Source organism: Chelonoidis abingdonii, chromosome 2 (assembly GCF_003597395.2).
Source record: "Chelonoidis abingdonii isolate Lonesome George chromosome 2, CheloAbing_2.0, whole genome shotgun sequence".
Taxonomy (NCBI): domain Eukaryota; kingdom Metazoa; phylum Chordata; order Testudines; family Testudinidae; genus Chelonoidis; species Chelonoidis abingdonii.
This window is the reverse complement of record NC_133770.1, coordinates 265,246,275-265,318,363: the sequence shown is the minus strand read 5'-3', so window position 1 is coordinate 265,318,363 and position 72,089 is coordinate 265,246,275. Positions and strand designations below refer to the sequence as shown.

Sequence of the window (72,089 nt, the reverse complement as noted above, 5' to 3'; positions counted from 1 at the left end):
GATAAATCAAATTACTCAGCCTTCTTCCAAAAATGACCCAGCATAACTGAGACTATGGTCAGATCTTCAAGTTACAACTGGGTTTCAGAAAGGAGAACTGTCCTGGCTGGCAGAAAGGAGCTGTTCTCCCAACAATAGACAGAGACTGGCCCCTAAAGACTGCACTAGCCTCTTCCTGGGCTAAAGCAAAGGAGAGGATTGGGTGGTTCCAACCCTTTGAACGAAAAAGCAGCAGGGAAGATTCTCCAGCAACTCCTCACTTGCTACTGTCATCTCAAATCCACAACATCACTCCCAACCCTGTCCAGCAGCTCCCCCCACATCAGACCCCTCTGTCCCCAGGCCCCCAGTCCAGTCCTCCTAACCCCTCTGCAGGCCCCCTCTGCCCCATCATCTACTCCTAGCCCCCTCTGCTCTGTCCCTCTCTCCCGAGCCCTTGCTCCAGACTCCTCCATTCCCATCCCCTATTGCCGAGGCGCGCCCGGCGCGGGCAGACTCACCAAGTCCACCACCTCCCTCTGGCGCAGCGGCTTCTGCTTCCCCTTTGGGCTCTCGGAGTCCCCGAGCGGCGGCGCAACCAGCAGCAGCGCGACCAGGAGCAACGAGGCGGAGGCGGCAGCGGCGGGCGGAGAGCGCATGGTGCGGGGCTGCCGAGGGCGCGGGGCCGGGCTGGCTGGGAGCGGAGCGAGCCGGAGGGGGGCGGGGGTTAGTCAGTGTCTGCAGCGCCCCGCAGCAGCGCGCTGGATAAATGAGCCTTTCACAGCCCCGAGCCCGAGCTCCCTCCCTGGGGACGGCTGGAATTTCCATCCTCTAACCGGGCAGCAACTCCCAGCCTGAGCCGTCCGGCCACAGCCACAGGCCCGCTGGGCTTCCCGCCCCCGCATTCCCGCCAGCCTCAGGCACCCGCGGGACAAGTGTGCTGGGGCTGTGTGCCCTGGCCCTTAGCACCGGCAACATCCCATCTGTGCCCCCGGCCCTTAGCACTGGCACCGCACAACCATGCCGTCCGCGCCCCCGGCCCTTAGCACCGGCACCGCGCAACCATCCGGTCCGCGCCCCCGGCCCTTAGCACCGGCACCGCGCAACCGTCCGGTCCGCGCCCCCAGCCCTTAGCACCGGCACCGCACAACCGTCCCATCTGTGCCCCCGGCCCTTAGCACCGGCACCGCGCAACCGTCCCATCCGCGCCCCGGCCCTTAGCACCGGCAACATCCTGTCTGTGCCCCCGGCCCTTAGCACCGGCACCGCACGACCGTCCCGTCTGTGCCCCCGGCCCTTAGCACCGGCACCGCGCAACCGTCCCGTCTGTGCCCCCGGCCCTTAGCACCGGCAACATCCCATCTGTGCCCCTGACCCTTAGCACCGGCACCACACAACTGTCCTGTCTGTGCCTCCGCCCTTAGCACCGGCACCGCGCAACCGTCCCGTCCGCGCCCCCGGCCCTTAGCACCGGCACCGCGCAACCGTCCCGTCCGCGCCCCGGCCCTTAGCACCGGCAACATCCTGTCTGTGCCCCCGGCCCTTAGCACCGGCACCGCATGACCATCCCGTCTGTGCCCCCGGCCCTTAGCACCGGCACCGCGCAACCATCCCGTCTGTGCCCCCGGCCCTTAGCACCGGCACCGCACAACCGTCCCATCTTTGCCCCCTGCCCTTAGCACCGGCAACATCCCATCTGTGCCCCTGGCCCTTAGCACCAGCACCACACAACCGTCCCATCTGTGCCCCTGGTCCTTAGCACCGGCACCGTACAACTGTCCTGTTTGTGCCTCCGGCCCTTAGCACCGGCACCGCGGAACCGTCCCATCTGTGCCCCTGGCCCTTAGCACTGGCAACGCATAACCATGCCGCCTGTGCCCCTGACCTGTAGCACTGGCAACATACAACTATACTACCTGTGCCATGCAGCTCTCCTTCCTGGCTTCAATTGTACTGCCTGTGCCATTGACCCTTAGTACTGACAACACACACCTACCACCTGCGCCACGCACCCTGCCCCCTCCCTGGAGTCAACTGTACCGCCTGTGCCACTGACCTTTAGCACTGGCAACATACCACTGTACAGCTGTACCACACAGCCCTTTTCCCTGGGCTCAGTCAACTGTACCACCTGTGCCACGCAGCCCTCTTCCCTGGGATCAGACAACTATAATGCTGATACTATGCAGCTCTGTTCCCTGGAGTCAAACAACTGTACTGCCTGTGCTACACAGCCCCCTTCCCTGGAGTCTACTGTACCACTTGTGCCACTGACCCTTAGCACTGACAACATACATCTGTACAACCTGTGCCATGCAGCCCCCTTCCCTGCAGTCAGACTACTGTTCTGCCTGTGTCACACAGCCCCTGTCCCTGAGTAAGACACTTGTGCCACGCCACCCCCATCCCTAGGGGTCAGACAACTGAAATGCCTGTGCCACGCATACTACAGCCCCTTCCTGTGGGGTCGGACAACTGAACTGTCTGTGCCCTGTAGTCTATAGCCCTTCCCATGGAGTTGGACAACTGAACTGTCTACACCACGCACCCTACTGCCTCTCATGTGGAGTCAAACAATTGAACCATCACCTGGAGTCAAAAAACTGAACCATCAGCACCGTGCAGCCTACAGCCATGGAGTCAGACAACTGAACCATTTGCACCACACAACCAAAACCCCTCATATAGTCATGCAACTGTACCATCTGTGTCACGCACCGGCATACACCCCCCGCCCCCATACATGGAGTCAAATAACTGTACTGTTTGTGCCATGCAACCAGAACTCCGTCACATGGAATCATGCAACTGTACCAGCTGCGCCACAAAATCTACAGTCCCTCACATGAAATCAGACAACTGTACCATCTGTCCAATGCTGCAGGAATAAGAAGTGCCAGGAAGCCATGGCCCTCCACTTTTTGAAAGTGGTTGGGCCTGCCCTGTCCATTTTTTGAAGGGGGCCCTGCCTCTGCACCTCCTCTTTCCCCCACCAAGGCCCCACCCCCCAGACAGTCCAGTAGCTGTGGGGCACTGTGGCCCCTCCACCTGCCCGGGGTAGGGTGTGGTTGAGAGCAGCCCCCGGCCTGTGTCCACACGCCATGGGCTTCCCTTCTTCCCCCTAGGGCAGGAGGGTCTGCAGCTCCCCACAGCTGCCCACGCGCAAGCTCTTACCTGGCCCCCAACTCCAGCTGGGGGGGGCCATAGCATAGCCATGGTGAGAGCCGCAAGGGCAGGCATGGGGCTGCACTGTGGACCCTCCACCTGCCCGGGGCAGGAACATGGGCCAGGGGCTGCTCTTGACCCTCCCCACCCCAGACAGATGGATAGTCCGCAGCTCCTGGCCTACTCTGGCTTCGCCGGAGGCTGTTGCCCTGGATTTAAGGGGTGTGTATATTCCAGAACGTAATTAAGTGAACTGCAACCATATTATGTGCATTCAGCCACCATGTAGTAATGAAATAAAACACCATGTAGCTGAGGGTTAATTTAAAGATAGGCTTTCAGAAACAAGGTCAAAACTAGTTAATAGCTTCTGCTAATCAGAATGGGAGGAGGGGACAGACAATGAAACTGAAAACCTTGGTGGCTGGAAAACCTTGAGCCTGGGCTCCTCTGATACTAGAAGTTTATTGAAAGTTAGGGAAAGTAACAATTCAGTAGTGGTCATTGTAACTAAGGCTTAGATTTTGTCACAGATATTTTCAGTAAAAATCATGGACAGGTCACAGGCAATAAACAAAAATTCACTGAAGCCTGTGACCTGTCCATGATTTTTATTAAAAATATCCCTGACAAAATGAGAAGGGGGGGGGTCCAGCACCCACAGCGGCTGGGTTGCTGCAAGGTCCAATCCCTTCCCTGGTGACTGAGCAGCTGCAGGGGCTCCTGCTGCCCCCTCTTGGCTGGGGTGCTGGGGGTGGGGCTCCCACCGCTCACTGCAGCTGGGCTGCAGCAGGGTCCCCCTGCCCTCCCCTGTCACTTGCCATGGCTGGGCTGCTGGGGTGGGGGGGGCTCCTGCCAACTGCTGCAGTTGGGTAGCTGTGGGGAGCCCAGCTGCCCATGGCATGTGGGAGCACTGGGGGACCCCCAGGGAGCTCTGGAGTCCCACTGGTGCCCAGCAGTTAGGAGCTCCTGGGGGCCTCTGCCAGCAGTGGCTGAGAGCTGCGGGGCTGCCTGCTCACAGCAGTCCAGCCCCAGGGCAGAAAATGTCACAGAGGTCTCTGGAAGTCATGGATTCCATGACGTCCATGGCTGCAGTGATGTAATTGTAGCCCTAATTATAACCCATGTGTTTTGCAGAAGTTAAGTATAAAAATTAGCTAATACAGCATACTTTGGAGCAGTCTTCTAAAGCCATTTTGAAAGACATTTTTCCCAACACCTTTGCTCCCCGGTGGGTGAGCAACTGGCCACTGCAAACCTGCTGTTAATTACTCAGTACCGTTCCACATGTTAGATAATATCTGGGATATTCTAAACCTATTGCTTATGTCTCTATGTGCTTAAATCTAATAAACTGCAGTATTAGACAAAAGCACGCTTACTTGCATTTAATCCTTAATCAGAAAGAACTGCTGTGTTCCTATTGATTTACTCCTGACACCGCCTGGAGTGAAATAGTTAAGTTACCAATGTTGGGGGTTCTGAAAACGCAAGGGCGGGAGTGGAGGCCCCTGGCCCTCCCACTTTTGGTCAGGATCTGCCACCCTTGTCTGTGCCACTCAGTTAAAAACATACACTGGTATCATGAACTAATTCTGAGAATAGGAATGGGCTACCAAAGCTATTGTCAAAAATCTTATGCAAATTCATATTTAGACACCATTTTAAAAATAGATTTATGGAGTTGTTACTGTCCTGTGAATCAATATGGCTGCCATGCAGAAAATAGATTCATACAGAAAATTGCCACATAGGCCTATATTTGGAAGATGCTTTATACTTTTCATATCTCATCCATTATTCCATCATTTGTGTGACAACCCTAGAGATCCCTATTATAACCCTCCTTTTAAACCTCTGAGGCCCTGTTTTACAGTTAGTATCTTTCTGGTTAAGGAGCTGTTTATCCAGGAACTCACAGAACAATTCTACAGAAGGCAGAATAATGCTATTTTAGCTGCAGCAAAGATTCCCAGCAGAGGTATAATGTGGCATGAGTATCATTACTTTTGAAAATACTATCTAAATATAAATGTTTAGATGACAGGAGCTATTTAATTTTAACAGGTGTGGAGCACAGAAGATAAAAAATCTTTTTTCCCAGCAGTAGAAAATTAGACTTTTTTATGAAATAACATTATACTGCCTCTCACTAAGTACTTTTGATCTTGTGCTCAAGGAAATGCCACAATACTAATGTTGGGGATTTCTCTTACCCTGGACTGCTCAGGTTTCGTTGTCCGACCTCAAAGAGACAGGCAAGACCAGCAAATATCTAACTATCAAGCTGTTTACTGTAGGCATGCAATTTACAATAGAGAACTGCCCATCTCACTCCATACAGAACCAACACCCCTTCTGCAAAATCAAACTGCCTTTATTAGCCACTTCGCTGCGTCATAGCCGCCTCGTCATGTCATCACTGTATTTTCCTAGCTATATTTTCCCAGCATACAAAGGAGGAACAAAGAACAACTGTTATGTTTTGATAAGCTTCTTGGTTAGTACAAAAAAAATACAAGTTGCTTCAAAAAGCACCTGCAAGCATTTTTCCCAGCCTCTGCATGCATTCTTTTATCTAGCAAGGTCAAGCAATCAAGTGCCTGACTGTTTCAACTAGTATATTTTTTTCAGTAGGCGTCGCTGGTTGCTAAGCAGAACAGGCCATCAAGGCAAACTCATCACTAAGAACTACAACCAATATAATTCATCTCACACTGCATTAATTAAAATAATATTTTATTATGAAGTCATATTAGAAATAAAATCAATCCAAAATAAATTATGTTATATGTTGCCACTCATTAGGACCGGAAGAGTCAGACAGTTACTTGAGAGATAACCCATGCAGACATCAGCCTGAATAGGATATAGAGGTAAGGTTTCCACAAGGATGAAATATTCTTGAATATTTCACATTACTATTTTGTATTCATATGTGTGAATGCCTGTGTGCAAGGCTTTTTAAGTGAGAAGACCATTGCATGTCACTCTCTCAGCTGCTGAAGTCAAAGACTAGTGGCACAAAAGGTTGCAAAGACTGGGAATTTCATTAGCTGCTGTGGATAGCCATTGACATGTTTTGTGCCTTGTCAAGTCTTACATACTCAATAATATGTTGTTGCAATGCCTTTCCAACCATTGCATCAATACGTCTCCTCCACCCAGTCTGCCAAAGCAGATTTAGTATGTTGGGGGTAGGCATTTCCCCTTATGGCTACCCTCTACCTGTTTTATCCCACCAGTTGAAATTCGTTTAGATACTCAGTGCCGGCTGTGTTTGGACATTGCTCCTGGGAATCTGTTTGCTTTATTTTCATGCAAGAACAACCATCACAAAGAGAGAGAGTGAGTATATGTGTGTGTGTCACTCAGTCATTCTCCCAGGCTCCTTTCTGGCTGAAATGTCTCCAGGAAGCATCAGCTTGTCAGAGGCTCTGGTGAAGAAATAAAGCTAGACCTCATATGGCAGTCTGTGTACAATCAGTGCCAAATAGGGTGGTGATTTTGTGATGTATGGTCCACTGGGAAGTGGACTGAAACTTCCAACTCATGTCACAATGGCCAAACAACAGCTAACAGATAGTAATGACTTGGGACTACTACTTACCTGGTCCAGCTATGTACATTTATGGCATTAAATAATGTTTAATAATATTTGCATCCATGATTGAAGTAATTGTTTCCATTGTGAACTGTGTTATCCTCATCTGTTTTTGAGACCCTTGAGATCTGAAACCACTAACTCTTACAGATATTTTTCCTTACTATGAGGACACCCCTGAGAACTTTTTTTATAATGAAGGAATTGACTGTTTCCACTAGTTGTAGCATGCACTCTATTTATTTAATGAACATTGAATGTTTTTGAGCATAGAGCAAGAAAAGTGAGTCACTGAGGAATAGTGTAGAAAATGCTGCACGTTCCAATAAGTATGCCTGCTGTAAAATCCCCAGTATTCATTTGTCTGCCATTTTGGGTTGCTGTCTGGAAGAAATTAAGGTATACCTAGTCCCAAACCTAATCCAGTCTGCAGGGGTGGCTCCAGGCCCCAGCACGCCAAGCGTGTACTTGGGGTGGCATGCCGCGGGGAGTGCTCTGCCGGTCGCCGAGAGGGCGGCAGGCAGGCCGTCTTCAGCAGCATGCCTGCGGAGGGTCCGCTGGTCCCGCGGTTCCAGTGGACCTCTCGCAGGCGTGCCTGTGGAGGGCCCGCTGGTCCCGCGGCTCCAGTGGACCTCTCGCAGGCGTGCCTGTGGAGGGTCCGCTGGTCCCGCAGCTCCACCAAAGCCATGGGACCAGCGGACCCTTCGCAGGCACGCCTGCGGGAGGTCCACCAGAGCTGCAGGACCAGCAGACCCTCTGCAGGCATGCCTGTGGGAGGTCCACCGGAGCAGTGGGACCGGCGACCGGCAGAGCGCCCCCCCACGGCATGCTGCCGTGCTTGGGGTGGCAAAATGTCTAGAGCCGCCCCTGCCAGTCTGAACCCTATTCTCTGACAGTCTGCATGGAATGTGATTTTTGACTTATTTAAATGCTCTCTATTTGCATATCTGAGGACAGTCGTCATTGTGCAGGTTTAGCTGTAATACTCAGATGGCATGAAATTCAATCAAGTAATATAGATAGATTTTAAGGCCGAAGAGAACTATTCTGATCATCATTCTAGGATGACCTCTTTCATATCACAACCCACAGAATTTCACCAAGTGATTCCTGCATCAAGGCCATAATTTCTGGTTTAGGTAGAAGATAGGGACTGGTTTTGTTCAACATCTTCATTAATGATCTGGATGATGGGATGGATTGCAAGTTCGCGGATGACTTTAAGCTGAGGGGAGAGGTAAATACACAGGAGGGTAGGGATAGAGTCCAGAGTGACCTAGACAAATTGGAGGATTGGGCCAAAAGAAATCTGATGAGGTTCAACAAGGACGAGTGCAGAGTCCTGCACTTAGGACAGAAGAATCTCATGTACTGCTACAGCTGGGGACTGACTGGCTAAGCAGCAGTTCTGCAGAAAAGAACCTGGGGATTACAGTGGACGAGAAGCCGGATATGAGTCAACAATGTGCCGGGGTTGCCAAGAAGGGTAACGACGTATTGGGCTGCATTAGTAGGAGCGTTGCCAGCAGATCGAAGGAAGTGATTATTCCTTTCTATTTGGCATTGGTGAAGCCATATTTGGAGTATTGCGTCCAGTTTGGGGCCCCCCACTACAGAAAGGAGGTGGAGAAATTAGAGAGAGTCCAGTGGAGGGCAACGAAAATGATTAGGAGGCTGGGGCACATGAGTTATGAGGAGAGGCTGAGGAAATTGGGCTTACTTAGTTTTCAGAAGAGAACAGTGGGGGGGAGGTGGGATTTGATAGCAACCTTCAACTCCTGAAGGGGGGCGTTCCAAAGAGGATGGAGCTAGGCTGTTCTCAGTGGTGGCAGATGACAGAGCAAGGAGCAATGGTCTCAAGTTGCAGTGAGAGAGGTCTAGGTTGATTATTAGGGAAAACTATTTCACTAGGAGGATGGTGAAGCACTGGAATGAGTTATCTAGGTGGATGGTGGAATCTCCATCCTTAGAGATTTTTAAGGTCTGGCTTGACAAAGCCCAGAGTGTGATGGTTTAATTGGGAGTGGTCCTGCTTTGAGGAGGGGGTTGGACTAGACGACCTCCTAAGGTCTCTTCCAACCCAAAAAGTTAGGTTGTTTTTTTTTTAAAGGTTGCGGTCAGAGAAGACACTTGGGTATTTCAAATAGTACTGTGCAACCTGTGTGTCTGATTCAAGAAAGAAAGAACAGTCTGTACTTCAGTAGTAGAAAGCCAAAATATGAGTTTTCTAGGAACTATAACTTACTGCAGGCTAGGAAATATATTTAATTTTCTTACAAAGATCCTCAGAACAATATAAGAAAATAACTGTGCTCTTCATTGGTGAAAACTTTCTTTTCAATAGCTATATTTGAAATTTTAATTAAATACATTTCGTGTGTGCACTTGATTTGAATAAAACACATGTAATAGTATTTTAAAGGACACTAGAAAACTGTTTCTCTCTGTTGGTTACTTCTACTGGCAGGGATAAACTGTATTAGATGTTTGTTGACTGAAAGAGGTTAATTCCTGGCACAGCTCACCGTTTAGGGGGTGTGGTATGTATAGTAGTTCTTTGTAAGACATGTACTCTTCTAAGACTTGACTCTAGAACTAGTTCTGAAGGCAGATGTAATGGTTTCACAAAATGTGTCAGTTCATGTTGCCCTCCACTGCACTGTACTCGTTATTCAAAGACAGCAAAGTCACAGAATTCAGGGTGCGTTTATGTGGGTTCACCTCAAATCCCTGAAGGGAGGATCTGACATAGGGGGCTCTTGGCAAAGGGGTACCTGGCTTTGAGAACATCTCTTGCTTCAGACCTGACAAACTCACTAATCCAAACACATGTCTCGCAGGGTATTTATCCATAAGGAGTAACATGTAAGGTAAATACAGAAAGCTCATAGCTTGTCAAGATTCATAATCATTGCAAGATGTATGTATAGGTAATATTTATGGAATAATGTATTTATACTGAAAATACACTTTAGGGATGGGGAGTAGAAATTAGTTGCCAGGTGATAATGTGTCTGGGTGATAACCCGTTCGGGCAAGGGGGATTTGTCAGCCTGCCCTGTTTGGCCAGTGTTGCAATGCAAGGCTCAATTGTTTAGCTTTGCGCAGTAGTAGGACTTTGCAGTTGTCTCTGATGGTTTCCCAGTTAAATGAGTGAAACCTCTGTAAAGGTAAAAAAGGAACTTTACAACAAGGCAGGAGTTTCTCTTGTGTGAGAGTAGACACAAAAGGCTGTTTTCAGTACAACAAAGAGGAAGAAGCACTCTGCGCCCTTTTAATAAGGAAACTCCTGGTGGAGTGACATATTTTCATGAATATTTGGATCCTGATTTTTGAAAAACTAGCAAGCTCTGCAATAGACTGAATTTGGGATTGGGGGCAGGGGGTGAGGGGAGGAAGTATCTACTTTATTAGATAGGAAAGGAAACATATGAATATGTTTAGACCCATGTTCACATTTTATGACTTTGTTTTTGTATTGGACCCATTTGTTTCACCCCTCTCCTTTTTATTAAATCTTTATTCTTTCTTAAATAAACCTATTTTTGTTTTATTATAAATGCTCACAAGAGCTGTGTGGTTTAAAGGACTAGTGCTTTAAGATAAACTGTACCTTTGTGGGCAGAAAATTGCTGGGACTAGCCAGTGTCAGGAGCTGGATATCACAGGGCAATGGTTCAAAGGGACTCAGGAACCTGCAAGGTAAATTTAGGGCTGGCAGAGCCCAGAGGAGAGGGCTTGAATGGCCGAAAGGCTGGTGATGTGAGGGAGCTTATACCTGGCTACCACTCGCTGGAGGCAGGAGGTAACAGAGTACCCAGGCCTGTGAGTCATCTAAAGAATCAGCACAAGGACTTGTGCAATGCAGGTGCTGCTGCTCACCACTGCCATGGCTGCCTCTACTGCCACTTGCTGCTGCTCACCACTGCCACGGCTGCCTCTACTGCCACCTGCTGCTGCTCACCACTGCTGCTGTTTGTTGCTACCATCTTTGCTGTTTACTGCCCTAGCTGGTATCTCTGCCACCACTTGCTGCTGACTCTGTGGCTTTTGCTGCTGCTACTCCCTGTTGTCTCTTCCTCTAGATGCAATGCTGTGTCCTGAGGTTTCCCCACTTAGCCCAGTTTTCAGTTATTTCAGTTCTTAGTGATTTTACCAAGGAATGGGGAAGATCACTGCTGTTGCATTCTCCTTCACTGCAGCACTGTCCCCACACCAGTGTCTAAGGTTCAGCCCCTTAGACCTGCTCATCAGTGATATCAGCTCATGTTCGCTGAGCAGAAACAAGGCACCTCAATCAGTCCCCACTTTTAGAGTTGACATCATTACGCCCCCCCAAGCAAGTGACTCCCTCCACAATAGGGTATATTAAGTACAGTTCTGCTACCCTTTAGTTAAACAATAAGGATAACATTTCATTACCTCTGCATTCAACCTGAAGTGGATTTAACCCAAAACAGCTGAAACTGATCACATTAAAAAAGCAGGCCTGTCTGCTGATCATCTAAGCAGAGTAGGTGTGTTCATGCAAATCTAATAGCAACAGACCCCCAGATGTCAGCAGGCGGGATTGAACCTGGGACTTCTGAAGCTTAGTGCATAAGCCTCTACTGCATGAGCTAAAAGTCACATGGCATTTAGCCAACGCTGTAGCAGACTCAACAATCTCTCGCTGGGCTAGGTGCCACTTGAGGGACAGAGTGCCATACCAAGCAGGCATGCGTTACACAAATACAGTCTGGTCCTGAGGTCTTTCCCCCCAATTCATCAATAGATGTCTGGGGAGAGGTCAGTCAGATGCTGGCTGATAGATATGCTAAGGCAGTCTGACACCCATTTTGAGAGTTTTTGTGTTGGATTTATTAGCAAAAAATACAAATAGTTTTGGTGATTTATAAAATTTTTTGTCCTATGGAGGTACTACAAGATAGCTATTCAATCATCCAAAGTGTGGAGTTTAGCCTCTGCCAAGGACGAGTGGGGTCTTGGAAAGACCACAGGTAACTGAATACATTGATTTAAGTGAAAGTCTGAGACCGCTTCAGGCAGAAGTTTAAGATGAGGGTGAAAAGTAACTACTTATGGAAGGTGGCATAAATAGTCCTGCTATCAGTGCTTGGATTTTTCTCATTCTGAGAGTAGAGGTAGTAGCTGAATAGCTCAAAAATACTGGGTCAAGGCATTTTTCCCACTTTGAACTTTAGCATCCAAAAAGTGGGGATCTGCATGTACCCTTCTAAGCTTAATTCCTAGCTTAGATCTGATAGCGCCGCCACCAGCCAAAATGTAGTGTTTGGCACACTTTCTGTTCCCCCAAAACCTTCCCTGAGGAACCCAAGACCCAAACCCCTTGGGTCTTAAAACAAGGAGAAATAAGCCATGCCCCCCCCCTTTCCCCTTCCCAGACTTCCCCCTCCCTGGGCTACCCTGAAAGACTACACTGATCCAAACTCCTTGGATCTTAAAACACAGAGGAATTAACCTTTAAAAGAGACATTTTTCAGTTGTTTCTTTACTGGTCTTACTCCACATCAAAATTGTTTAGATATATATGTAAACTCGTGAAAAACACCCATCATAGATTTTTATATCAGGTTGACAAATTATTGATTGAGATTCACAAGCTCCAGTCTGAATATAGGAGTAGAATACTGAACATCTGGGATATACAGATGGAAATATTATTGCTTTTATTGGACCAGCCCAATGTTTAACTGCTGACAATAGTGGTTTGATTGTGTTTCAAATCACATGCTCTTAGAAAGCTCTCTTCCCATGATACCCAGTGGCTCCACACTTCTTCCTGCTCTTGTTCTCAGCTCTGTAAGGCCCCTTCCTGTAAACCTGGGGTGCACGTCTGGTCCCTCTTAGCCCCAAGAGTGAACAACGAACAAAACAAACAGCACAAACAAAGACTTCACTCCACCAAGATTTGAAAGTATCTTGTCCCCCCATTGGTCCTCTGGTCAAGTGTCAGCCAGGTTCACTGAGCTTCTTAACCCTTTACATGTAAGAGAGACATTAACCCTTAACCATCTGTTTATGACATGCTGTCTTAATAGACAAATGATACGCAGAACATGAAGTCATGGATTCAAACAGAGGTTCCATCAGAGATAGGACTATGCTTAAGTTCCAAGAAGGGGAAAAATTCTTATCTGGCAGAAAATAAGGCATTAGCCCCTTCAAAATTTTGGTTACTGTAGGATGGGATGATAGAAATAGATGTGTCCACACGGTGAGAAGTTGTGATGTTTTGGGGTTCACCTAGGCCAGTAAGGGTCAGGTCACCATGTGCCTTGTAACCATGGGTGTCTTGTGGCTGTGCTGTTTTAGGCCAGAGCTCTGACCCCAACAGCGTCCCAGCAGTTCCCTGTGCTGAGTCTGCCCTGGCCCAGGCTGGCTGTCCTCCCTCTCTCAGGGACTCAAGGCAGCTGGGGCTGGGGCTGCAGGCACTGCAGCCATGCCACCCAATGCTCTGGGGCTGGGGACGGTGCCGCCCAGCGCTCTGGGGCTGGCCACCCAGCACACTGGGGCTGGGAGTGTTGTGCTGGTGCTGGGGGCTGCAGTAGGGGTGCTCTGGGCTCCTGCGGGGGGACAGAGGGAAAGGGTTGGGGCCTCTGGCACAAGAGGAGAGGCCAGGAGCTAGGCTCCCCCAATGGCTGGGTCACTGGCTGTACAAGCTTACACAGCACTGATGATTTATAATGAAAGCAAAATTAGTTTATTACAAAAGAACTTGGAACCAGTGATGCCAAGTAAAAGGGAAAAAAGTAAAAATGGTTACACGCAAACAAATGTGAAAACACACATCTAAAAGAGTCTTTGTTCAAGTGGATTTCTTTCATCCACAGTTGCCTTTCTAGCTCTTACTGGCCAGGATCCATCACAGTGATCAAATTGCCTGATTCTTTTGTCTCCTAAAATGAAGGATAATCCAGAGGTTCTTTGCTCCTCTATTTCATAGGTCAGTGAACCTTTGAAATGCTGAGTAAGGGAGCCATGACTGTGCTGCTTTCTCCGCCCTGATGACTGCTACAGTGCAAATTGATTTGTTCCTGCAACCTCTGATATGCGAATGAATAACAAATTGACTTTGATTTCACCTGGATGGAGGTGTCAGTCTTTCTTTTGTCTGGGAAAAATCTGTTTACCAGACTTGTCTGGTTTAACACATTTCAGGCCATGTCTACACTGGCACTTTCCTTGTTAAAACTTTTGTTGCTCAGGGGAGTGAAAAAACAACTCTGAACAACACACGTTTTAACAATGAAAAACACCGGCATGGACAACACTTCCAGAGACGAAGCTACCACCCCTTGCTCGAGGTGGTTTTATTTTGTCACTAGGAGAGCTCTCTCCCAGTGATAAAGAGCTGCTACACAGTACGCCTTACAATGATGCAGCTGCAGCCGCACAGCTTGCCATTGTAAAGTGCACAGTGTAGATATAGCCTTAGTCCCATATTTCCAGCACAACTGTACAGTCCTATGTGGTTTACTGTGCATACACCATGCAAGAATATTAACGATCCATGTGTTATTAGTTTTCCAGTGATACCTTACATAACACCTATTGGATATAGATTATGACATTAGTGAATTGGGATACACTGGACTGATTTGGTCAGCTGAAATTCATTGCGAGATAACAGGGAGCCCCTTGCCCTCCAGCACTGGAATGCTGTTAGGAACACAGAAGTCCATATGGCTTTGTAAATAAACCTTGTTGATTGTTTCAGCTCTCAGTGAGAATGTTCTGCACCTCTTCAGAGCAACAGCTATCTTCCAGGCTTAACCACTTAGTGTCCAAGCTGTGGGATGTAGAAACACTGGGCCCAGGGTGTAGAATCAGACCTTGGTCCTGTGATATGATGTCTGAAGTAACCAGTAGCTTGAATTGTGATTGACCTGATAGCTCTACCATGTCTGAATACCAAGGTTGTTGTGTCCATGTGTGATGGGGCATCCACCTGACACTGGAATCCTGGGGAAACTGCACGGAAATCAGCCAATAACAGAAGGGTTGCGAGAAGCAGCCAATTAGGGCCAGGCAAACCCATATAAGAAGAGCTGCAGGGCAGAGCAGGTTGCTCCCTGGAGCTTGAGGAGGGAGAACTGACTGCCTTGCAGGAGGAAGAAAGCTAGCACCTTGGACAGAACAGTTCTGGGCAAGATGAGGGGAGTGACAGCAAGTTCCTGGCTGACTGCTGATATGCTGAGGCCCTGAGATAAGGGTGGAGATGATGCTGGAGCTGTGGGGAAGTGGCCCAAAGAAGTAGATTGAGAGTTTGGCTGCCATCTACAGGGTCCCTGGGCCAGGACTCAGAGTAGTGGGCGGGACTGGGTCATTGTCCCCCCCAGTCACCACTGAGGAAGTGACTGGACAGTTGGACTGCAGTATGTCCCCTGGAAGTGGGGAGCAGAGTGCGTGGCACAGCCTGAGAGCTGTGTCCTGAAGAGGCCGCCATGGCTCTTGGAGTGACACGCGTCCAGGAGCAGAAGTGACAACTGGTGAGGCACCACCTGAAGAGGGTGCATTGGCTAGCAGTGCTGATGTCCGGGATGGCCAGAAGAAGGTGCCAGAGTAGTGAGTCGCACCCTGTCACACCATGCCCGTCTTATTTTCCTGAGTACTCTAGGGAGTAGGAGAAACAAGAAGAGCAGATTCCTGTCTCAACAAATCAGAAATGCATCTGAAAAGAAACTCGGACTCACTCCTTCCATGGAGCAAAAAATGTGACATTTGTTGTTTACATTGGTTGCAAAGAGGTCTATGATGGGGGTGGGGCCCACTTCTGAAAGAGGATGATCTTGTTCCTCCTTGTCTGTTTATGTAGTGCATTGCTGTAGTATTGTCTGTCCAAACTTGGACAGTAGTGCCCTGAATCAGAGGTTAAAATGCCCTGCAAGCTGGATGAATGTTTCTGACTTCTGGTGTATCTATATGTAGTTGGGATTCCATCAGGGACCTGGCTCTGTAGGTGAGCCAGATATGCTCCCCAGCCCTCTTTGTAGGCGACTGTCACCAGGATGTTTGTGGGAGCTGGAGAGGCAAACATCACCCCCGACAGACATTCTGAGGTTCATTCCACCAGAATGGTGATGAAAGGACATTCCCGGGAACAATCACTGACAAATTCATGCTTTGTTTGGCTCATTGCCTGGAACCAACATGGCTACAATACTGCATGTAACTATAAAGTGTCAGCCAGTCACTGATGGTTAGTTGTGTGGCAGTTGAGGATAGTTCATGTTATTCATTTATGTATTTTAATTAAGATGATTTGGATATATCAGGTTCCATTAAATTACACAATAGCTGATTAATGTGTAACCAATTGATCTTATTTTTGTTATTCTGATCTCCCCCCTCCAATGCCTTCCTTTTATTTATCACAGACACTTGTTAAATTTGGTCTCAAATTAAACAAATCAGGAGACTGTACCTATGATTTGTACAGCACCAAACATAACAAGGCTTCAATCTTGACTGGAGCTTCTGGGCACTAAGGCAATATAAACAATTACTGCTCTTAATAGTGCTCAGAACACATTCAAATCTTTGTTAGATGTAGGATCTAAAAAAAAAAGAAAAGTAAAACAAAAACGGTTGCCCTCTTGTTATATGCATTTCTTTTTTATAGGCAGGCTGGGTTTTAGGTTTGTTTCTTGAACAAAGTTGAAGTGCAGATAGTAAATGTAGTGAAGTATTCTGATTTAATTGTCATTGCCAAAAAATTCAGTATTCCACTTTATAAGATTTTAAATGTGATTAATGCTCCAGTTAGTGATAGAAAATAAACTCGGGTCAATACACTGGAGCATTTGTGGTGTGCAGAAAATTGCTCTTACATTTACTAATGTGATTTAGGTTTCATTTTTCTATAGTTCTGAATCAAAAAGTAACTCTGAATCAAAAAGTAACTAACAAAAATACAGCTTCCAGACGCACAAAGCAGTCAGCAGATTAAGGGGAAGTGTAGGGGGCAGGACTTCTTTGATTTTTAAATGCAGTTATGTTTAGACTAAAAAAGTTCAAGGCTTGTATAACGAGTCTTTTATTCTATCTGAAAACATAAGAAAGAGGGTGAACGAAATGAAGGGGAAACAAGAAAGCAAGCATAAATGCAAAAACAGCTACAGCAGAAAGGAACATTTTATTTTGTGAGATTCTAAACCATGAATCACCTTTGGTGCCAGTCCTCTAAGTTTTTGCTAATACCAGAGGCTAGTATTGGCAAAGAGTTTTACTAATAAACATAGCCAAACAAAAAGCAGCTTGACACCTTCAAAGCACTATTGAGCACAGCAACTAGTGCCAGTCAACGGATGTGTGGCTTTATGAGATGGTCTGGTGAGAGTGGGTGGTCAAACTTCAAGGAGAAATTTGATTCCTCATTCCATTCAGCTCCTGCAGTCTTCAGTGCTCTGTAGAAAGCTAGGTTTGCTTTTAGTTTTACTTAAGAAGTTGAATTGGGAATATTTAAACAATTCCTGATTTAGTTTCGTACTCGAATAAAAGGTGGCCTGTCTGCCTATGAAGCACCGGTGAGTTCAGTGACTATAAAAGAGGAAGGACCTGCATTTTTCCTGTGAAGCAGCTGACCAAATTTCAAACTAAAACCACACAATGATGTCTCAACTGTCTCTTCCCACTCAGCCCAGGAGCGCTTTCCAAATGGTCAGGCTCCTTGTAAATTTAAAAGGATAGTATAAAACTACAGCTCATATGCAGTTGTTTTTCTTACCAAATTTACTAACATCACCTTAAAAGTATTACCAGTTGGAGAATTAAAAAACTATTTAATTTATTTTTTGCCATTTGCTGGTTTACCTTTTACATTTCACCACTAAGTTAGCTCCAAAACTAGATGATTTCCAGTTAGTTTATATATCCTACAGCATTATTTTGTACTGCAACTTTTTGGTAAACTTCATCCCAAAACTCTCTAAAAAGATAAATAAAAAAAGGAAAGTAAAATAGAGTCTATGCAAAATACATTGTTGCAAAACTAACTGAAGGACTGCTAATTTAGCAGACAAGTTGTATCACACAAGATTTATTACACTATTCTTTTTTTAAAGTCTTGGCCTTTGAAATTTATTTCACATGTGACCTGGGAGCTAATTGTAATGCCCTTTTAAAGTGTTCTATCATGGAGATTCACTTTGCGTAAACTTAAAAAAATAGAGAGCGGCATCATGATGTATTGCAGGGGGCTTGTAGATTATAAAACCAGATGGGATTATCATCATTATCTAGTCCAGAGGTGGGCAAACTTTTTGGCCCAGGGGCCACATTTGGGTCTGGAAATTGTATGGCGGGCCATGAATGCTCCTGAAATTGGGGTTGGGGTGCAGGATAGGGTGAGGGCTCTGACTGAGGGATTTCAGGTGCAGGAGGGTGCTTCAGGCAGAGACTGAGGAGTTCAGAGGGGAAATGAGGGCTGGGGCATGGGAGGGGGTCAGGGGTGCAGGCTCTGGGTGGCATTTACCTCAAGCAGCTCCCGGAAGCAGCGGCATGTCCCTCCTCTGGCTCCTACACAGAGGCATGGCCAGGCGGTTCTGTACACTGCCCCATCCGCAGGTGCTGCTGCTGCAGCTCCCATTGGCCCCAGAACCCAGCCAATGGGAGTTGCAGAGGCAGTGGACAGAGCCACCTGGCTGCCCCTAAATGTCAGAGTTGGAGGGGGACATGCCTCTCCTTCTGGTAGCTGTGGATCACGCAAAGCGAGCCCCAACCCTGCTCCCCGGCTGGAGTGCAGGAGCAGGGCAAGCTCCAGACCCCACTCCCCAGTGGGAACTCGAGAGCCAGATTAAATTGGCTGGCGGCCGGATGTGTCCCAGGCGCCATAGTTTGTCCACTCCTGATCTAGTGTGACCTACCTAATATAGGCCAAGGGTTCTCCACCTTTTTCTTTCTGAGCCCCACTACCCCACCCACAATGTGCTAGAAAAACTCCAGGGCCCAGTGTGTGTGTGGTGCAGGGGGTTGGGGAGCTTGGGGCTTTAGCCCTGAAGGGTCCCGGGCCGGGAGGGGTGGCACCATAGGTGTAGTTTGATTTCTATTTTGTAGGGTCAATTCTGCATGGTAGGCCCTGACGAGGCACCACCACCTCCATCCCCTGACTAACCTCAGCAGGCCACCCAGCTTGTCTGGGTTGGGCTGGGGAGGAGGGCTGCAAACAAAAATTATAACTCAAAGTAGGAGGCGCTCAGCTCCAAGTTTGAAAACTGCTCAGGGTTCAGGGAAAGGGTAGCTAGGGGCTGTGCACAGTGAGGAATGTAGCTCAGGGTGCAGGTAGCTAGGGACTGTGCACGGTAAGGGGTGTAGCTCAGGGTGCAGGGATGGGGTAGCTGGGGCTGTGTACAGTGAAGGGTGTAGTTCAGGGTGTAGGGAGAGGATAGCTAGGGGCTGTGCACAGTGAGGGGTGTAGCTCAGTGTACAGGGACAGGGTAGCTAGGGGCTGTACACAGCAAGGGCTATAGCTCAGGATGCAAGGAGAGGGTTGCTAGGGGCTGTGCACAGTAAGGTTGCACGAAGGGAGTAGCTAGGAGCTGTGTGCTGGCAGAGGGGTAGCTCAGGGTGCAGTGAGTTAGCTTAGCTAAGGGCTGTGTGCAGGCAGGGGAGTAGCTCGGGGTGCAGGCAGTGGGTAGCTGGGGCTGTGTGCAGGGACAGAGGATAGTTCAGAGTGCAGGCAGGGGAATAGCCAGGGGCTGTGTGATGGGAGGAAACCTTTCACAGTGAGGTAGGTTTTCCAGACCTTGAATAATTCTTGCAGCTCTTTTCTGAAGCCTCTCCAAAAAGGATGTTGAAAAATTGAAGCGTGGACACCAGACATGGACACAGTATTCCAGTAATAGTCTAATGCCATAATACTACCTCCCTACCGCTATTTGATATTCCCCTGATTATATATCCAAGGATTATGTCATCATCTTAGCTACAGCATTGCACTAGGAGCTCATGTTCAACTGGTTATGTCATGGTGGGGGTCTAAAATATGGCTCTACTATTGACTTGCTGAGATTCTATCTTGAGCAAGTCACTTACTTTCTGTGTCTGATTCTACAGATGGAGAATCAGACACAGAAAGTAAGAATACATACAATACCTCAAAAGGTGTGACTATTAATTCATTAACATTTGTACAGTGCTTTGAGAATGCAGTGTAATACAAATCCAAAGTATTTACTGTACTCAACTTTTTAGTGCTCTTGTACGCCTCCTCTATTTTTTTAAATCAGTATTACAAGAAAAGAAAAGCATCTCAAGTCAAACTACTGACATGCACTTGTGGATTGGCAGAACACTACACTGATACGACACTATGTGAGTACATTTTACTGTACTCTAAAGGAGGCCTTTGATTAGGACCAGAGAGAGGAAGAATGGTCCAGTGGTTAGGATAAACTCTGCTCCGCCACACGTTTACAGTTAATTGTTTCTCTATGCCTCATTTCCCCATCTACAAAATGAGGATAATAGTAGTTCTCTATCTCACAGAAGTGTTGTCAGGACAAAACACACTGGGGACTGTGAGGTGCTCAGATACTGACAATAGGGGAAATAAAGCCAATTAATGAGAACTACGTATTAACAAAAAAAAAATCAACTCAGGAGCTCCTATTGTACAATATAATATTTTATTATTAACAAAGATAGTAAAAACAAAACTATTAAAATATATATATATAAAGTTTTCAGTTTACAAACAGAACAAGAGAATAAAGAATATTTAGTGTGTTTCTTCACAGAGGGTATTTCAGATTTTTCTCATTCTTTATCTCAGCAGCAAGAATATTGTGTGCTAAAAATAAAAAGAGAACACTAAAAAAAGAACATCCCTTATGTAGGCAATAAATTACAAATTATAAAATGCAGAAGACACAATATAACAAACACGTTCAAATTTCAATATACGTTGGATATAACAAGTAACTTTGGTTTATCAGAACTACAATTTCTTATTCAGTGAGTATTTACATGAGCTTTCTGTTATGCCATTTTGCTTGAGTGTTCAAACCACCCCCCAAAAAAGCTGTTCAAAGTGGAATGTAACAGCCTCACTGTACATTATCAAAGTGGATATGTCACACTAAGAGCCTCCTGTTACCAGTAAGGCAAAATGCAGAAGAGCCCCATAGAATGTATCAACATTAGGTTACAGATGGAAGGTGAAATCCTGGCTCCACTGAAACAGCAAAACTCCCACCGACTTCATTGGAGACAGAATTTCACGCAAAGGGCCCTGTCCTGCAACCTTTATCCACACCAGTCATCTTACTCATGTCCACTGTCCCACTGAAAATGATGAGACCACCTCCGGTAGTAAGGACTACTCTGAGCTGGGGACTTGGGCCCTAATACCAAAAAAATCTAAAGAAAACATGTCATTTCTATATATACAAACAGACCATTAAAGCATGAAAAAAATTATGGCATATGGAAAATGCATTATTGTCCTGTTTTAAGTGAAAACCTCATCTGAAGGATTTGCATGTTAATATTCAAAAGTTGCTTTTTCTGCAAGATCATACTTCTCTACAGAGAATCTTTAACACTGGATTTTTAGAAAAATGAGCTTTAGAACATGCTGTCCTTGTATACTTAGACCTTTGTTGTGCCTCCTCACTGTGGGTGAGTGGAACACCACTCCAGCAGAAACTCTGGGAAGCATCCTTTCTGAAGTGGAGCTGCACCTCCTGCACCATTCTTGTACAGAATGCACAAAGGCTGTATCTTTTTGAGGAGAACAGTCAGTGAAAAAGTTAGGCAGGGTTATCTCTGCCATTTCTCTTTGCACTGGTGCTGACACAAATCTCTCCCACTCCTGCTATCCTTTAGCTCAGCTCTGTATAGTGATAGAGATTTTTGAACTACCCTATTCTGTTTTCTCAGCACAGCCCTGGGTGGGCATCATTTTGCCACCATTAGCTGAAAATAGAGGAGGAAATTAGGTAGGATTAACTAAATTGGGAGGGAAATAGAGTGGCAACAGCAGACCATAATATTGAGGTGAATAAACTGACAATTGGAATGTGCTCATGCGAACTGAAATCTGGGGGTGGATCTGACCCGGCACCGGATGCCTTGCAGAGGAAGAGGAAGTTCCATCCTCCCCAGCCCAGCCGGGCCTAGCAGGGTAGGAGCCATGACCGTGTCTTCCGCAGTCCTGGTCCCACTCCACAGTGATTTACATCTCTGCCGGCTGCCCAGGGCACCCGAAACATACTGCTGGGAGGGCTGCATGACTGCTTTTGTGGCTTCCCTTTGCTTACTAGTCAGAAAGTCATTTTTCTGTGGGGAAACAAAGAAGTCTGCAGAGGACATAAATTCTGCGCATGCACAGTGGCGCAGAATTCCCCCAGGAGTAATTATTCTATTAGGGAATATAATTTAGGATAACTAAAAAAAAATACTTTGTTTTAGAAAAGGTATTGCCAGTGTGTCAATTAGTTAGAATGGAAGGCCGTATCCATGTCCTCCCAGATATAATAGGACTAAGCTATTCTGGGGAGTCTCTCGAAGAGAACCTGGTGAACCCAAGTAGTTCCTCTAGGGCAGGCCCACTTTTTACCTTGCAGTAATAGGTTAGTAGGTTACCTTAGCGGTCACCAAATGAAATTAATAGGCAGCAGGTTTAAAACAAATAAAAGGAAGTTCCTCACCCAGCACACAGTCAACTTGTGGAACTCCTTACCTGAGGAGGTTGTGAAGGCTAGGACTATAACAGCATTTAAAAGAGAACTGGATAAATTCATGGTGGTTAAGTCCATAAATGGCTATTAGCCAGGATGGGTAAGGAATGGTGTCCCTAGCCTCTGTTTGTCAGAGGATGGAGATGGATGGCAGGAGAGAGATCACTTGATCATTGCCTGTTAGGTTCACTCCCTCTGGGGCACCTGGCATTGGCCACTATCGATAGACAGGATACTGGGCTAGATGGACCTTTAGTCTGACCCGGTACGGCCGTTCTTATGGTACTCTGGTAAACCCGGGAACAGGAAAATAGATGAGCTATTCTGTGGGTACGCTGGGTCTGTTTTGGGGGTAACAGTAGGTGTGCAAAAGTAAAGGTGTCTCTCCTCTCTCATTTGTGGAAGGACCAGACACAATCTTCTCTAGATGTGGAGGTTATATTAATGCTTATATTATCCCGTAATGACTATTGCTCAGAAGGAAATGATGTCATCTTAACAGCACAATATTGTTGATCTTTTTGGTATGAGAAGGAAGCACTTCAGTTATCAGATTTGTGCAACAAACAAAACAGTAGTTCTTAATGTTCAGTTTATAAAAATAAGTTATTTACAAGATTTTTAACTACAAAATAAATCACTATAATTCCAGAGTCCTTTTCAGATTCAGTGTAGAAACAACCATAATACAGTGCTAAGATTAGTACATCATGAGACATTTACACATTAAAGATATCCACAGATTTGTATAACTTTTAATTATTCTAAAGGACACAGCTGTTTAAGATGCAGTTACTTTAAAAAGAAAAAGAAATGTTAATAGGAAGACTGAAAAATGCTAGTGAAGCAAATTAAATTTTTATGTTTCAAAATAATGCAATCATCTTCCATCAATTATTTGTACTGATATTTAACAGCATTTTCATGTATTGGAAGAGAAAGATTTATTTCTCTCATTTCTTTTTCTCTTAAGTTACTGCTGACCTGCCCAGCTGAGTGCTATTAGAACTTCAGTTTCCATTACTCTCTTATGAGGTTATTTCTAGACCTCCCCACTATGTAGTGTAACTTTTAAGTGCAAAACAAGGGATATGTATGTGGTATTTTTACAAGGCACAGAGCATCGGTAATCTCCAGTGTAACACAAACCCATAACAGTTTCATAAACTGAAATCATTCATATAGAAATTGTAATCTTTCAAGGATTTGAACTGTTTCCAGAATCCTGATCTTTTCTAGTGTCTGAAGCTGAGTGGACAAGCATTGATATGGAGTCGCTGGTACTGCCTGGTTGTGAAACACTGGGTAGCTGTGAATTACTGACTTGTAGTGGATGAGTTTCAGTAAAATCACTTTTAGGAGATACCCTATACGTAATTAAAAACAAAAACAAAAACAAAAACACACTGAAACAATTTTAAGCATATAATGTTTTAGACTGAAAACACAAACACGTTTAGCAACAAAACGGTAATATACATTAAACTTACAACACTCCTTTTAAAAGACAATAATACAGTTCTGAATACTCTTTCCTTAGCCATTTAATAGGCTTGTGTGTTCCTGAGTCCAGATGGTCATCACTAATGTTTTTTATGCCAGCTACTCATCCAAAGAAGCTGTATGGCAGCCACAGACATCTTGGCAAGCATTGGATAGGGAATGCTTTTCAAAGCCATGCAGTGCTGTTCCTTTATTTGTCTTAGAGGTCACTATTCAGCAATATAAGTAGGGTTCTACCAAATTCACAGTCCATTTTGGTGAATTTCATGGCCATACGATTTGAAATTTGGTAAATTTCACATTTTCAGATGCTTACATTTCACAGCGTTGTAACTATGGGGGTCCCGACCCAAAATGGGGTTGTGGGAGGTCACAAAGCTGTTATAGGGGAGTCATAGGATTGCCACCCTCACTTCTGTGCTGCCTTCAGCAACCACAAAGTTTCCTGCAGCCGCAGGAGTGTTCCAAAGGTGGAGGTGGGTCCGATCTCCCCCCTTGCTGCTGGGAGTGTCCCAGCCAGGGATTCCTAGGTGCAAGTCCCAGCCGGGCTGAAAAGAGACAAGACTTGTCCTTCCTCTGCATAGTCGCTCTCGGTCGGGGATCAGACCAACCTCCACAAATCTCCTCTGGCTGCAGGAACCTCCGGGGCTACTACCCAGTCCCAGAGCTTCCTGCAGCAGGGGGAGGCACTCAGAGATGGGTCTGATCTCCCCCTCTGCCCCAAGAGCAGTTGTGCAGGGGAAGGACAAGTCCTGTCCCTTTTCAGCCAGGCCGGGACTTGCAGCTAGGAGTCCCTGGCTGAGTGCTTCCAGCAGCACGGGGGAGATCAGATTTCAAGGGGAAAGGATTAGTTCATGGTCCAGAAATTGATGGGGCCCTAAATATAAGGCACATCCTACCCCAGGATAATAGCTCTAGTACTTCAAACCTCTGCTAGAAAAAAATCCCCAAACCATATATCCTCATATAGAAACACATCACCTGCATGGTCATGTGGCAAGTAGTTTATCAGAATTAACTTTTCCTTGCAGCTATTGTTAGTTATTGGACAATCTGTCTTCAAAAGGAAAAAGGACACAAAAATATACTATAGTATGGTAGTATGAACATACACCAGAAAACTGAAGTCCAAAATTAGATTAAAAAAACAAATCTTACCTTCCTTCATACATTCTTTTCACACTCTCAGATAAGCTAATCATATCAACTGTGTTGTCTGCCTTGCTGCTCTTTTCCACCTGTTCCATAGCCAGTTTAGAAGTAGATAATATTTGTAGGACATGTTCACCACCAGCATTCTCCCCCTTCTCCACTTTCTGGGTGGATGTTCCATCTGCTGCCATCTCCTTCTCAGAAGTTTCTCGAGGGGTTTTAATTTCTGTGAAGTTCTCTTGGCTTAAGTAATCAAGGTTAGTAATAGCCACTGCAGAAGTTCCATGATTTGTTGTAGCACCTGTACTAGTCCCCATAGACTTCGAAATAACCTTCAGTTTGTGTGAACTGGATTTGTAGTGCTTCTTTTTATGTTTAACTTTAGAATTGTGCTTCAAGAAAAATTCACATGATTCTTGCAACACTCTTCGGCTCTCACTGATTGGACTGAAAAACAAAAGCATATGACTAGTTCATCAAAGATCATTTAGACTCAGCGGAAGATTGCTTCTTATTCCAAAATGTGAAGGAAGTAACAAAGGGGGTGGCTCTAATGTAACAAACCTGGCTCTAATGTTAACCAATTTTGATGATTGGGAGGCAATTATATATGTGGAGCAATTAAATTTACAGAAATAGAGCAAAATCCTACATGCCTCATTCTTGCAAATAGTTCCAATAACTTGAATGAGATTAGCCATGTGAGAAAGGAGAGCAGGATTAGCTCATAGGTAGCTATGTCACCAAATTAAGTTTTCCTAAAGCAAAAAACTTTGTTAAAAGTGAAAAAAGGTAAATATTATGAAATAGGCAACATTTTTTAAATCACTTAGCTGAAAGTAGCTTACAGCTGAACCATAAGACAGACTTATACGGGAAATGGAAAAGTAGGAAGATGGAAAGGAAGCTATAAGCTCACCATCCTGGAATGCAGACTTAAAATAAAAGGAGCTAAAGAAAACCAAAGTAATGTGGGCTGGGCAAGTCCACAGAAATAAAAAGAGTTCTAAAAATACATCCACAGTTTAGGAAGAATATAGGAAATCTAAAGAAAAATAAATCAGGGGAAAAGAAAAGGATACAATAATTACAAGGGATGAGACATACACTTATAGTCTGCTTATACTGAAAAGGATATGGCCCCATGCATCTCCTACAAAAGAGAACTCTAGGTAAGTTTAAATAAAGGAATGGAATTACTCGTGTGCAAAAGGGGACAGAAGATGACACAGCGGTCTGAAACAATAGAAGAAAAAATTAAAGTAGGACATTAGAAATAGTAAGAGAATTCGGGCAGCAGAGTAAGCTACCAAGAAAAATGGTGGAAGGACTATCACTGCAAGATATGGTTAAAGTATTAGTGAAAATGATATAAGCAGCAGCCCTGGAAAATGAAAGGAGCCACAGTTGATGGACCAAGCAGTCTTCCCTAATCTAAGTGAAAGCTACAGCCATGTTAGTCAGTGTTAAAAGCAGCAAAATCCCTTTTGCTCAATTTAAAGGACCAAATCAGTAGGGAAGTATGTTTTCTACTTTATTAGGGCCCAATCATGTAGTCATTGCACAGATAAAACTTGAATTGACTCCAGTGGGAATTTCACCTATGTCAAACTGCAGGATTGGGCCCAGAGAGAGTGAACAACAACATTTTTTCTATATTACCTGACATATATTTAAAGGGACACATTACAAATACATTTTTTTAAAGCTTATCAGTACCACACACAAAGAGCTGATCTTACTCTCTCTTGCGATTTCTGTTGAAGAAACTGGCCCATTCAGAACAGGTCTTTTTACTTCCCACCCAGAATACTGGAGAGATGCCAACAATTAACGTCATCAGGTACTTCATGAGAAACAAAAATATTTCTGGTCTGGCTAATGCCTTTGCCTGGAAGATAACAAAGTTTAACAAACAAACGCACACATAGACACACGCACACTTTGACTCTTGACAAAGTGGAGAAAATGAACAGAGATCATGTACAAGAGCATACTGAAGTACTTTCCGTTTTACACCAGCTATGCTACACTGCATTCAGACACACTATGGACTGAACTAAAACATGCACAGTCAAGTCAGATCTGGTTAATCTTCGCTTATGGAGATGTAGCTGAAGATGTGGACAGAAGGTGAGGCATAAGAGGAGAATTTTTAAAAAACTGGAAGAAAAGATTATTTGGAGGGGGGAACAGTATTATTAAGCAGTTTCTCCAGTGACACACTGCATATTTGGGAGCTTCCTCTGGATACAAAGGAGATGGAGTGGATGAGTTAGAGTTAATTACATGAATCAGGATTTTCAGAGAGCCTCAGGACAGTATACAGAGGTGAAAGTAAGCCGGTCCAGTTTGGTCCGGTGTACCGGCAAAAGACAGCACACAGCCAACTGTACCAGCAGGGGGCAGCTTCCCCAGGCCAGCAATCTAAAAGGGCCCTGGGCTCCCAGCAGCAGCTGGAGCCCCTGGACCTTTAAATCACCAGAGCCCTGGGGCTCCGAGCCCCCGCCACAGCTACCACTACCATGGGGCTCCGGCGGTCATTTAAAGGGCCCAGGGCTCCTGGCCCCTGCTATCACAGCCAGAGCCCCATGCCCTTTAAATTGCTGCCAGAGCCCTGGAGTAGTGGTGGTGATTTAAAGGGGTCGGTGATTTAAAGGCCCTGCCCCTTCTGCCTGAGGCCCCTCATCCTTGCTCAGGACCCTGGCCCTGCCTACTGGTAAGTCCCTTAAGTTACTTTCACTCCTGACCATATACCAGCGTTTTCTACTGTTTATTGCAACATTAATCCACCTGTGTGCAGAACAGGGTCACAGTTCCTGAGATATTTAACTCATTAAGTGGTTATTTAACTTCCTCTCCCAAGCCCCAAATGTAATTTATGTTTTCTTGATTAATCCACTTGTCTCTGTATCCTGGCCTTCAAAGCACTAGTCACTTTTTGTTAGTGAGGTACCCATAATTGTTGAAGCTGAAGCTTTTGATTTTGTTTTGAACTAATCAGGGTAAAAAGAGAAGGCGCTCTGTAATTAATAGGTTTTTGTCAGTGGAAAACAACAAGTACAACACAAAGGAACAGATCCAATTGTAATATTTTTTGGTATAATATTTGATTGCATATGTTTGTTCTGTTGCTATTTACTCTCTCCAATAAGCTAAATAATCCTTGATAATTACGTCATTAATTTCTTATTACCTGTGCTGCTATATTTAAGCATTGCAAGGCAATAGATACCTCAGCTCTGAACTTCCTTACTTTGGAGCGTTTAAGTTTAAATTGACAAGGGGCTCAATGCCTTATCCTCTGAAGACAGTGGATATTTTGTCACTGACTTTAACTGGGAGCAAGAATAAGAATTAAGGACTCAGTCCTATGAGGGGCTGTACTCAACTCTCATTGACTTCAATATGAGTAGAGGGTACTCAGAAACTTGCAGAATCAGGCCCTAACGTTCTAAGAATGTTGTGTTTATTTTCCTTGTTTTATGGTAGCTCATTGCGGTATAAACATTAATGGTGGGATGCAAGGCAACTGAAGTTTGTAACTTGACACGAAAAACTAACAGTTCTCTTACTGATATTTCCTTCTTAAACACCAGCTCATAAATAGAGAGACACACAAACCCAAAATTACTTGACATGATAAAATTTCATGCATTAGAAACAAAATGTAATCCATAGAGGAGTACTGCATATGTGCAGTTGGTATGCATATTAAAGTCTTTCTGAAGACAATTTTTAAATCAAAAGTCCAATTTTAAACCTGATCACAGCAATTTAAGCTATATATTTTTTAAATTTCTAAAACTTAAGTCCACATTACCAAAAATCAGCTTGCACAAATGTAGTCATAGTTATGAGAAATAAAGAGTGAAAAGCTCAGTATTTTGTACTTGTACAATTTAAGAAAAGACAAAACTGATTTTGGTCAGAGCCACATTTAGTTAAAATGTTCTAATTCGAATGGCTAAAATTAGTTGCTTAAAATCCATATCTAGGTACATATGTCAAGGCAGCCTCATTTTCAGAAATGCTGAGTAACTTTAGGCACCTAAATTAGAAAATCTGGGGCAGTAGTTTTTAGGAATAGCTGCCTATTATGTAGAAAATTTCCACCATGAACAATTGTTTTTACAGTTAAGTTCAAATAACTTAAAAATTTTAAATTTAAACTCATTACTCTAAAAAGATTTTAAGTGCTAAGTGCCACCAACCTGATTAGCTGGAGATTTCAACATAAATATTGGTTGTCAGTTTATTTAAATTTTAACTGGTCTATGAATTTTATATTGTGTATATTTCATTGGCTTTCTTAACCTACAGTCTACTCACTAAATGTTGTTACAAATATCATAATGCATCTCAGTGCCTTTTTTATGTTAACCTTACAATATGAATTATACAAAACATTACTCCTTACCTGGTAAGGACAGGGAATATGGTACTGATCACAATGGTCAAAGACCCAAGTGGTCTCCCAGATTCTCCTATACATCTGCTCATAAACATAACATCCAAGAAGTGCCACCAGTGGTACCAGGTATAAGCCACTAAAGACTCCAATTCGAATCATAAATTTCTTTAGCTTTTCTTGGTTTCTGCCATCATGCTGTATGACTTGCCGCACATGGTTTAAAGAAATAATTCCAGCTAAAAGGAGAGAGAGACCAACAAAAACACAAAAGCACAAAGGCAAAAGGACAAAGTATCGAGATGCATCCAGGTCATAGAGACCAACAAAGCAAACTCCACTGATATTGTCCCCTTCAACTTTGTTCATTGCAAGAAGCATAATGGTGAGAAAACCAGGTATGCCCCATGCAACTGCATGAAACCACATTGCCTTTTGTTCAATGGCTTCACAGCTCCATTTTCTTCCCGCTGCTAGGAACCAAGTGATCGTAAGAATCACCCACCATATTGTTCCTCCCATAGTGAAAAAATACAAAACCATAAAAAGGACAGTGCAGGCTTTGTTTTGAGAGCCAAGAACAACTGTTTCACCAATTTCTAACTTTTCATCTGCCTTGTTACAAGCAGTTCTATTTCCCAGCAAAAAGCCAAAGAAGTACATCAGAGACACTATACTGTAACAGACTGAATAATATATGATTGGCCTCTCTGGGTATCTGAACCTTTTAACATCAATCAGAAAAGTTAAGAATGTGAACAGAGTAGCACAAAGGCAAAAAATTGAAACTATTCCAATGAAGCTTTTGGCAACATCCAGCTCATAATTTTTTAAGTACATATTGGGACATGGGGGTGCACACTGATCAATTCCCAAAAACTTGTAGCCTTGTCCATTGGAGGTCTGCAGATGCCGTGGACACCAAAATCCATAGTCCCTTCGAGCCTGCCCTGGGGTCTTCTGTGTTCCATGGACTTTTGTGGTTACAGCAGCAGTGACAGGAGCACTTTCATCACAATCCTCCAGTCTACACAGATTAAGAAAAGTGCATGAACATTAATACTCTTCCACTATCAAGTGTTCCCTTATTTTACTGCTATTCTTCCTTAGTGTGAAAAAAACTGTTTCCAAGTAATACATTTTTATACATGATCCAAAACTTAGCTTAGGAGAACAAAATCAGGTGGCACTTAGAAAATACTTTTAGCAGAGTCAAATAAAATCTTTAATGTTAAGTTTAGAACAACAGTTGAACACAAGCTAACTATTCTTTACAAAACCTTGGTTTTGTATTCAGTTGGTTATGAACAGGGCTGCCCCTGGAATTGTGCCGTCCCAAGCATGTGCTTGGTTTGCTGGCGCCTAGAGCTGGTCCTGGTTATGAAACACTTCAGATTCTTAAATTTAAAAGAGACATTTTTCAGTTGTTTCTTTACTGGTCTTACTCCACATCAAAATTGTTTAGATATATATGTAAACTCGTGAAAAACACCCATCATAGATTTTTATATCAGGTTGACAAATTATTGATTGAGATTCACAAGCTCCAGTCTGAATATAGGAGTAGAATACTGAACATCTGGGATATACAGATGGAAATATTATTGCTTTTATTGGACCAGCCCAATGTTTAACTGCTGACAATAGTGGTTTGATTGTGTTTCAAATCACATGCTCTTAGAAAGCTCTCTTCCCATGATACCCAGTGGCTCCACACTTCTTCCTGCTCTTGTTCTCAGCTCTGTAAGGCCCCTTCCTGTGCTAATTAATTTGAAATTGAGAGATCAAGACTATGAGATGAAAGAAGGGATAAACAATTTAGGCTAGTGGGAATTTAGAACATTCTGTAGAAGTCCCACAGTAACAGCAGTGTAAATCCATTCAAAAAGGAAAAGACTCATTATTAGAAATGGAGAGATAACCTTTTTAACATTAACTCTGCCTTCACTAATGGATTTGTTTGGTTTTATATCAGTTAACACTTTACCTCAGGGGAAAAATATTTACAGAAGCAGTCAAATCGTGAGGACTGTCTGTCATAGAACTCATAAGAACTTTGATATTCATAATACATTACTGGAAATTACCTAACTGAAAGAAACAGGAAAAATAAAAGGAGAGCTAGTATAAAAGTTGAACACAATTGTAATTATTTTTTCCTCTAACTTTAAAAAAAAGTGAATTTAAATATAGCTTGTGACATTTAGAATTTGATTGGACAAAATAACTTAATCTGTTTTATAATGACTATTTCTCCATTAGCAGATGGACTTCTTTTGGCTAGATTATGCAATCTTTGCTCAAGTAGGAACACACATTCAGAATGGGTCTACTCATGTGTGCCACTACTCACCAATGAGTCTGAGTCCACAATTTATCCATGAGAATGAGATTAGATTAAGAGTGCCTCTGTAAAAATGGCATGGCAGAGTTCCACGATCATGATTTCTCAGTGATTTCCATAACAAATGTGCTCAGTTTAAAAGTAGAAAGGTTTTTTTCCCCCTAAATGCCAATGGACAAACTCAGCTTGGGTTCTTTGTTTCATCACCACCATTAATAAAGGTTCTTTTAGACAAATTAGCTTGGCCTGAGAATTAGAATCAGATTATTCGGGTTGGAAGGGACCTCAGGAGATCATCTAGTCCAACCCCCTGCTCAAAGCAGAGCCAATCCCCAAATACCCCCCTCAAGAATTGAACTCACAAGCTTGGGTTTAGCAAGCCAATGCTCAAACCACTGAGCTCTCCCTCCCCCATAGAGACTGAGTTTATTTTAACCATACACCAGGCACCAATACAAGCTTATCTCACCAACATACCAACTTGCTTTATCCTTGTTCTGGTGGAGTCATCTCTAAGGAGTCAGGAGTGTCTATCTTAGGGTTCTCATTAGTGCCTGTCTTTCTTAACACTCTCTAGGCTCATTCAGTCTTTGGCCTTTCTGAGGCTGCCAACAACAGTGCCAGTTACTGCTGACTCCAAGGGTATTTTTTGTGCTATGGACTCTGTGTTAAGAACTGGACAGAATGTGTTAAGAACCACCTCACTTCACATATGAGCAGTAGAAAGTGTTAACTTTAAGTCACTATGGTCAGTAATAGAATAATTTAGAGATGCAGTGGTTCCTGGAAAAAACTGAGTATTTGATTTTAAAATATAATTTAGAAAATATACTGAATCTCTGAATAAGATTCTAAGATGGCTAATTCTACAGAACAATTCTGAGAGAGGTTTGCAGCTCTGCAGAGAGGCGGGGTGAGAGTGTGAAATGCTGCAGAGCCTGAATATCCCATGGGCCTCCATACCATGTTTCCATGCTATTGCTCAACCTGTCCCCTGCCCTTGGGTCCATACTATCACAGACTCTATTCCCTGTGGCTATGCACAGCGAAGAGGTGACTTATCATAGTCTACAAGTGCCTAAATGGGGAAGAGATTTCTGATAGTAGATGGCCCCTTAATCTAGTAGAAAAAGGCATAACGAGCCAATGACTAGAAACTGAATCTAGATAATTCAGACTTAGAAATAAAATATGTACCTTATTTAACAGTAAGAGTAATTAACCATTGGAACATCTCACCTAAGGATGTGGTGCATTCTCAATCACTTGAAGTCTTAAATCAAAACTGGATACCTTTCAGAAACAAAATTCTATAGTTGCCAACAGAAATTACTGGGTGAGGTTCAATTTCCTGTATTATGTAGGAGTTCAGGCTAAATGATAATGATTCCTTCAGGCCCTAAAATCTATGAGTTTATGATTATCTCTCTGGGGGCTAAAAGAAACAAACAAAGATAAGATTTTTGTGAAATACTGAATATTGGCATGCAGCATAGATAAAGTAATGGGAGGTTTAATTTGTTCAGCTAAGTGGTTAAGATTAAAATAAAAGCCTTCTGGTACTTAGTGATGTGTAGACAGAGTGATTTATATTTCATAGTACTCTATGGTTACTCTTTGGGGGCTGTAAGACTTTGGTCTAATTTCAGTTGTTGGGTTTAGTGTGTGAATGTGTGTGCTGGGTGGTGTTGATGACCTGGGATATAAGGAGGTTAAGCCTGGGGAGTTCTGCACCACTGCATGTGTGCAGAATTTATATCCACTGCAGATTTCTTTGCTTCCCTTCAGAAAAGTTATTTTCTAACAGGGAAGCAAAAGGAAGCTACAAGAGTGGTCACATGCCCCTCTCCAGCAGAGCAGGTGCGTCATTTCAGGCACCCAGAGCAGCTGGCTAAGAGGTAAATCACTGCAGGGGGTGGAGCTGGGTACTCCCCAGCCAGTGACTCCTACCCTGTGCTGGGCTCAGTTGCTAGTCCCAGCTGGGGTGGGGGAGGATGGGACTTCTTCCCCTGCAAGGAGCAGCCAAAGCCGGGTCAAACTCACCTCCAAAAACCTCCCCCAGCTGCAGAAAACTCTTTACACACATCCTATTTCCTGCCACATTGCTTCTCAGCTGTGTGGGTAGAGGTCTCTATATGGGAGCTACTCCCACTGCCCACAACTTGTGCATCTAGCCCCCCGCCCCCAACACAGACCTCTGTCAAGCCTCCCCCCACCCCCCCCGGCATCTGAATCCCCACCCTTCCAAGCCTCTCCTCCTTCATCCAGATCCCAACCCCTGCTCCCAGACCACTCCTCACTGAGCCCCCCCCACTCAAACCACCATCCTCCTGCAGCTGGACCACCCATCACAGAGATCCCCACTCTCAAACTCCCATCCCACCAAGCCCACTCCCCCAGCACCCAGACCCCACCACTGAGGCCCCTACACCTGACCCCCCTGCTGAGCCCCATCCCCCCGCCCCCACACACACACCCAGACACCCTCTGCTAAACTCCAACCACCTTCACCTGGACCCCTCTGCAGAGTTCCATTACTTCTGAACTTGGAAACCCACCCCTACCAACAAGCCCCTGTGCATCCAATCCCCCCACACCTGGACTCCCCTAAAGCTGCCCGCACAAACTGCCCCACACAGAACCCTCTCAACCCACACCTGGATTCCCCCCACACTAAGCCCCTCCACATTTGGACTGGCCAGGCTGAACCTGCCTGCCCCATACCTGGTGCGTCTGGCATGGAGAGGCAGGGCCCTGTGGTGTTTTGGGGGCAGAACTGGCCCCTGTGTTGTGCCAGGGTCAGGTGCTGCCTCCTGCTGAGTCTGTCCTGGGGGAGGGGCTGCAGGGTGATCTCTACCTCCATGCAACCAGTGGCCTGTGCTCCCCACTGCTATGTTGCAGCCTCCATATTTATTTATTGACAAATGCAATTTCCAGAATTTTATTGAATTTTAAAATATTGTGCGCAGAATTTTTAATTTTTTTGGTGCAGAATTCCCTCAGGAGTAAGTAGGTCACACTGGATGATATGGTGGTCCCTTTTGACCTTAAACTCTATAACTCTTCATAAAACCTCTGCTAAGTAGGTAAGTATTATTATCCTGTTTTACAGATAAGGAAGCAGACAGAAATATATGTTTTAAGCATGTTGTACTGAGACAAAATCACTAAAAGGAAATTCAGAAGATCAATTTAATAAAGTTTGAAGAGTAATTTCTCTCTTGCTCAGGTAACCTCTCAGGGTCCCCACTGATGTGTGGGCTACTCTGAAGCAGATATTAACACATTCTCTGTCTTAGACTTTCAGTTCAGCTGTGGGTCAAATCTGGAGTGTTTGAAAATGTCACCTTCATTGCCTGTCAGATTAAAAGGTACTACACCTGTTACATTCCAGTTCCTCCGGCCAGGTGATCCCAAAAGTGTCTAACAACTGTTTACAGTCGGAGTACACTCTCTCACAAAGTCTTCGACAAGGGTGAATCACATGAATTTGCTTCACGCAGGCAGGCACAAATGCTTTACACAGAAATGTGTGGAAATCTGGAGAACAGTTGAGATTCACAAGAGGAAGAAAAGGCTTTAAAAAAAAAAAGAATGATTTTGATTAGAAATTTTTAAAAGAAACAGATCAGCAAATTTAAAAACCATGGACTTAACAGAGACACTGGTTTTATGGATTTGTAACACACCTTACAGCAGGGGTAGTCAAATATTTTTTGTGAAGGTCCAAATTTCTTGGTCAAGGTATAGTCAAGGTCCGGACTCCAGTGGGAAGGGCTCCAGCCTGGCAGAGCTCCATTTAGGGAAGGCGGATGGGGGGCACCCCCCCACCCTGAGTTATGTGTCAGCCCTGGCTGCCGTGACTCCCGCTGTCAGCCCTGGCCACTGGCCAGGGCTCCATTTAGGGAGGGTAGGGGGGCATCTCCCCCCCTCAGTTACATGTCTGTCCTGGGCACCTTCTGGGGCAGTGGGAGCCCTGGCCACCCAGGGGGGTGACACAAAACCGGCGGGGGGGCAGGTGCAGCCCCTGCCCTCCTTAAATGGCACTCCCTTTGACCAGGGGCACACAAAGCATGGTTGCCACAGTTGGGCTAAACTACAGGCAAGACTGAACTGCAGTTGTGCCTTCTGGCCACTTGAGCACGCTGTGGCCCCTGTGGAGCAGACAGTCAGGTGCCTTCACTCCTGCTCCTCAGTCACTGGCGGTGGTGGTCAAAGGATGGTGGAAGTGGCAGCAGCAAGGTGAGTGTTGGTGCAGGCTCCTCCACCTTACCCGCAGCCCCAGCTGTCCCAAGCACACAGCCAGTCACTCTTCTACCCACACAACCCCCCCCCCGCACTAACTGTCCGTGGCCCCCCCAGAGTTGCACAGTCCAGTTCAAAGCCTTTGGCAGTCTGGATTTGGCCTGCAGTCCACCTATTGACTACTCCTGCCCTACAGCCTGCTAACCCTTAATTGTCCACTTCATTTTAAGAGGTCTCTGTCAATGGGTGGCACTCACCCCTGCGGCACCTCCTACTGGTTACTTCAGGAATTAGCTCAAATTCCAACTCGGAGCGCCCTCTGCAGGCCGGTGATCCACTTGTCCTCTGCTCTGGCCCCGTGTCCCTCCCTGGACCCCAGTGCCCTTTTACATGGGGTTCTGCCCCCTGGCAGTAACCCCTTTCTCTTTGGAATTTCCCCCTCCTGGGAACCCCCCACCCTCTATCCCCACTTTGCCTCAGTATTGGCTACTGCCAGTCATTGTCTAGCCCCACGCCCTGGGGCAGACTGCAGTATCAGCCACCCATCATCAGCAAAGGGGTTTGGACCTGATGCCTTGGCCTATCCCTGGGTTGCACCCTACAACCCCAGTACCTCTTGGCCTAATCCTAGGCCACAGCCTGGGGCCTTCCAGGTAGGGGCTCCTCTGCCTTTCCCCAGCACTGCTTTACTCTAGGTACCTTGTCCGGTTCTATACAGCCAGGCCCTTCTCCCTCTACAGGCAGAGGGAGACTCTCTGTGCTCCTGGCTTCTCTGCCTTTTATAAGGGCCTGTTGCTCAGTTTGGGGTGGGGCCCCAGCTGCTCCCACTTCCCCCAGTCAGCCCAGCCCAAAAGGCTGCTTTCTCCAGGCTGTTTTTAACCCCTTCAGGGCCAGAGCAGAGATCCACTCTGCTACAGTCTCCTACAGAATGCGTGAACCCCATGTGTTTAATAATCTGTCCTACGTTGTATTTTAGCTCAGACATGCTAATTACCTTTTCCAGACCTGAAGAAGAGCTATGTGTAGCTTGAAAGCTTATCCCTTCCACCAACAGAAGTTGGCCTAATAAAATATATTACCGTACCTACTTGGTCTCTCTCATATCCTGGAACCAACACGACTACAGCAATACTGCAAATAATTTTAATCACTAATGTTCACATTACACTTTCATGTGGATTTGAAAAGATATTATGAAAAAAGACTTCTTGTTTGACAGTTATAAAAAAGGATTGTAACTTGTGATCTGAATGACTGGAACAAAAGACTTCGGAGTTCTATTAACATTGCTAACCGTAACTCTACTCTGGTATCTTAGCCCAGTGGCAACCTCTCTAATTCAATTTCCCCATCTGTGAAATCAGGATAGTACTATACCCCTGCAAGTATTTTCTAAGACTAAGATTTTCAAAAATGGGTGCCTAAAGTTAGGATCCTAATTTCATAGGTAGGCACCTAAACAAGTGGCCTGGTTTTAAGAACTGCTGACAACCTAGCAGCTCCCATTTACTTAAAAATCTTGGCCATGATATATCACATCATGGGATCTGAATGTCTGAGAATTGTTATGATTAATGTAATTAAGTAACTATTGATTTTCTATATAATATATTCCAAAACTCAAAAACAGGCCAGCGTTTCTCTGTCAAAGCATTCTGAGTTTATATCTTCATTACACAAAGACAGACATTGAATTACTGGTAACCACTTTTACCTAGCAACTACTAGCATAAAATTAAATACAACTTTAGTAATAGCTTAATGCACTGTTGCCAGGCAGATGGGCCTACTAGATGAAAAAATAACTTGTTATGTTATATCAAATTGATTACTAGGTAAAAACATGGTTTAACTTAGACTGCAGTCACATCCACTAGTTACTGCTAATTTTAAGGGTCTATTTGCCATTATATTGACAATATATACCAAGTAACATACCTAAACTAGGACAGCTACTTGATTAAATACATCTGTTTTTGTGTTACTGTAAAAAAACAAAACACATCCTCCAAGATTCAGGTAATATTTGTACTAAGTTATGTCTCCAACTAGTAGTCAAATATATATAGCAGGAAAGTTGAAATAATATATGACCCATATGAAAATCTGTAGATAAATCAGATGAATATGAGGAGTTCTCACAGTGGAATAGAATCTATGGTATAAGCAAATGTGGACAGAAAGGAAGAATTGTTACCTAGCTATTTCTGTCCAATTAATGGATATGTCCCCCAATCCTTATTATACCTTCTGGCAGCTAGAAACAATTCTAAAGCTGTCAGTCAGTGATTAGGATAGGAGAAGTCAATTTTTGACTCTGCAATGGAAACTTTAACATTCACAAGCTGCTTTTCAAACCAAGATGCTTTAACATTCAACAGTAAAGATCCCTTGAGGGAGAATGGGATTGGTGGACATGCTATTTAAGAGAAGATAAATTGACAAATAAACACATTTTTTTCCTCACAAAACTATATGTCCAACAATCTTCATGGTACATAAGTAATAAAAGTTAGAGGTGTGTTTGGGATGGGGAAGATAAAACAAAGTAAGAATAACAGAGAAGCCCCTCATTAAAAATAAAAAATGTTAAGTTGGCACTATGCCATGGAACAGTCTGGCTGTGTGTTTCATCTGCAGATTCCATTACAGAAAGTAATGCTTTATGAAAGTATGTGCACTTGACCAGCTGTCTTTGCAACTGTCTTCTGTTGGAACTCGAAGACTTGAGCACTTTCCGCTGAGGAGGCAGGCACAACTCTGGTATAATGTGCAGCAGGCAAAAAACCCCAGAATATCCAATAGCTTGGTGGAATGCTGGAAACCCAGATTCAAGTCCCTGCTCCAGATCAGTGTCTCCCACCTCCTAGGTGAGTATCCTAACCACCAGGCTATTGGATTTTCCAGGGTTTCTCTAAATTTTGTCAAAACTTCGAAAGGTCTCAATTTTGTCCCAGTATAAGGGACAGAGAAAAATCATTTTTCATCCAACTCCAGCTGGGCTCCAGGCTCCGGGGCAGAGCCAGAAATGAGGTTCAGGGTGCAGGAGGGGGTTCCAGGCAGGGGCAGGGGGTTGGAGTCGGGAGGGGGTGAAGGCTCCAGCTGGGGGTATGGCCAGGGATGAGGGGTTTGGAGTGCAGGAGGGGCCTCCGGGCTCGGACTGAGGGGTTGGGGTGCGGGCTCCGGGAGGGAGTTAGGGTGCGGGAAGGAGGTTCCGACCTGGGGCAGGAGGTTGGAGTGCAGGAGAGGATAGAAACATAGAATCATAGGACTGGAAGGGACCTTGAGAGGTCATCTAGTCCAATCCCCTGCACTTATGGCAGGATGTGGGGTGTGGGCTCTGGAAGGGTGGTGCTTACCTTAGACAGCTCCTGGAAGCAGCCGCCATGTCCGGCTCCTAGATGGAGTGGCCAGGAAGCTCTGCATGCTACCTGTGCCTGCAGGCACCGCCCCCATAGGCTGCGGTTCCCAGCCAATGGGAGCTGCGGAGCTGGCACTCAGGGCAGGGGCAGAGTGCAGAGTCCCCGTGGTCACCCCTGCACCTAGGAGCTGGACATGCCAGCCACTTCTGGGAGCCACACAGAGCCAGGGCAGGCAGGGAGCCTGCCTTAGCCCCACTGTGCCGCCAACCAGCTTTTTAGTGGTCTGGTCAGCAGTGCTGACCAGAGCTGTCAAGGTCCCTTTTTGACTGGGTGTTTCAGTTTAAAACTAGACACCTCGCAACCTTAAAGTGCCACCATTTTAATCACACTCTATTCTAAGGGCTCCCTGCAACCCTCTGACTCCTTCCCTCCTGCCACAGAGTCTGTCATCTCCCCATTCCAGAGATTGTGTGTATCTCCATAACCCTCCTCCTCATACCATGATCCCCCATTCTCCACCCTATCAGGGCTCTAAGTGCCCTCCCATTTCACCCCCTGCAACATGCCAGAGGCTGTCTGCATGTCTCTATCAAGGCCTGTAATGTGAGCAGTCTGATCCAGTGGTCAGAGCCTCAAGGAGAGTCAAGATCATGGTCAGGAGTCATGCCAAGGATCAAACGGAAGTCAGTAACTGGAGTTAGGGAAAGGAAGCAGGAACAAGAAATAAGGCAAGGTAACAGGAACCAGGCAAGGAAAAAGCAACTTGGTGTCAGGGATCTGGTCAGCAGTAGGCCTAGTAACTACTTGCTCAGACAAGGAGCATAGCAGGAACAGGAATCTTTATGCTAAGAGGTGTCCAATCAGCAGTCTGCTGCTAATCAGTCAATCCCACTGAATCAACAGGTGCAGCCCGTTTGCAGGTTATCAGCTACAGTTTGCTTACCTGCCCTTGCAGCATGGTGGTGCAGACGATATGGTTCTTGGATTGGTACACCCACACGCCTGGGCTTGAGACCTATGATATATGACAGTCCCCCATTTGCTTGTATGCTACATGCCAGGGTGTCACTATAGCCCCCTCCCATGCCATTCCTCACACCCCAAAGGAGGGGTTCCATGTGGGCCTCCATTTCAGGGTCCATTATTTCTTCTCCTTGCCATGCCAGGGGTTCTGCAGGAGTCCTCATTCCCTTCTTGTATTCTTATTTCAACCAGTTCTTTGATCTATTGAGAATGACTAAGGCTAAGATTTAGTCATGGTATTTTTAGTAAAAGTCATGGACAGGTCACAGGCAATAAACAAAAATTCATGGCCAGTGACCTGTCCATGACTTTTACTATAAATACCCCTAAGTCTTAGCTGCTTGGGGGCAGGGGAGCCTTAGGGTACCACTGCTTCGGGACAGCTGCTCCAGGACCACCCCCAAGACTGCTGCTGCAACTGCAGAAGTCATAGAGGTCCCAGAAAGTCAAGGAATACAGGTTTATGGAAAACAGATCCTATCAAACTAACCCGGTATCTTTTTTTCATGCAATTACAAGTTTGGTTGAGAAAGGTAACGGTGCTGATGTGATATCTCTAACATAAAATTTTTCCTATCCATCCACACAGCTAAAAATTGCATTTTTTTCATGCAATTACAAGTTTGGTTGAGAAAGGTAACGGTGCTGATGTGATATCTCTAACATAAAATTTTTCCTATCCATCCACACAGCTAAAAATTGCATTTTTTTCATGCAATTACAAGTTTGGTTGAGAAAGGTAACGGTGCTGATGTGATATCTCTAACATAAAATTTTTCCTATCCATCCACACAGCTAAAAATTGCATTTTTTTCATGCAATTACAAGTTTGGTTGAGAAAGGTAACGGTGCTGATGTGATATCTCTAACATAAAATTTTTCCTATCCATCCACACAGCTAAAAATTGCATTTTTTTCATGCAATTACAAGTTTGGTTGAGAAAGGTAACGGTGCTGATGTGATATCTCTAACATAAAATTTTTCCTATCCATCCACACAGCTAAAAATTGCATTTTTTTCATGCAATTACAAGTTTGGTTGAGAAAGGTAACGGTGCTGATGTGATATCTCTAACATAAAATTTTTCCTATCCATCCACACAGCTAAAAATTGCATTTTTTTCATGCAATTACAAGTTTGGTTGAGAAAGGTAACGGTGCTGATGTGATATCTCTAACATAAAATTTTTCCTATCCATCCACACAGCTAAAAATTGCATTTTTTTCATGCAATTACAAGTTTGGTTGAGAAAGGTAACGGTGCTGATGTGATATCTCTAACATAAAATTTTTCCTATCCATCCACACAGCTAAAAATTGCATTTTTTTCATGCAATTACAAGTTTGGTTGAGAAAGGTAACGGTGCTGATGTGATATCTCTAACATAAAATTTTTCCTATCCATCCACACAGCTAAAAATTGCATTTTTTTCATGCAATTACAAGTTTGGTTGAGAAAGGTAACGGTGCTGATGTGATATCTCTAACATAAAATTTTTCCTATCCATCCACACAGCTAAAAATTGCATTTTTTTCATGCAATTACAAGTTTGGTTGAGAAAGGTAACGGTGCTGATGTGATATCTCTAACATAAAATTTTTCCTATCCATCCACACAGCTAAAAATTGCATTTTTTTCATGCAATTACAAGTTTGGTTGAGAAAGGTAACGGTGCTGATGTGATATCTCTAACATAAAATTTTTCCTATCCATCCACACAGCTAAAAATTGCATTTTTTTCATGCAATTACAAGTTTGGTTGAGAAAGGTAACGGTGCTGATGTGATATCTCTAACATAAAATTTTTCCTATCCATCCACACAGCTAAAAATTGCATTTTTTTCATGCAATTACAAGTTTGGTTGAGAAAGGTAACGGTGCTGATGTGATATCTCTAACATAAAATTTTTCCTATCCATCCACACAGCTAAAAATTGCATTTTTTTCATGCAATTACAAGTTTGGTTGAGAAAGGTAACGGTGCTGATGTGATATCTCTAACATAAAATTTTTCCTATCCATCCACACAGCTAAAAATTGCATTTTTTTCATGCAATTACAAGTTTGGTTGAGAAAGGTAACGGTGCTGATGTGATATCTCTAACATAAAATTTTTCCTATCCATCCACACAGCTAAAAATTGCATTTTTTTCATGCAATTACAAGTTTGGTTGAGAAAGGTAACGGTGCTGATGTGATATCTCTAACATAAAATTTTTCCTATCCATCCACACAGCTAAAAATTGCATTTTTTTCATGCAATTACAAGTTTGGTTGAGAAAGGTAACGGTGCTGATGTGATATCTCTAACATAAAATTTTTCCTATCCATCCACACAGCTAAAAATTGCATTTTTTTCATGCAATTACAAGTTTGGTTGAGAAAGGTAACGGTGCTGATGTGATATCTCTAACATAAAATTTTTCCTATCCATCCACACAGCTAAAAATTGCATTTTTTTCATGCAATTACAAGTTTGGTTGAGAAAGGTAACGGTGCTGATGTGATATCTCTAACATAAAATTTTTCCTATCCATCCACACAGCTAAAAATTGCATTTTTTTCATGCAATTACAAGTTTGGTTGAGAAAGGTAACGGTGCTGATGTGATATCTCTAACATAAAATTTTTCCTATCCATCCACACAGCTAAAAATTGCATTTTTTTCATGCAATTACAAGTTTGGTTGAGAAAGGTAACGGTGCTGATGTGATATCTCTAACATAAAATTTTTCCTATCCATCCACACAGCTAAAAATTGCATTTTTTTCATGCAATTACAAGTTTGGTTGAGAAAGGTAACGGTGCTGATGTGATATCTCTANGGACTGGGAATGAGGGATTTGGGATGCAGGAGGGGGCTCAGGGCTAGGTCAGGGTGTTGGGGGTGGGTGGGTTCTGGGACAGTTTGAATGCGGGAGGGGACTCTGTCTGGGGCAGGTGATTGGGGTGCGGGACGGGATTCAGGGTCCTGGCCCTGCTTTCTGCAGCTCCCAAGAAGTGGCTGCTAGGTTCCTGCAGCCCCATGGTGCATGGGTGGCCAGGGAGACTCCACATGCTGCCACCCAGGTCCCTTTTCGACCAGGCATTCCAGTCGAAAACCAGATGTTTGGCAACCCTACCTATGACTCTCTCATTACTGTAACTATGAGTGTTAACAATTCCATTCAAATCCCCCTCTTTCATTAGTCAGAATTCCAACCAGAAGGGAGCAATGCACCTGGAAAAAGATTTTCAAAGCCACAAAGGATAGTTAGATGCTTAACTCCTATTGAAGGCCAATAGGAGCTGGCCACTTAACTGCCTTGTGCCTCTGAAAACAGACACACATGCACGAAGGCAGGTTGTTTTTCTTTATACTTCTCTATGCTTTGGCCTGTTGCAGTTATTTTACACATAGTAGTAAGAGTAGGAGCTTTAAAATAATTTAATTGTTGTAAAGATGCCCTCCCTATTATACTTCTTCCAAGTATGACAGTTTATAAAAAATTTTAAAGTTTAGAAACAGTATAAATATGAAATCATCATTTTAATCTTAATAAAAGTAGCTGCTGTGAAACAAACTGAAGTACAGTGATTTAAAATCTCAGCTTTCCCAAATGGCTTAACAAAACAAAACTCCATCACACTGCATTTTGAGGTCTGAACCTAAATTATGGATGTCACTATCTGTAATTTACAATTCAAAACAATCATAACAGAATGCTTCTATTCTAAGCACTACAGATCTGAAATCTTTGTGCAAAACATTCAGTTATATATATAGTTCTCTCCATGTAGATTATACAGAGCATAAATGTGAGACAAAAATAAAAATACACTGTAGACCTTCAAATAACTTTATTATATACCTCAGATACATAGATTTTAAGGCTCAAAGGGACCACTATGATCATCTAATCTGACCTCCTGCATAACACAGCCCATAGGATTTCCCTGAATTAATTCCTGCTTCAAGTCCAATGGCTATGATTGAACTAGAGCACATCTTTTAGAAAAACATCCAATCACCATTCAAAAATTTCCAGTGACCCATTACACCCTTATAAATTGTTCCAATGGGAGGGCAAACCTCAACTAGCTGATGATAAAATTAACTCAGGGTTCAGGTGCTATGTCCTCCTTCATATATTTGTATTTATATCCATACTATAACAAATGGATATAGCTGGTAGAGCTCTATGCTTTTTGCAAATACAAAACAACATAAAACAACAATGTATAAAATAAAACAAAACCAAATCACTCTGGCACGCCAGGTCAGAGTGCCACCTATGTTTGACCAGGCCAAATCTCAGTCAGTAGCACTGTGACCTGATGCAAAGGGTTGTAGCACAACTCACTCAAATTTGGCCTAGCTGCCCCATGCTTATCGTGATGGAGGGGTGGCCAGGCAAAACCTGTGTAGTACAGCATGCCCCATGTGCCAGGTCACAATGCCCAGAGTGGGCGCCAGGCCCTGTTCCACAGAACAGGAGCCATGTGGGATGAGCATGGAATGGGCTTGCTCCTGAGGGTAAGCTAGCTCTCCAGCCCAGCCTCCCACCCCTGGGAACAGGACCCAACCTCACCTCTCCCCACCCCAGGGGACAAAACAAAATAATACTCAAATATGAAATTGCAGAACTATTAACTGCTTAAATCACCCTCTGTATCAAATGCCTGGAGCAGGCCTGGACAACATGTGGCCCAAAGATTTTGGGCTCACTGTGCAGCCCCCGGGGGTGTGTGAGTAAGCAAGCGGCGGGTGAGGGGGAGTAAGGAGGCAAGCGAGCGGGCAGGTGAGCTGGCATTGGGGGAGGGGCCTGAGGAAGCAAGTGGGCAGGCAGTGACGAGGGGGGGGGCAGGTGAGCCGGTGGCTGGCCCCAGCTCACCACCACTCCGCCTCCTCCCCTGAACACTCCGCCTCGCTTCTCCCCCTCCCCTTTCCTCTCCCCCCGCCCTGCTTCACACAAATCAGCTGTTTGTGTGGGAAGCCTAGGAGAGCAAAAAAGCGGTGCAGTGCTCAGGCCCAGGGAGGTGGAGACGGAGCCGAGGTGAGCTGGCGGGGAGGGGGGGGGGGCATCGCTGCCAAGGAGGTAACCGGAGGGGGAGGGGGAGGCGCAGGGGAACTGCTTTCCACCAGCTCACCTCATTCACCGCCGCTGGGGCGAGTCAGAAGGGCAGAGAACAGGGGGGTTAAATGGGGCAAGGGTCCTGGGGGGGAGTGGAATGTCACGGAGGAGGGGAGGTGGAGGGGGGCGGTCAGGGGACAGGGTGGTTGGGTGGGCAGGAGTCCCGGGGGACATCCAGGAATGAGAGGAGGGGTTGGATGGGGTAGCAGGGGGCAGTCAGGTGACGGGAAGGGGGTGATGGCGCAGGGGTCCTGGGGGGCATCAAAAAGAACCAGAGGTTGGATGGGGAGGAGCGCCAGGGGTGTGGGTGAGCCCAACCCTTATGGGCGTGAGGAGGGAACCTGTTACGATTTTGGGCAGCTCATCAACTGGCGAGGGGGGCGGAGGCTGAGGAGGCAAGAAGGGGGCAGGAGGTGAGTGGCGAGCGGAGAGAGGGGGGTCTGGAGAAGGCGAGTGGGGGGGACAGTGAGCCGGGGAGGGTGGAGTCTGAGGAGGGAGCTACAAGTCGGTGGCTAACTGTTCTAGACTGATCTGGTTGGCTCCCATCCCCTGTTCCGAGGGTTGCAGCTGTCTGGAGGCTGCTTGCTTCTCAGTCACACTCATTCATTCACAGGGAACTGATTAAGAAGTGGGGGGAAGTTTATTCTCTTCTAGCAAAAAGATATTTTTTTTTACCATTAATTATACTACTAGTTGGCTCACTATAAATATAGCCAGGTTAATACCTGGTGTTCGGCGGGGCTCGGAGTGGAGAAGGAGGGTTTTTTTTCGGCGGGGTGGGCGGCACTTGGGAGGGGATTGTTTTCCTAGGGGGCTGGGTGGCACTGGGGGTGGGTTTTTTGCAAGGTCGGGCATTGCTGGGCAGGGGGGGGGGGGGACGATGCGGAGAGGGGGTTCAGCGGGGCCGAGGAGGGGGGTCGGCCTTCAGCTGTTTTCTTTGGAGTTATATGGCCCTCGCTGCTTTACAAGTTGTGCAGGCCTGGACTGGAGATTAGCTAATATGACACCAATTTTTTTTAAAAGGCTCCAGAGTTCAATCCTGGCAATTACAGGCTGTTACGCCTAATTTCAGCACCAGGCAAACTGGTTGAAAATATAGTAAAGAACAGAATTATCAGACACATAGATGAACATGATATGTTGAGGAAGAATCAACACTGCTTTTGGAAAGGGAAATCCAGCCTCACTAATCTATTGGAATTCAACAAGCACGCAAACAGAGATGATCCAGTCTCAGACTCAGACTATAAGGCCAGACGGGACCATCACGATCATCTAGTCCAGGGTTCTCAAACTGGGGATCATGACTCTCAGGGGGGTCATAAGGTGGTTATATGTGGGTCACGAGCTGTCAGCTCCATGGGGCTGACAGCCCCGAGCCTCCATTAAATTAACAACCCTCTCCCTCCCATTTTTAATTTATAAAGGGGAGGGATCACATTCTGAGGTTTGCTGTGTGAAAGGGGTCACCAAAACAAAAAGTCTGAAACACATTGATTTGCCTGACCTTCTGCACATTGCAGGCCACAGAACCTCACCCACCCACTCCTGTAATAGACCCATAACCTCTGACTGAGTCACTGAAGTCCTCAAATTGGCGTGGAGAAAATGAAAGTATCATTTACCCTTTCGCAAAACACAAGAACCAGGGGTCACCCAATGAAGTTAACAGGCATCAGGTTTAAAACAAAAACAAGAGGAAGCACATCTTCCACAGGTTGACTGCAGTGTGTGAACTCATTGCCATGGATGTTCTGAAGGCCAGACTTATAATGGGTCTCAAAAAAGAATTAGATAAGTTCATGGAAGATTGGTCCATCAATGGCTATTAGTCAAAATGGTTAGGATGCAACCCTATGCTCTAGGTGTCCCTAAACCTCCAATTGGCAGAAGCTAAGACTGGACAATAGAGGTTGGATAACTCAAAGTTACCTTGTTCTGTTCATTCCCCTTGAAGCATCTGGCACTGGCCCCTGTCAGATGACAGGATACTGGGCTAGATGGACCAGTGGTCTGACCCAGTATGGCCATTCTTATAGTCGAACACAAAGTTCCAGAGAAACAAAAAAATTATAGAAAATAAAAAGAATTTCATGGGACTCTAATAATTGAATTACTGAATTTCTTTTGCTATGTGGCACACACTTATTTTTTTAAACATCAATACTGCTGGCATCCAAAGAAATCTCATCACTTGCAGGACCTTACAGAAGTAGTAGTAGTTAACCTTACAGTCCTAATACAGTGAAAAGCCATTAATCTTCCATCTGCCTCTGTGAGTAGACAGGTGTATCCTAGTGGGATGGCACAGGATGAGGCTTGGGAAAAAGAGGAGCTCTGGCTTCACCAGCATGCTTCCTTTCTGCCCCGCACCATACAGACATGTTCATTAGTATTCAATAAAAGCTTATCCAGCAGAACTGTCCGGGGTTGGCCCTTCCCAGGAATTCTGAGGCAGCAGGCAGAGGAACTGAGGAACAGCTGCACCCCATGATATACCTACTCCACCTGTCACGGTCTTTGGGGTACCCGGGACTGTGATTTGCATTACCTCCTTACTCTGGCAAGAAGTAGCCTTGTGCATGGTGGCTGTCAGCTCCCTAACACCATCAGCCTGTTAGCCCCTCAAGCATTCTCCTCTGGGCTACGCCAGCCCTATCTTTGCTTAGGTGCCTAACAAAAGATGCACCCCAGCCTTGAGTTCATTTGAAGCATTTCCCTGTGATATCCAGCCCGTGACCCTGGTCACTCACATAAATTCCAGATCCTTTGCCTCCAAAGGAGCAGTGTACCCCATTTTACTAATTTTACCTTAAATCACCACTCCTACATGACACACTGCGCTTGTAATAAAATTAATGAAGGTTTATTTAAGAAAGAATAGAGATTCAACTAGAAACAAGACACTGATGGAAACAAATGATTATAATACAAAACAAAATAATAAAATGCAAACTAGGACCTACACTTATTAATAGTTTCCTTTCCTATCTAATAAAGTGGGTTTTCCTCCAAAGTTCAGTCTGTTATACAGCTTGCTGGCTTCACAGGAACCAAGATCCAAACTATTATGAAAATACCCCTGCCCCATATTTCCTCAGTGAATGGATGCAGAGTGCCTCTCCCCACCTTGTTTACTAAAACAGTCTTGTCTTTATTCATAGGTAGGGCAAGAATCCAATTAGAGAGCTGGCAATCAATGTTCCTTTTTTGCCTGGAAGTGGTTTCAATTATTTGCAGTTGTGTCTGATGGTTTTCCATTGATAGTCGTGGGATGGAGCAAAGCTAGAAAACTGAGGGGAAGCTAACCAAGGAGGGATGACAACTCGGTACTGCTTGAATGTGCAATCACGAAGACATATTATCCCCAGGTGACTAACTTTTACTCCAAGTCCATAAAGCATACCTTTAATATAGTTACATTATTTCTTAAATATTACTCATTCATACATCTTGTAATGATTATGAGTCTTGGTAAGTTATGAGCTTTCAATAGATACGGTATACGTTACCTCTTACAGCTAAATACTCTACAAGAGGTGTGTGGCATAGTGAGTTTGTCAGGTCTGAGACAAGAGTTGTTTGCAAAGAACACGGGACCCATTACCAAGGGGCCGACTTGTCACATACACACCCTAACAAAACTAAACACTTATACATTCACTGCTGCCCAGATGAGGAAAAGGTATGAACAAGTGTGGGGGTACGTGGGGAGAAGTCAGGCATTGGTGGGGAGAAGTACTGAACTCCATATATAAACTAGAAGATCCTCTGGTTTAGGACGCTGAATCCCATCACCAATAAAATACAGAGATAAACGCTGAAACCTGTCCTCAACCCACCCAACAAAATGAAGACCAGAAATCACAAGAGTTGAAAATCAAGGAATTTCTGACCCTCTCTAGAAAAAAAAAAATAAATGAGAGAACATGGACCTTAGGTTAATTAAGAGTCTGTGATGTCACAAAGTAAAATTGGCTAGGTTAGCTACAAGTCTACAGAAACTCTGATCAATCTAGAAAGACTACTCACAAAGCATATCACAGCCACAATGCAATTTGCATAAAGATTATTTGACTCATTTTGGTTCATACAAAAAATAACCTAATTGGTCTTAATAAAAGTACAGGAATTTAACAGCCTATTTTCTGGAGATACATAGTGAATTTTACCCAAACTATGAAGTAACTTTAAAAGAATCCAGTTAGAGAGCTGGCAATCAGGTTACACTGAAGACAATTCCCATTGCTGATCAGAGAGATGAGGGACTATATCAATTTTTCTAAAAAACTCATGAAATAATTAAAGTTGGCACAGAAGTTTTCAATGTTAGGTTTCAGAGTTAACAATTTAGATCATCAAAATAAATGACTACTTTAGCAGAATGATCATTAAAATTTTTTCATGCTGTCCTCTTAAATGAAAGAATATTATCTAACCTAAAAAGTACATTTTCCTAATTTAGAAACACTGAATAAATAAGGGTAACTAGAAAGGTTTTACCAATCAAGTTTCAAAAAATGAAGCACTAACAGGGACCAACCTATTTGGAAGATGTAATAACACCCCAGCATGATGGCCTACTTAATAAGGAAACTTGGTGTCCACTAATTAGCAAAATATTTACAGATCTTACAGGGTATGCCTACACAATATTTTGCAGCAAGCTTCCCAGCATGGGTCAACAGATTCAGGCTACCGGGATTCTCACTAGCGCTCTAAAAATAGCTGAATCGATAGTGCTTTGAAGTTGTGGCTTAAGCTAGAGTTTGGGCTCTGAAGCCCCCCCACCCCCCACTCCAACCTTCAGAGCCTGAGATCCAGCCCAAGCTGCAACTTCAAAGTGCTATCTATACAACTATTTTTAGAGTCCTAGTGCAAACCCAGCTAACCCATATCTGTCAAACTGGGAGACTCCACAGAGATCTGACTATAGACTGTTCACCTATGGAGTAGAGGTCTACTTACTTCACATACTGTACCTCAAGCATTAAGACTGACACCTACTTTTGAAATGGCAATAGAAGGATCTCAAAGCAGCAAACATCCTGCCCTAAGTGAATTGTTTATGATTTGACAAGGAATGACAGAAAATAAATTTGGAGGTTTGAGAAAGCAAAACCAATAATGACAGGTTTCAGAGTAGCAGCTGTGTTAGCCTGTATCCGCAAAAAGAACAGGAGTACTTGTGGCACCTTAGAGACTAACAAATTTATTTGAGCATAAGCTTTCGTGGGCTACAGCCCACGTCATCGGATGCATGCACTGGAAAATACAGCAGGAAGACACACACACACTGAAACAATGGGTGTTACCATACACACTATAAGGAGGGTGATCAGTTAAGGTGAGCTATTAACAGCAGGAGAGAAAAAGAACTGTTTGTACTGGTAATGAAAATACAAATAACTGAAACTAATCGATACAGTTTTCCTTAATGAATGGATGATCTAATGGGCCAAATTCATCCCTGCATTTAGGTAGTTGATTTTACTTCTGAGATAATTTGGTTTGTTGTGTCTTCCAAGCAAGTAGAATCATAGGACTGGAAGGGACCTTGAAAGGTTATCTAGTCCAGTCCCCTGCACTCATGGCAGGATTAAGTATTATCTAGATCAGAGGTTCTCAAACTGTGGTCCATGGATCACTAGTGGTCTGCGAGCTCCAGTCAGGTGGTCCACAGATAGTTCCCCCTAAGGAGCGTGCCTGGGCAGCCACACGAGAGAATGCAGGGCAGGCGCGGCTCCACTAATTAGGTGCCTGGACCCTGGAGAAGACACACATGTAAGGTGAGATGGTGGCCTTGCAGGAGTAGGGGATAAGAACAGGGGGCTGGGGACAATTTGGGATGTGCAGGGCTGCGGCGGCTGGGAGAAAGGTGACTTTCCTGAGGTCCAGGGCTGCGGCTTCTGGGTAGAGATCCCCTCCTTCCCAGCCCCAGCTCGGGGGCTGCCATGGCAGGGGAAAGAGGGCACATCATTTTATTAGAAAGGTAAGACTACTGATATTGAAATGAGTTGTGTGCTTTTATTTGTAGAACAAAAACAATTATTAAGGTGCTTTTTTTATATCCAAAGAGCTTTATAATAGTTAGCTAATGGTACGAACAACATTTGGAAAGATCATTAAGTGGTCCGCTGAGACCCTCATCACTTTTCAAGTGGCCCACGGGGGGAAAAAGTTTGAGAACCACTGATCTAGACCATCCCTGACAGGTGTTTGTCTAATCTGCTCATAAAAATCTCTGATGATGGAGATTCAACAACCTCGATAGGCAATTTATTCCAGTGCTTAACCATCCTGTTAAGAAGTTTTTCTTAATGTCCAACCTAAACTGCTCTTGCTTCTTATCCTATCCTCAGAGGTTAAGGATAACAATTTTTCTCCCTCCTCTGTATATCAACCTTTTATGTACTTGAAAACTATCATCATGTCCCCGCTCAGTCATCTTTTCTCCAACTTGTGAGTAACTTCACTAACATTTAACCAGTGAAATGAAATAGTTATTCTTTAAACAAATTTAGTAGAATTAAAAAACATAAAAGTGAATAATTAATAAATTGCACTCCTCTGGTTAGTCTCTTGAACTATGCTAGCACTGTACTTGTGGTGTTTTTGGAGTAATCTTTCTCTAGTGGTTTGTAAAGTCTGCCTAGCTCCTCTCACTCTCTCCCCCAAACCCCAGCCACTCCTGTTGAAGAATGTTTGTTTGAAATGTTGATCTTTAAAGTGCAGTGGCGGGGGGGAATGGAGGAGGTCTGTGTATTAGGAACATATGCAAGTCTTATCTAGATTTGGATTCCATTAGAATCGGATGTGTCTTGGTGGTCTTATTCAGCTTTTTTTAACGGAAGTCAAAAGTATAAATTCAGATTAGTTTACACTAATTCTGATTTAAAAATGTAAACCATTTTGTATATGAGGGTGGTGAAAGAGATTGTAAAATCAAGACTTCAAGCTCCAAAGTTCACATTAGGTATAGCACTGAAATATTTTAAGAGTTGTAGGAAAGAAAAGGAAAGTACAGTAACATTATAAAACTCTACACTAAAGAGAAAAATTAACTATCTTTCATGCTGGTGTTTGTATAGATATTTGCTCATCTCCTGAACTTTCAGAATGATTCTAAGGAGAAAGCAAGCTACTTTGCCATACTAATAGCAAGCAGGATAATTTGGATAGTATTTGTCAGTTTTTAATTCAATTTTTCTCTCACCTTCTGGTGGAGCTTCACCTTATTACATTAATGTCTTAAATTACAAGTATACTAAAGAATTTATATAAGCATCTTACATCGGTGGTGTGCCACTATTATTTGTGAGCACTATGCTTCATTGTTAAGACAATCTGCAAAATCTTTTTATTTTAGTCCATGATCTCCTTTGTCTTCTTCCAGATAATTTGCACTTAAAATTTTAAAGAATTATCTATCCACATTTCAGTGTGTCAATATTCTGAGACAGTCATCTTACAGATTTCCCGACACTCCCCCTTTGTAGCCACTGCATTTCCTTTCTCCTATCAACTACCTCCATGTGCTGAAGATATATGGTAACTTAAAAACAGATGTCAATGTTTACCAGCTGCATGGGTTTGTTGTTTAATGTTGAACTAATCATGAAAGATTTATTTCTCCCAACTCCACTGTTTTCTTCATTTTACAATCTATTATGTCAATAGAGAAATTAAATTGATTCAGTTTACAGAAGCGGAAAAATACAGAAGTGTTTTTTCGTACAGAAGTGTTGTCCTTCTTTTCTACCGGTGCTTCAATAATTTACGTGAGATTATTTTTGGTACATTTTAGAAGAATTAAAGTCACTGTCACTTTATTTTTTCCTGCTGCTGTAGCTAGATTCATTTAGTACTCTATTTTAAGTATAGATAACAGAGACATGAACACCTGCATAAGAATTTAGAAATGGAAAATAGCAGATTAGATCATTTTTTCCATTCCTGAGCAGGGCAGGATTGTTCTCTATACAAAACAGTAGGAAATATCCTATAGTCTAATTTTAAAATACTTTGGAAATGGCCTTACATCATTTCCTTCTATAAAACTATTAAAATCTAGTGACTCTTACAGTCAGGAAGTTTTCCTGATATTGAGCCTAAGAACTATATTGGAATTGATAAAAGGTACAGAAAGGGAAACAAAAATGAAGGGTATGGACCACTTCCATATTAGGAGATAAATAAGAGACTTTTCAGCTTAGAAGAGAGATGACTAAGGGGGGATATGATAGAGGTCTATAAAATCATGACTGGTGTGGAGAAAGTAAATAAGGAAGTGTTAGTTACTCCTCATAACGCAAGAGCCAGGGGTCACCCAATGAAATTAAGCAGCAGCAGGTTTAAAACCAACAAAAGGAAGGACTTCTTCACACAACACACAGTCAACTTATAGTCTTCTCTGTCAAAGAGTTCCACAACAGGGTTCAAAAAGAACTTGATGAATTCATGGAGGATAGGTCTATCAATGGCTACTAGCCAGGATGGGCAGTGATGGCGTTCCTAGCCTCTGTTTATCAGAAGCTGGGAATAGGCAACAGAGGATGGATCACAATGATCAACTGTTCTGTTCATTCCCTCTGATGCACCTGGCATTGGCCACTGTCGGAAGATAGGCTACTAAGCTGGATGGACTTGTCTTGACCCAGTATGGCCGTTCTTATGTTGCTGTTTTAGCATAAGCAGTTAACACATTTCAATGGACCATTCAAGGAGAAGGGGAAAAGCTGGGGGTGGGGGTGAGAAGTAAGTGGGTTATACAGATTGCTATGGTAAGCAATAAATCCAGAGCATCTATTGTTGATGATTTTCAGTATCTGGCAGTTATTAATTTAAGCTTGTCTTTTGTTAAAACACCAAATCACCTGTGGGTGAACATTTTTCACGAAGCCACCGCTCTATATCTGACCTCTGGTCTCCTCCTCAAAGAAAACCTGCACAACGCTTTTGAAAGATGAGCCTAGGAGCTTAAATTTACAACTGTGCTATATACTAAAAATCATGGACTGAACAGACACACTCGATTTATTGCTTATTACAACAATCTACAACCCACTTAACCCTCCTTCCCAGTTTCCCCCTCCCCTCTTTAAATCCTTTCAAATCATCGGAGGGAAGCAGGCCACTCTACCCTGAATGGTCCTTTGAAATGTGTTTACTTGTTCTAAACAATCTGTTTCATCTTTTATGTAGCTGTGAACTGAGTACATTTCCCACACCTGAAGAACAGCTCTGTGTAAGATGGAAAGCTCGTCTCTCCCACCAACAGAAGTTAGTCCAACAAAAGATATTACCTCGCCAACCTTGTCTCTCTAAAAGCAATGTTCCCAATGTCGGACTATCAGCACATAGACACTGACAAACTGAAGAGAGTTCAAAGAAGAAAAACAAAAAAGTGATGTATGTAAATCAATCCTTCCTGCTAAACCATCTCAACTTACCAAAAAGTAAAGACTAGAAATAAAATTTATAGATATCTTAAGAATGCACATACTATGAAGGCTGAAAAATTGTGCAGACTATTGCCAGTAATCAGGTGATCTGGGAAAACTAAAGATTTAAGACTTGTCTACACAGGGAAATTGACCATCATAGCTGTAGTAGAGTAGTTTATTCCATCTTTATAATAGTTTATTCTGGCTGAATAATATATTCTGCTATAGCTATGATGGACACTTTCCCTGTTGTTGACAAGTCATCAGAGCGGCCATACTAAGTCAGACCAAAAGATCCATATAGCCCAGTATCCTGTCTTCCAACAGTAGCCAATGCTAGATACATCAGAGGGAATGAACAGAACAAGTAATCAAGTGATCCAACCCGTCACCCATTCCCAGCTTCTCACAAACAGGAACTAGGGACATCATAGCCAGGATGGGCAGCAAATAGCTATTGATGAACCTATCCTCCAAGCAGTTATCTAGTTCTTTTTCAAACCCTGTTAGTGTCTTGGCCTTCACAACATCCTGCGGCAGAGAGTTCCACAGGCTCATTGTGCATTGTGTGAAGAAGTCCTTCCTTTTGTTTGTTTTAAACCTGCTTCCCATTAATTTCATTTGGTGACCTCTGGTTCTTGTGTTATGAGGAGTAACTAACACTTCCTTATTTACTTTCTCCACACCAGTCACGATTTTATAGACCTCTATCATATCCCTCCCGTCATCTCTTTTCCAAGCTGAAAAGTCCCAGTCTTATTAATCTTTCCTCATATAGAAGCTGTTCCATACCCTAATAATTTTTGTTGCCCTTTTCTAATTCCAATATTTCTTTTTTGAGAGGGGATGACCAGATCTGCACACAGTATTCAAGATGTGAGTGCACCATGAATTTATAGAGGCAATATGATGATTTCTGTCTTAATATTATTAAGACACTGTGTCTGTCACAGAAGTCAATGATTCTGTGACTTTCCACAACCTCTGTGACTTCTGCAGGGGCCAGTGTGGCTGACCCCAGGACTACCCTAGCAGATGGCTCCAGGGCCAGCTGCTCAATGGCCCCCAGGACAGCCACACCAGCTGCTGCTCCAGCTGGAGCAGCTGCTGGTACTGCTGGCCCCTGCACCAGTCCCTGGCTAGTCTTGGCAGCTGCTGGCCCCCAGCACCACTCCTCCTCCTCCACACACACAACCCACAGCAATACCCCTTTGCCCCTCCCAACAACCCCCCAGCAGCAGCCCACCCTGCATCCCAGTGCCCCCCAACAATCCCTCAGCCCCCCTCACCAAAGATTTAATCACAAGTATTTTTAGTAAAAGTCATAGACAGGCCCTGGAATGTGAATGTGTGTTCATTACCCATGACCTGTCCATGACTTTTACTAAAAATACCAGTGACTAAATCCTAGCCTTACTTATTATCTACCCCTTAATGATTCCCAACACCATTAGCTTCTTTGACTGCCACTGCCACTGCACATTGAGGGGATGTTTTCAGAGAACTATCCACATTGCCTCCAAGATCTTTCTTGAGTGGTAACAGCTAATTCAGACTCCATAATTTTATATGCGCATTACTTTGCATTCATCAACATTGAATTTCATCTGCCACTTTGTCACCCGCTCACCCGGGTTTGTGATATCTTTTTTTTTTTTAACTCTTTGTAGTCTGCAGTGGATGTAACTATCATGAGTAGTTTTGTGTCATCTGCAGATTTTGCCACCTCGCTGTTTACCCCTTTTTCCAGATCATTTATGAATACATTGAACAGTACTGGTCCCAGCACAGACTCCTGTGGGCCACAACTATTTATCTCTCTGCATTCCGAAAACTGACCATTTACTACTTTATTTTCTGTGTCTTAACCAGTTACTGATCCAGGAGAGGACCTTCCCTTCCCTCTTATTCCATGACAGCTTACTTTGCTTAAGAGCCTTTGGTGGGGGACCATTCTGAAAAATTTAAGTACGCTATATCCACTGGATCATCCATGTGGACATTCTTGTTGATCCCTTCAAAGAATTCTACTAGATGCATGAGGCATGATTGCCCTTTACAAAAGCAACATTGACTCTTCCTCAAAAATCACATTTATCTATGTGTCTGACAATTTTGTTCTTTATTATAGTTTCAACTAGTTTGTTCAGTACTGACATTAGCCTTACTAGCCTATAATTGCTGGGATCGCCTCTGGAGCCTTTTTTGTTCCATGCTGTACTCAGAGTCACACCTAAATACAATTCCCAGATGTGAAAAGGAGCTCTGTGCAAGCTAGAAAGCTTGTCTCTCTCACCAACAGAAGTTGGTCCAATACCTCACCTACCTTACTTCTCTAATATGCTGGGAACAACATAGCTATAATACCACAGCATCCAGGCTTTGAAGCAGAGCCCAGAGTTGGCGTGTGGAGCAGTGGAGCTGCAAATTTTTGCCTGGAGCTGGAGTGGAGCCGGAGCACAGCTCTAAAGCTCTGCACAGCATAGAACATTATTTTTGTAAGATGGTGACTTACTGTTTTCTCTATTGAGTCTGAGCTGAAACAACTTCATTTGTTTCAACAGACCTAAACAGCCTGAGAGAAGTCCAACAATCCGAAAGTTCGAAAGGAAAAATGAAATCAATGTTTTTTGAAAAATAATTACTATAGATATTTCTGGGCTTCCTATTCTTAGACTGTAAGGCTATTATGAGCTAGCCTGACCTCCTGAATAACACAAGCCAGAGGACTTCCCTGAATTAATTCGTGTTTGAACTAGAGCATCTCTTTCAGAAAAGCACCCAATCTTGATTTTAAAATTATCAGTGACTGAGAATCCACAACAATCCTAGGTAAGCTGTTCCACTGATTATTCTCACTGTTAAAAATTTACCTTATTTCTAGTCTGAATTTGTCTAGCTTCAACTTTCAGCCTTCAGCCACTGGATCTTGTTATACCTTTCTCTGCTAGACAGAAGACCCATTATCAAATTTCTGATCCTCACAAAGGCATTTATAACTTGTGATCAAGTCACCCCTTAACCTTCCCTTTGTTAATATAAACAAATAGTGAAAAATTCAAGGAACTCTATCTGGCATGTTTTCCAATCCTGTAACCATTCTTGAGGCCCTCCTCTAAACCCTGTATAACTTTTCAACATCTCTCTTGAATAGTGGACACCAGATGTAATCATAGTATTCCAATAGCAGTTGCACAAGCTCCAGACAGAGATAATATAACCGCCCTGTTTATACATCCAAGAATCCTATTAGCATTTTTGGCACAGAGTTGCATTGGGAGCTAACATTCAGCTGATTATCCACCATGACCGCTACATTCTTTTCAGAGTCACTGCTTCTCAGGATAGAGTACCCTATCCTCTAAGTGCGGCCTTCATTCTTTTTTCCTAGATTGTTCCTATTGCTGGTGGCCACCTGAAAAGTGGTATCCCTTGTGATGCTAGCCACAGAATACTGTGCATTTGTTTTTGGATTATGAGCTTTACAGTAGCCCCTCAGAGAGTTACGAATACCAGTGTTATGAACTGATCAGTCAATCACACACTTCATTTGGAACCAAAGTACACAATCAGGCAGCAGCACAGTCACACAAACAAAACAAAAACAAAAAAATACCACCACAAATACAGTGGAGTATTGTGTTAAACTACTAAAAAAAAAAAAATAAAGGGAAAGCAGCATTTTCTTCTGCAGAGTGAAGTTTCAAAACTTTATTAAGTCAATGTTCAGTTGTGAACTTCTTTTAAAAGAACAGTTTAGTCTGTTTTCATAGTGATTTAAGAAAGAGGGGGAATCTTTAGGGTCCAATTCTGTATCAATTTATTAATAGGCTTTGCTGTGTCACCCATCACAGCATACAAACTCCTCACATATATTAATGAATTTAGCCATACAACTCTGTTGCAAAGTAGGGAAGTGGCATGCCCATTTACAAATAGTGAACTAAGGCAGAGCACCCTCACATCATCTCTTCTGGGAGAAAGGTCTGAAGAAAGAAAGAAATACCACTGTGGAATACAGGCCACATCACCCTGTCAAAGGAGTGGATAAGACAAAGGGGAAAGGTAGAGCCACCTGTGCAGAGGTCCTGTGCCTCAGCACTAGCTTTGCCCCACTAGCACACTTCCCTGGCTCCAGTGAAGCTATATAAGAAACTTCCTCTCCCCTGTAGATGGCCACGGAAAAGTCAAGGTGGGCTATACAGATAAGGTAATAGAGCCTGCGGCTCTATTATCTGTACCACAGATTTTTCATAAAGCCAGAGAGAATGATATGCACCCTTGGACCATCCCACTTCTCCCCACTGGCCTGCCAAGTCCCCATTCATTATTCTGAAGTGGGACCCTGTGTGGAGGCCTCCACAAGCCAAAAGCAATGCGAGAAAACAAAATGGTGCCAACAAGGGAGACCAGACACCCGTTCTGCACACAAAGCTGGGGACAGCTGTATATAGTGTGTCCCCTCCATGCACAAACTTATCCAAGGTCACAAACATCTGTGGCAAAGTCAGGATTAGACCCTGAATCAGACCCTAAACCCTTAATTTAGGTCCAGTGCCTTAAACATTCCTGCTTTCTGCGTCTTGAAAAATCCAAACAGCTATGCATAAGGATCGTTTTCATGGCAAGCAGTGGCGGGGACAAAGGCAAGTTCCTGCAGAATTTAAGCTTTAATTTAAAAATAATTGGTTTTACCTCTTATGGTTGCACAGACAACCATTAAGGTATTAACTTATGCACAATTCCAAGGTCTCTGCTACTATACAGCACTGTCTTCAAGCAGCAGCAGAATCAACCTTAAACTCTGGTCAGTTTCAGTGCTGCCATGCAGAACTACTGGCACCTGTTGAGGGACTGGGATTCTGCTGCTCTATCCTTCTTCCAGCATCCATTACTGTGTCTTCATCTAGAGAAAAACTCCAGAGCCTATTACCAGTAAGGAATTGACATGATTGTCAGTTCCACAGCTGCGCAAAGGGTTCAAGGTAGCTGACCAGAAGCTAGAGGATGGTCATTGTCTCAAATTTACTGGAAAAACAAGGTAGCTTTTTCTTCCCACCTTATTGCTTCAGTTACTCAATCCCTCAATCAGCCTGCTGGTACCATCCATTATTGGGTCCTCAGCCTCTGATAAAAGCGCTTCATTCTTTGTGCCCCTCTGCCACCTCCATCTTTTGCATTAGCCTCTGGCAAGTACATCTGGTAAGCATTTCAAGCCCTGTATTAGGAGGGTTTTTCCTTCCTGTTAAGCCATTATTAAAACAGGTTTGAAACTTGTTTTACAAGTCTCTCAGCAAGAACTTTCCTGCTACTATCACAACGGAATGTTTTTCTGCAGATGGCGAGCTCCCAGAAAAACTAAAGTGTGTTATAAGTTTTCAGAAACAGTTTATTTGGGTGTACAAAGTGCTGCTTTTCATCAACTCTCAAAACAGATGCAAGTTTTTTGTTTTTGGTTTTTTAAAAAGTTCAGTCAGGAAACAAACAATGGGAAGTGGGATGAGACTATGTGCTCGGTTTCCCTGATGCAGAGCACACAACAAAGCTTCTTGGGAGGGGTGGGAAAGGCAACTTTAAGCTACTTTTATACCCTTTGGATTCTGGACTGATCAAGATTCTACTTGCCACTGGACATAATTTAGGCATTTCAGGGAGTTGCTCTAAGTTCTGACAACCCTGGCTATGCAACCCAGAGAGGCCCAGAATAACCACAGTAGTATGCGCTATTGTCTCCTATTGGCATGCCCATTCCTTCCTCAGGCACCCTACTTGCACACCTTCCACACAGAGGCTTGCAAGGGTCTGCATAAGACAGCCTACAGCTGTCATACACCCTATCTGCACATCTAGGAGGCTGCAACAGGGTGGAGAAGCACTTCCTAGATGTTCAAATGGGCAGTTGTTTTATATTACCTACCTTCCCTTCCAAGTATTACAGGATGGCAAAAAGATTTATCTGTTTACAAGTCATTCCTTTCCAGTTGCTCCCAGTTATATTACTCAAATGCAACAAATATTACAAAACAGGGAGGGGTAACTCACCTCAATTTGGACAGCAGCAGTATCCTGGTCATAATGTCCCATCATATTTGGAAAAAATGTCATATTGTATGTCATTCCTGTACACCTGGAAACAGTAATTGGTTCACAGGCGAACAGACTGTGCCCTTGTATCAGGGTTAAAATTAAACTGTAAATCACAAAAAATATAAATATTCCCATTTTTGTCAAGATTTCTGATTTTAGCACATAGTTTTGGTCAGCAGTTACAGAGATTATTTTTTCATAAGGAAATCAATCTTCATCTTTTCTTCTTCCAGAAGAACAGGACGAAGAGCACCGAAAAAACTGATCAAGCTCCTTGTTTCTCATGGGACTTTCCCATTCTGTACAATCTTGATTCCTTGAAAAATCTTTTTCTCCTTATTTATGAACTGTAAAAACAAAAAGACATAGCACCTCAGCTGTCATTATCTGTACAATGGCCAATAAATGACATTAAACAGTAGACTTTCCAGCAGAGAAAACAGGTTTCTATAAATCTGTAAAATGAAAAGACAACTTGTCCTAGGCCTCGCTCTCCTCTCACTGGATGCTGGTGAAAATGAAGAGTAATGTCACTGAATCACAGAAATGTAAGGCTGGAAGCAGGGGCGGGGAGTTGTACAGGCCTGTGGTGCCCAGGATCCAGCAATATTCAGGGCCTGGGGGCCCAGCTCCACCAATGTTTGAGGCTTGGTCTCTCCCCCGTCTGCCACCCCCAAAATCTCTCCCAGACTGCACCCCTCCCCAGCCCATGGCCTGTACCCCAGATCACCTTCTCTCACCCAAACTCTCCCCCAGAGCCTTAGGCAGGTGGGAGGCAGAGTTGGGGGACGGGGGTGGGGCAGGTTCTGGGCACCACCAAAATTTCTACAAACCTGCCACCCCTGGTTGGAAGGGGGAACCTCAATTAGTCATCAAGCCCAGCCCCTGTGCTGTGGCAGGACTAAAGCAAACGGCTAGCTCATCCCTGACAAACTGTCTGTCTCCCTTTCTTTGTCAACCCCGAGTTTTTTAAATCTTTCACAATGGGTCCGGTTTGCTGAATCTGAGGTCAACAGCCATCACCGTTAGCTGAATGGGGAGGTCAGGCGGCAGATTAATCTTCAATCACACTCGGCACCTGTCCAATGGCTCTAGGCAGGCAAGGGGGCTTCCCGGGCAAGGAGTGACCTTCCCCACCTCCAGCAGCCGGGAATCCGTTCAGCAGACAGGCGTCCCGGCGCGGACTCCCCACTCACTGCGCTTCGCCCGTGCCTGGCCCGCCGGGACTAGCCGCGTGTAACTCCCCTCCCCCGCTCGGTTCGCTCCGGCACAGCTCAGCAGCCGCCTTGCCCCGGAGCTACAGCTGCGGCCTCCGCCCGGCGCCGAGACTTGGTTCTCGGCCCCTCCCTGGGAAGCGCCCCTGGGGCGGGACCAAGGAACTAGCTCCATGTCCCTGCTCCAGGCTGCCCCGGCCGGCATGGACACAGCCCCGCCCCCACCCCGAGCGGTTCGGAGACCCCAGGCCCCTCAGCCGGCCTCTCCCGGGCCCCACCTCGTCACCACCGCTCGCGCTCGGGAGGCGTGACGCACGTGACGGGGGGCGGGGCCACTCTCCCTGCCGCGGTACGGGCGGAAGCCCCTGCTCCCCCCGCCCCGGGAAACAACCGGCGGGGCGGGGCGGGGCGGTTCGGCTCAGCCCAGCCCTTAAGGGCACAGAAGCCCGTTCTTCACCTCGGCCGCGCGGGGCGGGAGAAAGGCGGCTCCGCCTCCCTCCCCCATGGGCGCCGCGATTCTTGCGAAGCACCCACAGGACGTGGCGTTTCAACACCTGGCCGCGGACTCGCGCGATATTTGAAAGCCGGCGGGCCGGAGAGTGAGGGGGCGGTGGCCGCACCTCCGCGTGGCACCCACAGCCAGTCGCGAGGCGGCCCGCCCGCCCGCCTGTCGCGAGCAGCTGCCCGTCAGCGCCAGGCAGGCCCAGGCCCAGCCCCAGTACTGGGCCTGGCTGCCTGGGAACCACGGATGCACAGGGATGGTTTAAATCGGATTTTATATCTATAATAGTTGAAGCAGTGCAAACTCCCATGTGAACACTGCAACTGGGTGTGAGGATGGCTGACTGCCCTGTAGTTCAGTTAAACCTGCCCCTAGGCTACCCAGAAATGAGCCATGCTTTCACTGAACTAAGAATGTCAACAATCTGTTGCACTGGTTTAATTGCCCACTAAATTATACCAGTGCAACTTTATCATGGCGATAAACCCTAATAATGGAAATCAGGACTCCCGGGTTCCATTTCCTCACGTGCCACTGATCCGTTGCATGGCTTTGGACAAATCACGTAACCACTTATTGCATTTGTAAAATGGGGATAAAATTACCTTACAAATGTTTTGTGAAGCTTGCTTTGTTTGCATACCGAAAGTGCATTCAGACATCAATCAGAGGGGCCTGAAAGAAGATAATTACAAAGTGTAGTGTGATGCTGATAACTGTAGGGTGACCAGACAGCAATTGTGAAAAATTGGGACGGGCTGGGGGGTAATAGGAGTCTATATAAGAAAAATACCCCAAAATTGGGACTGTCCCTATAAAATCAGGACATCTGGTCACCCTAGATAACTGAGAAAAAGGAAAGGTGCTCATAGGGTGACCAGATGTCCTGATTTTATAGGGACAGGTCGGACAGGTCTGGTATTTGGAGTTTTGTCTTATATAGGCACCTATTACCTGCCATCACCATCCTGATTTTTCACACTTGCTGTCTGGTCACCCTAGGTGCTCATGTCATGCCAGTCTTTTGTGAGTCAGATACTGCACTGAACACATGTAAAATAATTTGTAAGTGTCACATAAATACAAGTGTCACCTTTTCTCTCAGAAGGTTTTTCATGCTTATATGAAAATGGAAAAAAGAATAATTTGACCACATACTGCATGTACACCTCTGTGTCCTGGAACAGTATATGCAATGAAATTTTAGAGAAGTGTGTCCCTGCCCCAAACAACTTACAATATGAAAGACTATGTATAAAATTTTAAAGCTGAATTAGACTCCAGTCCTGCAAAGTCTTATGCACATGTTTAACTTTATGCACCATGAGTAGTCCCATTCCAGTGCATGAGTCTACTCTCAGCACATAAAGTTAAGCATGTGCATAAGTCTTTGCAGGATCAGGGCCTTAGATATTGGCCTAGATCAACAAAGGAACTTAGACATCCAGAAAATCACTGAAATGAACAAAGCCTGAGTTAGGCACCTAGGCTCCAATACATGGCAAGAGATAGGCACCTGAGAATGAGATTCACAAAAGCCAGCATGCTAGGCATTGAGCTACCTAAGCTAACTAATAGCAGATGGCGATGACAGGGGTGTGTCCTAAACCATACCACTCTCTAGGATTTAGGTGCCTAAATGCAGGTGGAGGGCACTGTTCCCTCTAATTTTTCACACCCATGTGCAGAATGAATTTTGTTATGTGCATCAATATGGTGCACATAAAATTCATATGGTGGGGGTCGGGCTGAGGGGTTTGGAGTATGGGAGGGGGCTCAGGGCTGGGGCAGAGGGTTGGGGTGCAGGGATGTGAGTTCTCCAGCTGGGGGTGCAGGCTCTGGGGTGGGGCCAGGGATGAGAGACTTGGGGTGCAGGAGGGTGCTCTGGGACTACAGTGCTACAGGCACCTATCCCCCGCCAGCTCTCTCTCCCCACAGCAGCACCAGGGCTGGGGGGGATAGTGCCTCTCCTCGGCTGCGGCAGTTCTGGGACAGGCTGGGTTGAGGGAGGGGTGTCCTGGCTGTGGCAGGTCTGGGCTGGAGCTGGGTTCAGGGAGAGGTATCGCACGACAGGTTCAGACGGGCCACCACAGCTGGGTCCAAGCTGGGCTGCCCGGGGTTTGGGCTGGGCCTCCTCAGCCATGGCTGGGTACAGGCCATGCCATGCTCCCAGACTGGGTCCAGGCTCCGCTGCTCCAGCTGCATTTGGGTCTGGGCCACGCCGCGCTGCCCTGGCCAAGTCCAGGCCATGCCACGCTGCCCTAGCTGGGTCCAGTATGGGCCGCCCGGGTTCAGGCTGGGCTGAACCCGGGCCACTCCAGCCATGGCTGGGGTTGAAGCAGACCGCCCAGGATTGGGGCCGGGCCGCCCAGGGTACGGGTGCCCCAGCTGTGGCAGGTCTGGGCTGCAGTATAGTTTGGGCTAGGGGGCTGCCCTGGCCGTTACAGGTTGGAGGCTGGGCTACGTTGGGGCCGGGTGCCCCTTCCCTGGCCACAGCCAGGGCCGGTGAAAGGATGTTTTGCATTCTAGGAGTAATTTCCACCTTGCGCCCTCCCCAAGGCCTCCTGCCCTGCAACCCCCCCCCCCCGCGGCCAGCTCCCCACCTCTGCCCTGAGGCACCCCCCCCGTGGCAGCTCCCCTCCCTCCTCCCCCAGCTCACCCCTGCTCCACCTCCACCCTGAGCACACTGTCACTGCTTCACTTCTCTCGCCTCCCAGGCTTGTGACGCCTAAGCTGATTGGCACCGCAAGCCTGGAAGATGGGAGAAGTGAAGCAGCTCACCCCTGCTCCGCCTCCTCCCCAAGCACGCCGTCACTGCTTCACTTCTCCTCCTTAGCTTAGGCACTTCAGCTTAGGCGCCGCAAGCCTGGGAGGTGGGAGAAGTGAAGCAGCCACTGTGTGCTCGGGGAGGAGGCGGGGCAGGGATGAGCTGGGGCCAGCAGTTCTCCTGCGTGCCACACCCCGCCCCTTACTTGCTGCAGGCAGCCCCCTGCGCGCTCCCCTGCCCCAGCTCCCTCCTCCTAAATGCCAGCAGCGACCAGGGCAGCCGAAGATCCGGCCGCCGCGGTTGCTGCCAAAGAAAATGCTGCCCTCCAAATGCTAGTACCCTAGGCGACCACCTAGGTCACCTAATTGGTTGCACTGGCCCTGGCCACAGCAGGTCCCAGGTGGGTTTCCTGTGTGCTTGCGCAGCACTAAATAGGCAGCTGTGCAGCTTACAGGGAACTTAGGGTGGAGGGAGACACCTCTCTGCTTGGGATCCACAAGCATGAACCCTCTCTTGGAGTTAGTCACCTCAGCTACTTTTCTTAAGAAATGCTGGAGGAGAAAGGAGTGGTGCCTCCCTTATAACTTTTAGCCCAGTGATTACAGCACTCACCTGGTATGTGGGACACCTGGATTCAATTCTCATGATGGTGAGAAGGGGGTTGAATATGGTCCTGCAACTTCTCAGGAGAGTGTGCTAACCACTGGAGCACTTCAGTGAAGACATTTCTCCCATTGATATAGATAATCCACCTCCAAGAGAGGCAGTAGCTATGTCAACCAGAGAAGACAACACTGTCTACAGTGGGGTTAGGTTGGTAAAACTGTGTCACTCAGGAATGTGGATTTTTCATGCTCCTACGTGATGTATTTATACTGATGTATGTTGATAGTGTAGACCTGGCCTAACCTTTAGTGCTTGGCTTTGTAACTAACATTATCTTAATGTAACTTTTCTGTGTGTAATATCCTAAGGTGTTTGTTTTTTTAAACCAACTAAAACAAATTCCATCATGTGCAGCCAAACTGATATCCATTAGCAGGATTGGAATATTTAGGTTTAACAGCACACACCTTTTGCATTTGAGCTAACAGAATAACTGACAACAGTAATAAGTTGTTATCTTCAGTGACCAGCCACTAGAGACATCTGAGATTCAAGTTTGATAGTGGATTCTGTAGATGACAGAAGAAAGTTAAACATCTTGCAGGATAAATGACTCAAATTCAACCCTTAAAGATATATGGGGAGATAATGTTTGTGGTTTTGTATATTTACATATATATTTGTAGTGGTTAACAATGTAATCAACAGTCCCTGTCTATGCTGTATTCTGTGAATTCAGAAATCAAAAGAACATCATTACATTTAAATGAACTATAAACAAGGATGTGGCTGTATTCATCTCTCTTCAAAATGTGTATCTACGAATTGTGGAAAAACAGGCAATTGCCTTATGTTAATTTGTGTAGCTAAGTACCGGTGATGGACTTACTTCAAGGTCGACCTGATAACCTATTGTAAGCCAAGGGACTCCAACTTGTCAAAGAAGGCTTGAAATTGTATAAAAGATCCTTGGGTCCTGATCCTGTCATCTCAGATCTGCTTGAGGTTTCATGCAGGGGAAACCTAAGGCTTCAGGACTGAGATCCTAGTTCTGACCGGACCGCCCTGAAGATAAACACTGGATTATAACCTATGGACTAAATTCTAAAAGAACTCTTTGCAGCTACAAAGCTTACCATCTCTGCTATGAATCTGTATCCCAAGATTGACTCATGTCTGTATGTATATTGATCTTTTAACCATATTCTCTCTCCCTTTTTTTTAAAATAAATTTTAGTTTAGTTAATGACTAACTAAGCATATATTTGGGTAAGATCTGAAATATTCATTAACCTGGGAGAACCTTTTCTTTTATATGATGAATAAGATTTTCAGTAATCATCATTCTTGACTTGGGTATCTGGGTGAAGGCTGAAGCTGGATTACTTTAAGGGAGCTGTGTTTTGGACTTCTGAGTAACCAGTAAGGTATAACAGAAGCTGTTTAGTGCCAGCTTGGTAAATCTAAGTATTAAAATATCCACCAGCTTTGGGGATTGTCTGCCCTATTCTTCGCAGTTCACCCTAATTAAGTGATGTCAGCTGGCTCCCCCGGGGCTCCGGTCACAAATGTAGAGACCGAACAATCCAGCGTTCAATTCCAGGTTCTAGCAAGGAGTGTGCTTAATGTTTGTTCCATCTCTGTGCTCTTCTATTCCTGTCCTCTTTGCCTTGTCTCTGTCCCAGTTCTTCTCTCCTACCAGCTCTTATTCCAATCTTCTCTTCCCTGCCCCCCCAAGATCCTTACCCCTTTGCATTCCAGGAAGGGTGCATCCTTGTCCTCCTGGATTTCGACAGTCTCCTGCTGCCTGGGCTCCAGCAGTGGGGTCAGTGAGAGAGAGTCTCCCTGCTCTCTTTTCTGATGCCTGCCTGCCAGGAGAAACAATTGCAGGTCTTGCTCAGCCTCTGTCACCCATGATGGAGGATGCTCAGTCATTTTATGGGCATAGCACATGCTCAGTCTGGCCAGCACACAGGAGCTGTGTGGGGATGAAGCATACTCAGTGCCATTGGAATCTTAGGAGAATTTAGCTGCAAAACTCTAACTGGCCTCTTCTGAGAATATGCAAACTCCAGTTTTCAGATGCTTATACCTTGACTGAATGTGGGTAGATTTTCATGGGAACCAATGCAGGCACATCCCTGACATTAGAGCATCCCCTGGCCAAATGTCAAGTTTTTTCTCCAAAGAATGGAGGTGCTAGAGTTTCTCAATGAAACAGATGTACATATTTTTTTAACATGGATAAAATGACGTATTTTCCCATACTTTCATTCTCTAAAGCACCTGATCTTTTTTTCAGCCTGAGGAATGGAAAAATTCCGCCAAAATATTTGGAAAAGTTCTAAACAGCTGAAAACGGTCTTATATTGGAAAATGTTAGGCAAGTTCATCATCATCATTAAGCATCTCTGCCATCACTGGCTACACTATAGTATTTATATGTAGTGATACAAAACTTAGTTGCTATTGTCAGTATGAATAAGGAAGCATATTCTTCACGTCACTATCAAAAGTATATCTAGAAATGTCTATATAATTTTTAATAAATTATTTCTGACTAATATTTATAATACTTTTTGTATATTATGACTGATGTCCTAGTGTTGCTTCTTGGGAATGTGTGAATGAGGTAGTGTGGTGGAGCGGCTGCCCCACCCAAGCAGAAGGGTATGGCAGCCTTGGAGAGGCTGGACAGAACCCTGCCAGTCAGGAAAAGGCTCATTGGGAGAGTCAATCAGGAGAAGGCTTGCTGGAGCAGCCCATATATAAAGGACTGCTCAGCAGAGCAAAAGGCAGTCTCTCTCTCTGGAGGGCAAGGGGGAAGGAAGGGTAGTGGAGCAATCGGGGAGTTCTTGGCTGACCATGGCCAGGCTGAGGCCCTGAAGCAAGGGCAGGGAAGGTCCTAGAGCTACAGGGGAAGTGGCCCAGGAAAAGTAGGCAGCAGGAATAGGAGAATGGGCAGTAAGTAACTGCCAGCTATAGGGTTCCTGGGCCAGGACCCAGGGTAGTGGGCGGGCCTGCCCCCTCCCCCATTTACCCCTACTTGCCAATGAGAAAAGTGGCCTAAATCCAGACTGCAGTTTGGCCCTAAAGCCAGAGGCTAGACTAGAGACTGCAGTTGGCTGCTGAGGCAAGTGGAAGGACTGAGGACCACTTGTCTTTCAAAAGTGGAGAGACAGCAGGCTGGAGCAGAGCCAGAGGGCCATGTCCTGAAGAGAACACCGTAGTCTGGGAACAACATGGGTCCAGATGGTCAAGACAATGGAGGAAGTGAAAGTACGAGTGAGTGAGACACTGCTAGTAAAAGGCGCTCTGGTGGTCCAAGAGAGCCAATTCCCAGCAAGACCAGCAGGAGGCGCTGCGGCAGTGAGTTGGCACTGCTACATTTAGGTGTTATAAAATTGCTATAACCCTACTGTGATGAGTTTGATTACAGAAACCCCCTTGGGACTGCAACCTGATCTGCTGAGAGTACCTCTGAGCCTGTTTTTTCTGCAAGGTTGAGACTTCAGAACCCTGTCTTGCTGAGCCAGACACGCTTGCCTGCTGCAAACACAGACCCAGGTCTGAACCACATTCCCCAAAGCTGCACACTTAACTGAAAACAGCTTAAGAAGTGCTCCTGTCTCTAGCACCCAGACACCCAACTCCCAATGGGATCCAAACCTCAAATAAATCCATTTTACTCCATATAAAGCTCAGGCAGAGTAAACTCATAAATTGTTCCCCCTCTATAACACTGATAGAGAGATATGCACAGCTGTTTGAGTCCCCAGGTATTAGTCACTTACTCTGGGTTAGTTAATAAGCAAAAGTGATTTTATTAAGTATAAAAAGTAGGATTTAAGTGGTTCCAAGTAATAACAGACAGAACGAAGTAAGTTACCAAGCAAAATAAAACAGAACATGCAAGTCTAGGCCTAATACATTTAAGAGACTGAATACAGGTAAATCTCACCCTCAGAGATGTTCCAATAAGAGTCTTTCACAGACTAGACTCCTTCCTAGTCTGGGTCCAATCCTTTCCCCTGGTACAGTCCTTGTTCCAGCTCAGGTGGTAGCTAGGTGATTTCTCATGGCTGCAGCCTCCTTTGTTCTGTTCCACACCCTTATATAGCTTTGGCACAAAGTGGGAATCTTTTGTCTCTCTGGGTCCCCAACCCTCCTTCTGTATGGAAAAGTACCAGATTGAAGATGGATTCCAGTACCAGGTGACATGGTCACGTGTCCTGTGAAACCTGCTAAGCCTTCATTCTTCCTGGCCTGACTCATAGGAAGGCTTGCAAGTAAACAGAGCAGTTTACAGTCAATTGTCCTAGCTGATAGGAGCCATCAAGATTCCAAATCACCATTAATGGCCCACACTTTGCATAATTACCATAGGACCTCAGAATTATATTTCATATTTCTAGCTTTAGATACAGGAATGATACATTTGTACAAATAGGATGACCACACTCAGTAGATTATAAGCTTTGTAATGATACTTTACAAATCATAGAAGATTAGGATTGGAAGGGACCTCAGAAGGTCATCTAGTCCAAACCCCTGCTCAAAGCAGGACCAATCCACAGGCAGATTTTTACCCCAGTTCCCTATATGGTCCCCTCAAGGATTGAACTCACAAGTCTAGGTTTAGCAGGCCAATGCTCAAACCACTGAGCTATCCCTTCCCCCCAAATGACCTTTTGCATGAAGCATATTCCAGTTACATTATATTCACACTCATATTAGCAGGTAAATATGCCCAATGGTCTGTGATGGGATGATAGATGGGGTGGGATCTGAGTTATTACAGCAAATTCTTTCCTGGGTGCTGGCTGGTGAGTCTTGCACACATGCTCAGGGTTTAACTGATCACCATATTTGGAGTCGGGAAGGAATTTTCCTCCAGGGAAGATTGGCAGAGGCCCTGGAGGTTTTTCACCTTCCTCTGCAGCGTGGGGCACAGGTCACTTGCTGGAGGATTCTCTGCACCTTGAGGTCTTTAAACCACTCTTTGAGGACTTCAATAACTCAGAAATAGGTTAGGGATTTGTTCCAGGAGTGGGTGGGTGAGATTCTGTGGCCTGCATTGTGCAAGAGGTCAGATTAGATGACCACAATGGTCCCTTCTGACCTTAAGTCTATGAGTCTATTAGCATATTTTCATAAAATCTTATGGAGTGCAACATCACACCTACTTTCTGCAGTGTCATGCCCTTTTCTTTTTGTGTTCAGGTCATCACTATTTCCATTATTTACAGTGTCTTCAATATTTAGCTGGTCAATTGTTTCAATCATTTAATACCTCTCAATATTGTAGTGAAGCACCCCAATTTAGACCCTGATCCTGAAATTCATTAAACCCATGCAGAGTCCCCCTGAAATCAATGGGGCTCCAGGTGGACACAGTGGTTCACTTGTGAAGATCCATTTGCAGTGTCTAGCCTTTAGTAAAGCTTTCAATGGCAATTGTTGGAGTAATTTAAAATCCCCTTTTTTTAGTGTACTTATACACATATCAGAATGGTAGCCATGTTAGTCTGTATCAGCAAAAACAACGAGAAGTACTTGTCTCTAAGGTGCCACAAGTACTCCTCATTGCTTTTGCTTATACACATACTGTACTTATACATACTTGTAATGGCTTCCCTCATCTCCTTCTCAAGTGAATTTTTATACATAATTAACCCTTTTTATGGTCTATGGCAAGAACATGTAGTTTTTTTTAACCAGGATTCTTGTGTTTCATATAGCATAATCGTCTACCAGAAAGACCAGACCATAAACCATTGATCTGTCAGGTTATTATATTTAATTTCACCAAAACCTAATCATTTAGAAAACTATTAACAGAGTCAAGATTCTCAGAATC

General features: G+C 44.7%; 2 protein-coding genes across 3 annotated transcripts in view; both read right to left on the bottom strand.

Moving 5' to 3' along the window:
* The window catches only part of CTHRC1 (collagen triple helix repeat containing 1), a 12,446-nt gene extending 11,808 nt beyond the window's left edge, over positions 1-638 (bottom strand). Inside the window, exon 1 of the mRNA XM_032772343.2 lies at positions 501-638. Within this exon, the coding sequence (XP_032628234.1) occupies positions 501-638 (138 nt within the window). The remainder of the gene's footprint in view (positions 1-500) is intronic.
* A 19,742-nt stretch (positions 639-20,380) lies between these two features.
* Positions 20,381-62,697, bottom strand: FZD6 (frizzled class receptor 6). 2 transcript variants are annotated; one of them, XM_075063179.1, is made up of 7 exons: positions 62,633-62,697; positions 61,096-61,487; positions 35,243-35,439; positions 29,528-30,545; positions 26,850-26,998; positions 25,114-25,554; positions 20,381-23,819 (listed from the first exon to the last, which is right to left on the bottom strand). In XM_075063179.1, the coding sequence occupies exons 2-7, from the start codon at positions 61,273-61,275 to the stop codon at positions 23,651-23,653; spliced, it is 2,154 nt and encodes a 717-aa protein (XP_074919280.1). In that variant the 5' UTR covers positions 61,276-61,487; positions 62,633-62,697; the 3' UTR covers positions 20,381-23,650. The 2 variants fall into 2 exon arrangements, with proteins under 2 accessions (XP_074919280.1, XP_032628232.1); XM_032772341.2 differs by lacking the exon at positions 62,633-62,697 and adding an exon at positions 62,219-62,554.
* Between the last annotated feature and the right edge of the window lie 9,392 nt (positions 62,698-72,089).

Excerpts from the sequence above, each read along its gene's own strand:
- FZD6 (XM_075063179.1), bottom strand. The coding sequence starts at position 61,275 with ATGGGAATATTTATATTTTTTGTGATTTACAGTTTAATTTTAACCCTG. Across the intron at positions 35,440-61,095 it reads CTGCTGCTGTCCAAATTGAG|CCTTTTCTTCCTCTTGTGAA; the intron begins GTGAGTTACCCC and ends TTTTTTTTAAAG. Across the intron at positions 26,999-29,527 it reads ATATTCCCTGTCCTTACCAG|GCAAAGGCATTAGCCAGACC; the intron begins GTAAGGAGTAAT and ends GTTATCTTCCAG.